This window comes from Rana temporaria, chromosome 5 (genome assembly GCF_905171775.1).
Source record: "Rana temporaria chromosome 5, aRanTem1.1, whole genome shotgun sequence".
NCBI lineage: Eukaryota > Metazoa > Chordata > Amphibia > Anura > Ranidae > Rana > Rana temporaria.
In genome coordinates, this window is record NC_053493.1 from 260,412,553 (window position 1) to 260,484,641 (window position 72,089).

The window sequence follows — 72,089 nt, forward strand, 5'->3', positions numbered from 1 at the left end:
TTAAAATAGAACACCAGGAAAAACACAAAGTTTAGTAATTAAAAAAACACAAAGCAGCAGGTGATAAAGCCTAAGTCAAGAATTTGCTGCTTTTCTAAGTTATAAGTAACAAAATAGCTATGTTGTCTAATGTAGTTAATACCGTTTGATCCTATACTTACCTATACCTTATCTAGATGGCACCAGACTGGAAACTGCTGGAAACTGATTTAATTCCAGTTATTTCTGCAATTTAGACTTTTGAAGAAAAAGTCTAGCTTGATCCCAGGCCTCCCACCTTCCAAGTCTTCCTATTCGGTAACAATGTATTCAAAAAACAATAGTAAAGCTTGGTGGAAGGAGGGTTTGAAAAAGTTTCAGCTTTATATAAAGTTGCCTATATGTCTGAATCTAATGTTCTATATGCCATGTAGTTTTAACTAAAGTTAATCTAAATTTATTTATTTTTTCATCATATAGCCAGGATTTTGAAAGCAGCATGCTATAAAGTGAGCTTTGAAGGGAGCACTAATTACAGTGAATCACAGCATTTAGCATATATACTCGAGTATAAGCCGACCCGAAAATAAGCCGAGGCACCTAATTTAACCACAAAAAACTGGGAAAATGTATTGACTTGAGTATAAGCCTAGGGTGTCTATCTGCATTGAGTGAAAAGGGGGGGGGGGGGGGGTAGGGGGCGCTACAGATTTAATAATGAGTGAGTAATAAATTCCTGTGCAAACAAAATAATGATGTATATTACAAATGTAGTGACAACTACCAATCAAAACCAAAAATTTGTATAATCAAATTGTGTGAACTGTGCCCACAAATATAAAAACGCCACCAATCTAGATGGGGTTATTGATATAATAACATTAGTGCTTATATAAATAATAGAAGTACAAAAAGTCCATTTGTAAAGTGCTATTCTATCGATTTCTTCAAATCCACTGTGAATACTGTCCACCTCCACCGGCTGTGCAAAATCACCCAAACTGTGCTCAAGAGGGGGCACCTTACCAGATGATGTTGACCTTTTTATATAAAAAGAGGTCAATAATAGCTAGATATCTCAATGCATGGACTTCATGTGCGGCTCGTATTCCTTAAGTTCGACCAGATTCCAATGTCATAAAGCGGAATAAAGAAAAGAAACCGCAATAGTATAATTCCGTTTTTAATATAAAATGTATAAAACAAAGCGCCAAGTGGCTCCTTACTTTTGTTGGTGCCTGAGACCCGGCACTGAGGCTGTTAGGCGACCTGTCTATCTGCATGCCTCACTGTGCCTCACTGTATCCATGTGCATGCCTCACTGTGCCCATGCCTCACTGTGCCCATTCCTCACTATGCCCATGCCTCACTGTGTCCATGACTAGACTGAAGTCTAACATGGGAGTCTATGGAAGGGGTGCCCGGCTTTGAAAAATCGGTGCTCCCCAGCCGTAGGTCCCCTGGACAACAAACTTTGCAGCACACTTTTAGAGGAAGAGTGGGGCTACATGTGTGCCAAGTTTGGGGTCCAGGGGACCTACGGCTGGCTGGTACCCAAAGTCCCCAAATGTCCCCAAAGTCCGGGAGATCAGGCGCAAAAAGGTGACTCGAATATAAGACGAGGGGGGTAATTTCAGCACAAAAAAATGTGCTGAAAAACTTGGCTTATACTCGAGTATATACGGTACTATATACAGAAGCTGATTGACTACCATGCACAGTTGCACCAGATTCTAAGTGCTCCAGTTTTAGTAAATCTCCCATTCATTTTTATTCATCACAATGTGTTGTGATGCAGTGTAGTGCATTGCACTCTGTGCTACAAAAAGTATGGCATGCCATACTTTTTCTTTCAGCCTATGCCACCTCAGCATGGTGGTGTTAAATGAACACATAACACTTGATAATACAATTTATAACAAATTGCCTTCTCTATGTATTAGTAATGTATTGCTACATTACATTATAGCGTCTACAAAATAGGGAATAGAATTATGGCATTTTTATTAATATGTCCCTGGCAGAGAAGGGGTTAACACTAGGGGGCAATCAAGGTGTTAATTATGTTCCCTAAAGTGTGTTATAACTGAAGGGGGTATGGGACTGACTAGGGGAAATGACAGATCTCTGTTTATACTTTGTATGAACATACGATCAGTCATTTATCCCCCTAAAAGAGCTCCCGGTTCTCGCTCAGTCACGAGCGATCGCGGGTGCCCGGCGGTGATCGCGCCCACTGGGCATTTGCTTAGGCAACGGAGCGACATCACGTTATATTATGTGATTTTGCACAGCCAAGCCAACCTGCCACATTAAAACTGTTAGGCCTTGTACTCACGACCGGATCTGTGCGCTGGAAACTGTCTGCCCGACAGTTTCCGGCGTACAAGGCTGATTTTTGTTTGGTTCCGCTGGCTTGTACACACCAGCGGACCAAATTACCGTCGTACCGGAACGCGTGCACGTAAACTACGTACGACGTCACTATAAAGGGGAAGACCAAACTTAATGGCGCCGCCCTCTGTTCCTCTTTTGCTAGTTACGGGTTTGCTCGTGTTAGTGAAGGTTTGGTTAGAGCTGATTCGCGCTTCTCGGTCTCCAGGCTTTGACAGCGTGTATTCACGGGTTCAGTGCGTGTGCTTGCGGTAACGTAGTTGTCATTCGGCTATAGGCTAGCAGGTTGTTTCTGCTTTAGCAGTTGCATCCTGTGCGCTCGTATCTGTTTGTCACGCGTTTGTCGCAGGTAGTGCTGGATTTGCGAGTGCTTTCTGTTTGAGTGTGTTCTTGACTGACCAGCCGGCCGGTTTGAAGCCATGATGGAGCAGCAGCGTCAATTTTCGCGAGTTGGTGCTGTTTATGGGATGGCTGCTGGATATGTTCATTTTTCCAGTACTTTGGCCAGAAACAGGGGGCGGAGACGTTTCTGGACCAAGAATTGGTTGCGCCAGCGTGACCAGTTCTCACATATGCCTCTGCTTAGGGAACTCCAGGAGAATAATCCTAATGACTTTAGGAATTTTCTCCGCATGACGGACCCCGTATTCAACAGTCTGCTGGAACTTCTGTCCCCCTATATCACGAGGCAGGACACTGTGATGCGCCAAGCCATCACGGCCGAGCAGAGGCTTATTGCCACGTTGCGGTACCTGGCGACTGGGAGGAGCCTGCAGGACCTCAAGTTCTCAACAGGCATCTCTCCGCAGGCGCTTGGGGTCATCATACCGGACACGTGTGCTGCCATCATCAAAGTTATGCATGAGGAGTATATTAAGGTAAGTTTCCTGGCTGTAATAATGTTGCTAACTAACTTTATTTTTAATTTCCCAGATATGCTGTGTGTTTAACTAACGTTCCCTTTTCTCCCTATGCATGTTGATATCAGCTTTACATGTTTTTTTCTTGGCCTACCTGCATATTTGTCCCTTACCCAATATTAACCTGTCCAGCATGCTATCCTAGGGACAAACCCACCTTGCCATTTTTTAAAACAGGACTTTTTGGTTTTTGTGTCCCCCCCCCCCCCTTCAAACTTTTATTGTCCCCATCAGAGGGCTGTGGAGTCTCTTAATGAAGTGGCCCTATATATTTCATTTCCCAAATTCTCCATGCACATTTTTCAAATGCAATTTTAATACTTTGAAGTGTCACAAGGATGCTTGTAGGATGTTTTTATTCCAAAGTACTAAATCTCTTTTTTTGTTTGTCCCCACAGCTACCCTCCACACCACAGGAATGGCAGTCTGTGGCTTCCCAATTTGCCCAGCGGTGGGATTTTCCGAACTGCGGTGGAGCAATAGATGGGAAACACGTCCGCATTGTGCCCCCACCCCACTCGGGGTCCTACTATTATAATTACAAGGGTTATCATAGTATTGTGTTGATGGCGGTGGTGTCGGCACAGTATGAGTTTCTATATGTGGACGTGGGGAAGAATGGCCGGATGTCTGATGGGGGAGTGTTCGCACGGACTGATTTCTATGATCGTCTCCAAGCTGGTGGTCTGGCATTGCCACCAGATGAAGATAATGTGGAAGGACTTCCGTTTGTGTTCCTAGCGGACGAGGCTTTCGGGCTTGGTCCTCACCTCATGCGGCCTTTTCCCCAGAGGACCCTCACCTCAGAGAGGAGTGTGTTTAATTTTCGGTTGGCCAGGGCTCGGAGGGTAGTCGAGAATGCCTTTGGGATACTCACCAACCGGTTCCGCCTGTTCAGGACATCGATACATCTGGCGGAATATAAATTGGACACCGTTGTATTTGCCTGCTGCATTTTGCACAACTTTTTACGCAGGCACTCCCAGACGTACCTACCCGACATCGGTTCTGAGGCAAGACTACCCTCAGATCCCCTTCCCGGGCTGGACACTGGTCGCGCTGGCTTGGCCCCCCAATCAGCTCGTGAGGTACGCGACAAATATGTTGAGTACTTCATGGGTCGGGGGGCCATTGCTATGCCAGATCATATTTCTTTCTAATTCGGCCCCCAAAGAAAGGAATATTCTCTCAAATAATAAATAATTAGACCATTGGACTTTATACAGTTGTTTGTCATTAATGCTTTTTCTCTTTTTATCTGTCTTCCTGGTTCTCTAACTAACTTCTTCAATTTTAATGCATAATTGATTTCTCCACTTTTAGTAAATAACCACATTTAGCACAGTATTCACTCATCTACAAACAGGGTATTGAGTCTAGAAATAAGAAGCAACTCCATTTGTCAATTTTGAGGTCAAGTTTTTTAATTTTTGCTTGTTCATGACCCCAAAAATTATTTTATATTTTTTTCATTACTCCCTGCTTTTGTACTTAGGAGTCTACAAAACTTTTTTAAAAAATTTTTTTTTCAGGTAATTCAACCAAAAATATTATGCAGATTATACATTTTTTAACAAGTTCACATTTTTGTTTATCAAATATAGTTAGATTTATTGTTTACATATATATATATATATAGAATATTTTTGGTGGGGTGTTTACCGCCTTAGTATTTTTTATTTTCTGCATATTTTTTATGCACAAAAACCAATATTTTTTTAACATTTTTTTTTTTTTTTGGTGTGTTTTGCAATAAGAAAATTTGTTGTTGAGATTTAGGAGTCAAATCTCGACTTCGCTAAATTCAGTGATTAGAGAGATTTATAATTCTATATATATATCTTTTTAATTTTTTTTCGGTGTTTATTCTTTATGGTCTAAACTTTATAGTATCCAAAAATGTTCAACATGGTCAAAAAGTAACAAAATACAATTATAAAAATATAAAAACTCACAACAGCAGTCAGTCATGGTGTGCTTTCACACTGGAACACGCCAAAATTTGAAGATACACACATTCAGTGCAAACTCGCCAAATGTCATTGGTTCAACAGACAAATGGCCACATGTGCTATCTGACATCATGGGTGATCAATGTCTGTGTTCTGTGGGAGCAAACCCTTCCTCTCAACTACTTGAGGATGGAGGAGGGGGCTGGACCCACAAAGCACAGACACTAGATATTCTGTGATGGCAGATAGCACATGTTGGCACACTGTGTGTGTATCTTCAAATTTTGGCGTATTCATTATTAAAACAGTAAAAATGTTTGTGGGGGCGGGGGATGGGCGGGGGGTGTTTCAGTCTTTGACACGGCCCATCATGTCAATAATATTTTTAAAATTAGATTCGATGACCATCATTCTTTGCCGCATATTGTCCATTTCCGTGCAGCATTCCAAAAGGACATTTGTTAAATTCTCTTCCATGACAACCATCCTTTCACGCATATTGTGCATTTCAGTGCTGCACTCCATTACCTGCTGAATAATTATAGCAGCACTTGCACATGAAAATATTGGCACACCATCCTCCTCCCCTAAAAAAAAATTAAAAATGGTCATTTACAAAATTATTTTTCGATGAGGCCTATCTACATATGTTTTTTTTAATCAAGCTAGGGTGACACTGACCTGATGGGCTTCTCCTTTCCACCTCTTCGACATCTTCTATCACTCCTCCTTCTTCCACCACCTCCCCATCATCTTCTATCACTCCTCCTTCTTCCACCACTTCCCCATCATCTTGGACTCCTCCTTCATCCATCAATCCACCTTCTTTCAATTCGCCAAATTGTTCTTCCGCCACTTGCCCTTCATCTGCTATAAATTCTAAGTCCAAAATTACTTCTTCCTCCTCTCTTCCTTCCTCCTTTCTTCCTTCCTCCTCTCCTTCCACATCCTCTTCTCCTTCCACATCCTCTTCTCCTTCCACATCCTCTTCTCCTTCCACATCCTCTTCTCCTTCCACATCCTCCTCCTCCTCCACATGTTGAGATGGCAGATTTTGGCCTTGTCTGGCCCTCTCTGCCTCCTCCAAATGCTGGCGACTTCTTTCCCCTGAAATAAACCAAAAAAAATGTAGACTCATCAGCACACAGATATTGGAGAGCATAAATCGCACACATTGCTTAGAAGATGCTTTCATTTAGTTACTTTTATCTTTCACCAAACCTACATTTTGCAATTACTTCTATGGGAAGCTCTGATCCTGCCCCTTTTTAGCAAAGTGACACACATGGATGTCCCCCCTAAACAGTATTTCTGGGAGACCCTACCAAAACCCATTTTTGGTTTGGGGAGACACAGGTGCTCTGCATTGCAGATGTGAAAACATCTGCTTTATTACCACTGTTTTTAGAATGAATCCTGTTTGCCTTTCCCATTCTCCTAATTGTATTTTTTTGAACTAGCTTTTACACAATGTTTACAAACAAAGTTTTTGGCCAGTGAGCCATGTCCAGGTGTGTTGTTCCTGGAATAACCGAGCCTTTCTGAGAAACTATGTGATGTTACGTGGTTTACTAAGAACACTATTTGTAAATATGTAGGTATTTATGTCATAAAAAATAAATGACAACATGTCTTTAAAATTACAAGCAGGCCAAGGAGGCAGATGGTGAAATATACATGGCAACACATTATTGCAGACAATCACCCACCCCCCCCCAACCCCAATATATATTTACTTACTTTTATGCAGAATTTTAAGTATTTTCTTCATCTGATGTGGCTCCCTCAATTTTAAGTCTGACCAGCGTTTCCTCAGCTGTTCCTTGGACCTGGTGATCCCAAACATCCTCTGCATTCTCCTCGCCACCTTGTCCATAATATGTGCCTTTCGGCGGTTAGGGGTCTTGTATGGGCCTAATTCACCATCATAGTCCTTCTTTCGCATGATGTAAACTAACTCCACCATTTCCTGGAACCGCATATTAGTGGCTTTGTATCTTCTTGGCCTTGATCGGGACGTCCCTGCCTCTGTCCCTTCACTTGTCGCATGAGAGCATCGTGCCCGCTCGTGTGACATCGCCATCTTTCCTTTCCCACAGAGATTATGGGCGTGGAAAAGATGAATTCTTACGCCATGGGCGGAGAAGAGGGCGGCGTTTAATACATACGCGGAGTGTAGAGAATGCAAACAACGTGTTTACGTCGGTTACGCGGAGAATCTTCGAGCGCATCCAGAACATACACAGTTAACGCCATATTTCCTAAACTCATTGATTAGGGGCCTCGCAAAGGTGACGACGGCGGGGTTTAATAAATACGCAGAGTGTTTAAAAGGTGCACGCCGTGATTACGCATCTTACGCGGTAATTAGGCGAGCGTGAGAAACGAGGAGCGAGAGACAGGAAGGTAAGGAAATTAAAAATGTGATCAGCAGAGGCCTTGAAAATGTAGACACATGGGATGGGGGTTTGGGCTGTTGGTTGCACCCTTTTTAAGCTATTCTGTCTATGGGGTACCACAATGTTATTTTGGTATCCAAATGCTTTTGGACACCTCACAAAATAGAGATGTGAACAATGCTGTACCTCATTGACAAGTTTTTGAATGGTGTATTCAGATCAGGCAAAGTATTGTTCAAGTGTTGGTTGTACAGAGGTCATTAGGAAGTGTCTTTTATGTCATCCATTGTCAGGGGCATGAGATTTACACATGAAAGAGTGCCTAGATGAATACTGTCATTTGTAAGCATTGTTTATTTTTCTATATTAAAAATATTTACTGCAATGTTAACAATGGCTCTGCATCTAGCAAATCAATGTTTGGTACAACCAATGCGGCCGAGCTGCCAATCATTGTTTAAACAAGAGAGACTGTGTTTGTAATTAGATATAGGTAATAAATTTCAAGACACATATTATATCAAGGTCAACGCTGATCCTTTTGAATATTTATTTTTCTTTGGTTTATGTTTTGCGAATCTAGACTCCAAAAGAAATATCATTTTTCAAAAAGTGAAATGGACCAACTACAAACCAAGGAAGCTATAGAGGCCTTACTTCAAAAATATCAGGACACGCCCATCCTGTGGAATTCAAAACACGCATTATATTGCAATAAAGATGTACGAGCGGCAGCACTAGAAGAGCTAGCAAACTATATGCAAACATGGGTGCCAGGATGCACTGCCAACATGGTGAAGGATAAACTTGCCAACCTCAGAAGCACATACAGGAGAGCATACAAAGCTAATAAAAGCAAAAAATCGGGAGCAGCAGCAACACAAGCAAAGGAACCCAAACTGTGGTATTATAAACAGATGGCTTTTTTGCGGGACGAAATGGAAGGCAGGAAAACGATGTCGAGTCTTTCTTCCAACCTTTCCTCCATGCTACCTTCCAGCGGACCTTACCCAGATGACCACAGCCCTGCAGAGTCGGAGGAAGAGGGCCTGGCTGACAGAGATGCAGATCTGCCACCCTTCGATGAGGAGGTATAGTAGTTTCCTCTATATTTCTGGCGTAAATAATTCTTGGTGGATTAATGATTTGATATTGTAAAAGCAAAGCCAAGCTGGGAAAAAGCAAAAAAAAAGGTGTACAGACAAATAGGTGTCAGGGATGACAACTGCAGGGGTCAGAAGTAGAGTGTATTCAAGTAATAATGAACAGAAAATAGTAAACGAAAAACATGAAAATGAGTGTGGTTTTATTTAGCAAAATTGTAAAAAATGTCCTTTTTTTTCCACACAGGAAGAAGAGATCAGCCAGGAGGTGGCAGATCCTCAGGTGTCTGTCAGCCAGGAGGAGGCCGGGGTCAGTGGCAGCCAGGAGGAGGCCGGGGTCAGTGGCAGCCAGGAGGAGGCTGGGCCCAGTGGCCTGCAGCAGGTCCCCCCGGCCAGGAGAACCACCACCAGCCAGTCTTCTCCCCCCCAGGTGAGGCCATCAGGCCGAAGGAGGCAGTTGAGGCCTGTGGAGGAGGCAAGCCTCCGCATGATACAGGAGGCAAGCGCCATCATGAGGGCCCCCCTCAACCCCACAGAGGCCTTCAGTGCCTCATTGGCCCACGATTTGAATGAAGGGGAGGAGGACCAGAGAAGACTGGCAAAGGCCCTGATGAACCAGGTCCTTTGGTGGATGCAGAAGGGCCTGCTGACCCCAGACACTGGGCTATGTGACCCGGCCCGGCTTGCGGAACACCATCCTCCTGCTGCCACATCGACCCCACCTGCAAGACCCCGTGTTAGATCCGCTGGAAGGCTGCCTGGAGGGAAGGCTGGAAAGAGGAGGAAACGTTGATTCTCTGCCTTCCATTTCCTTCCACATAAAGGACATCTTGTTTGGACTACCACAGTTTGGGTTCCTTTGTTTCTGTGCTGCTGCTTCCTATTTTTGGGTTTGGCTCCTGAGGCTTGGAAGTTTATCCTTCACCATGTTGGAAATGCAAGTTTGCATATAGTTTGCTATCTATTCTAGTGCTGCCGTTCTGTTTATTTTTTGTGATGACATTTGCCTGAATAAAAGGCTTTTTGCTTTCATTTGAAAACATGTCTATTGTTTGTTATACTGTGGGGATTATTAGGCAGCAAACCTTTAATAAATATACAATGGGTCATTTACAAAGGACACACTCCTTGGGGGGGGGGGGACATTTGGTGTGCCAACATGGTTTAATATTCTCAAATGAAACACAAAAAAAAAAAAAAAAATAAATAAAAAGAAAAAAACATGTTAAAAAAAAATAAACTAAATGGTGACATAACTAGAAACAACAAAAAACAAAAAAAGATGCACATTCCTTTACAAAAATGACTACTATAAATTATGGAGGACCACCAACCAAAACACACGTCTGGCATAGAAAACATTATTAAAGGATTACATCACAAGCAAGAAATGTGACATTTCAGTATGGGACAACTCTATTGAAATTGCATCAGCAAGAGAACGGGGTTATTCTAGCAAGAGAAGAATTAATAAAACGAGGCAAGAAAATGTGGTTTAGTGCGCCTTTTTAAGACATTGTTCTCTTGCTAGAATAAAAGGTTTCTAATGACGAATGTGCCATATCCCAAACAAACGCGAGTTTTACCTGAACGAGCGCTCCCGTCTCCTCATTTGGACTGAGCATGCGCAGGGTTTTTGTACGCTGCTTTTGTGTACAGACGACCGAACATGTCTGACGGACACGATTCCAGCAGACTGTTTTAAAGCAAGACCAGGAAACAGTTGTTCGTTGGAAAACGGTCTGGCCGACGATTGTTTGCTGGAATCCTGTCTGTTACTGCCTACACACGAACGAACATGTCCGCTGAAACTGAAACCAGTTTCAGCAGACATGTTTGGTCGTGAGTACGGGGCCTCAAAGGAACCTATTTAGAAAATAAAAAAACAAACCTTTACAGCCCCTTTAATGCAATGATGACAGGTCATCTTCACATCACTGAGCTTCCAGCATTGCAGGCATTAACTTCCTTGGTTCCAACAATACAGTATATTGAAGAAGTTCTGACAGCCACCCCTATTTGTCCTCTACTCCATTCTTAAAAGTCTTTGAATCATTTTCACAAAATGGGGGAGAGGCGGATGAATGACAGGATCCCCTCTTCCACTCAAAGAGTGTGTTTCATTCTGTGTAAACAGTGCAAGGATTTTTCTGAATGAAGGAGAGGACATGATTTCTAAAGGCAATCCTGAGCTTGATTCACTGTAATTTCTTATCAAAGTCTGCCACTTTCCATCCATCAGTATCTGTCAGTCCATGTCCAACTAGTCTATCCATACTGATAAGTGTTTGATAGCTTGTGCCCATCAAACTCATTCCTTTTGTGTCAATCAAAGTTTGTCAGGCTGATTCGAAGGCTTAGAGCTGTTCAAAAACTGCATCAGACTTTAGCCTTGTGCATGTATATGGTCATAGAATTCTTTATGGATGTATTTGGTATAAATGATCCCATACATTGCCAATATATTATTCAGTTTTTCATTTTGTGATTACCACTTTGTACTTTTAATTTGTGGCTGTGCAAAGAATGAAAAGATATGCATTTCTAAATTCCTGCCTTCTGCTTACATTGCAGTAAAATGTGATTTACTCTTGGAAAACTACAGCTACAAAAAGTCAGAATCATGGAAATTACAGTGATAGTGAATAACAAAGTATCTACTTCTACAAGGCTAACCAATATTATGTTGTTCAAAATTTTTTTCCCCCCCATAATACATTTTTATTGAAGATGGAAAGAAAATTGCCCTAATGTGAACTTTATAGGTAGGTTTTTATTGAAGATGGAAAACGTTACAAACAGAATAACAAGTACTTCGTCATATCCCAATCAAATAGGGTGTGATTGAACAGCAAGAAATAATATAATAATATATATAATATATTGATTTACTACAGGCAAATAGACTATGCACTTTGCAAAGTGCAGTTGCTCCAAAGCTTAGTAAATAAGGTAAGGCTTCACTTTAGAAAGAATATCCAATCATATTCAAGGAAAAATAAAAAAAACTGCATTTTTGCTTGCACATGATGATTTGATGATGGAAGTCAGCGAAACTCCCCCAAATTTACTAAGCTTTGGCACAACTGCATTTGCAAAAGTAAACAGTAGACAGTAAATCAACTCATTTATCTGATAGCACAAAGGCAAGGCAGTTTCAGTATGTAAGATTTCCCAAGTTTCCGCGAGGGACCCAAGTTTGTGTGTGTCTATGGGACTTTCTGCCAGCTAGCCAGTGGAGGCTGGTGATATATTTTCTTTGTGAGGCCGCAAACAATCCAACTGCTGCCACCATCCCCCCAAGTTTGTTTGGCGGGGTCACAGGCATCCCCAGTCTATTACCAGCCCCACACATACCCATCTAGGTCGCGGGCGGCATCTCCTCCTCCTGGTGCTTCCCCTATGTCTCCTCCCTCCTTCTCTTTGATGGAAAATAGGATCACTTCTCCTCTTGACCAAATGGGTGACGGGTCTCAGGACCCACTTCTTGATTGACCAGGAGGAGAATCAGGAAGACAATAGTGAATATTAATTTGCTATTGTCATGCAACTGGGTGTGCTTGAGGCGCAGTGCTCTGCACCCCAAGCTCACCCTTTTTTTAAGCCTATTAGAGCCTCTGACCCCAATCACCTTCTTCTATGAAAAAAAACAAAAACATTGGCATCCATGTGTCCGGCGCCCCGCATGTAGATTAGAGGGACGGACGCATGCATTACGGGCCGCTACTACATCTAGCTTATACAAAGAAAATGGGAAATGCATTCTCGTAGAGCATTTTGTATATTTAAAGCAGATGTCCACCGAAAAAAAAATATTAAAAGCCAGCAGCTGCAAATACTGCAGCTGCTGACTTTTAATATTAGCACACTTACCTGTCCTGGAGTCCAGTGCTCGTCACTCTGCTGCCCCCATTGCCATCCTCGGTGAGGGAACCAGGAAGTGAAGTGCTCCGGCTTCACTGCCCGCTTCCCTACGGCGCATGCGCGAGTCATGTGTGCGGTGCTCACTGGTCCCTGCTGTGTTCTGGGAGCTGTGTGTTTACCAGAACACAACAGGGGGGGGGTCTGACGTCCTGCCCGCAGTCTACCCGCAGTCTGTGTGGCCGGAAGTGGGTGCACATACCTGTCTTTAGACAGGTATCTGCAACCGCCTCCCCCCTGAAAGGTGTCAAATGTGACACCGGAGGGGGGAGGGTTTCGATGAGCGGAAGTTCCACTTTAGGGTGGAGCTCCGCTTTAAGGCTTTCATTGACTTCCATTGTGTGTCATAGGAGCCTATTCAAAAAGGTTGGCCACATAATATTGATGATATACAGAAAGCTGTAACCTTTGGCAATTTACAGATTTTCCTTTACATCCGTATTGATCACTCAGTCAGCGCAATAAAATAATAATAATTGCTCATTGGTTGCTATGGGTTCCCTAAAATTGCATCAATGCATCAAACAGCGATTGAAAAAATAAAGAGTGAATTATCAATAATATGCATACTCAGGTATGATCTTTTTTTTTTTTTTCAATCAAGTTTAATTTTATTATGAAAAGTAGATGGTACATCAGATGTTATACATTAGATAAATATCAATACATTGTGATATAGAAATTCATATATTAATAGTACATTACATTCTAACAATACTTAGGTTCCAATGAAGGGATTACTCTATAGTCAGAGGTATAAAAAACAAAATTAAAGGAACAAACCCCTGTTTTTGTAAATCGATCCATCGGAGGTCTAATAATTATACTTATACTATATACTCCAACTATCACCCAATATAATTCGAAGTCATGGCAGTCTATAGTATTTGCCAAATCATAAGTAATACCATTTGACCTCTTAAGAATAATTAAATTCTATACCTCCCACCCCTAATCCTTGTATAGTTTCCCATTAATTCATTTCATCCCCCATTGCCAAAATATTTTCATATTGAGAATTGGAAGGGATAAAATGAAAAGATAAAGATTGAATAAACAACCATAAACTTTGTCAAACTGATATTTCCGGATTATTTAAAAAAATATTTTGACACCAGAAAATATCGTCAAACAACCATATCTAGATCTAGGATATTGTATGAATGTTTTGGGAATAAGGTCAATGTTAATGTCATTAGAGTTTTAGCAAAGTAAAATATGAATGTAATAAATGTGTATGATCTTATTTTTTTGTATGGATAAAAAAAAGAAAATTTAAATAAAGAGATTTATAAAAAAAAACAACCATATCTAGAAATTGTCTGAGGAAATGAATCCACCTCCAATATACTCTCCACAGGATCCATGAGTCAAAAGATATTATATCCAGAAATTCCAGTTTATCCAAATTGATCATAGAGTGCATCCAAATAGATAAAAAAAATAAATGTATATGATAAAGAAGAGTACCAAGTCATTAACAACATATTCACATATAGATAGTACCATATGTTATCTAAAAATTAGAAATAAAAGAAAATCTAAAGAAATCGAACCAAGAGGTGAACAGGAAGAAAGAAAAAGGAAGAATAGATGAGGACTAAAGATCAGAGAGGAAGAAGAGTAGATAGCCTACCTGCCAAGTGTATACAACAGAATACAGTGAATCACCATATTACAGTCACGTTGAATTTGATCTTTTTATACATTATGGGGCAGATCCACGTACGGGCGTAGCGTATCTAAGATACACTACGCCGCCGTAACTTACTTTATTTTTTCAAATCCTCAAAGAATGTGCGCCATAAGTTACGGCGGCGTAGTGTATCTTTGGCAGCGTAAGTGCGCGCAATTCAAATCGATGTGATGGGGGCGTGTTTTATGTAAATACGTTGTGACCTGCGTAAACAACGTTTTTTTTGAACGGCGCATGCGTCGTCTGTGGGGGTATCCCAGTGCGCATGCTCGAAATTAAACCGGAACAAGCCAATGCTTACGACGGTGACGTCATTCTACGCAAATCCCTATTCGTGAACGACTTACGCAAACAACGTAAATTCAAATTTCGACGCGGGAACGACGGTCATACTTAACATTGAGTACGCCACCATATAGCAGCTGTAACTATACGCCGGAAAAAGCCAAACGCAAAGGACGTAAAAAAAATGCGCCGGCCGGACGTACGTTCGTGGATCGCCGTATCTAGCTAATTTGCATACTCGACGCGGAATTTGACGGAAACGCCACCTAGCAGCCAGCGTAAATATACACCTACGATCCGACGGCGTACTAAGACGTACGCCTGTCGGATCGATCCCTCATTCCGTCGTATCTTGTTTCGTGGATACAAAACAAAGATACAACGCGGGAACTTTGAAATTATGCGGCGTATCAATAGATACGCCGGCGTAATTTCTTTGTGGATCTGCACCTATATGTGTTATAAAAAATGAAAACTGTGTTGCATATGGTGCTTGTAATAGCCTAATTCTGTATTCCATTGTTTCTGTTTTTTCACTCTAAAAGTTTACATTATTACTTTAATGTCAATTATGGTAAATAGTATAAGTTTTAGGGGTGTATTGCTGCATGCTAAAATCTAGTGACATGGCATCTTGTTTAGACAATAGCCACACGTTACAGCACAATGTCTATAGAATTTATACAAGTGCAAACATCTTGGTATGTACAGTTATCCAAGATGACTACAGGGAGCTTATAAAAATTGTATAATGTCCCTATTGCTTCCAACTCAACCTTGGCTTATTAAATATTAATATAAATGCTGTATTAGAAAGGCGAAGAGATCTTTTTGCTCTTTGTATGTACAGAGTCTGCATATTAATATTCTGTGTTTATAGAGCTTCATATAGACTGAAAACATAGATTTATTATAACAATTTTCAGAAATGATATGTACATCTATAACATACTTATCCTATCATGCACATATGCACGTACTGTAATCTTTTTTCTATGTACCTGATGCGTTCGTAAAACAAATTCCGTGGCATCTGAACACCATGCATAATGTCAGATTTTCCTGCTCACAAGCATATACCATTGAGTGAAAAAAAAAAAAAAGCACAATATTGTAAATTGCCTTCCCTTTGGAACCTATATTAGCCATGACTGCAGCATGTAGCATTTTGACTAATGAAATTGGGGGAAGGGTAGAAAGACTACTGAATTGATTATCTTAAGGGATAAATTGCAATACAGCTGTCTTAAAGAGCACATGGTGCAGCTCTGTCGATATCAGCAATTAGAATTCTCGCTAAAAAATGAAGTACCATTTTAAGAGTGGATAGATAAGGATTATGAATTTGTCACTGATAGCGCATAATATATGTAAACTAGAATCATTAGGACACTGGGATTAGAATTCAAAAAACATAACCCAAATTGGATTTGGGTTATCATAATCAGATTTATTATTAGGATTGTGGAATTAAATAGGGATATGACAATCTCTTTGATTTGTATGCATGGCCTTAATGCCTTTAAAATGTATTCACATATAACTGCTCACCCAAGGTATCTATTCGAAAAAGGATCTAGTTTTATCAATCAGAAAGTAAAGATGGATATAATTCAGAATAGAAATTCTTGGGAATATTTGTAGAACATTTGTTTCCTAAGGTCTCCTACACACGATAGGTTAACCAGAGGATAACGGTCTGATGGACCGTTTTCATCGGTCCAAACCGATCGTGTGTGGGCCCCAAAGGTTATTTAACCATAGGCTAAAAAAAAGACAACTTGCTTTAAATTTAACCTATGGATTCCTAACCGATGAGAAAAAAACGATTGTTAGTAGGCACAACCATCGGTTAAAAATCCAAAGACATGCTCTGAATCAAGTCGACGCATGCTTGGAAGCATTGAACTTAGTTTTTTTCAGCACGTCGTCGTGTTTTACGTCACCGCGTTCTGACACGATAGTTTTTTTAACCGATGGTGTGTACGCACGACGGACCGTCAGTCAGCTTCATCGGTTAACCTATGACAACGGTCCTTCAGACCGTTCTCATCAGATGGACTGATCGTGTGTAGGAGGCTTCAGACTCTTCATCGAAACTATGGCCAGGTTTAGCTACATTTGCACTTGATGTCAAACTAGCTCTTCTGTTTGCTCGCTCCCTTGCCTCTTACCCAAAGAGCATGGGATGATCACAATGACTAATGTGCAAAGTCCCTTAGAGAAAACTTACCCTGATTTCCTACACTAGATGATACAGTTATAAGAGCTTTACAGGAATTCCTTGGAATTATCTAAAGGAGTGGTAGTCATTTTTTCATACATTGGGCAGTTATATCTATTTTGGTTCTAAAATAGGCTACATTGATTGACTTATTTATAGTGCTCTTCAGATGTGACCCATTCCTGTGATCCTGGAGGGTGACTTCTGCTAAAGCTAATTGACTGGCTATTATACTGACTCCCTTCAAGTTACTAATGCAGAAACAGAATGTAGATGAGTACTTCTGCCTTTATTCTGTCTTTCCTACTATAGATACGTGTCCTGGATCAGTGACTCGGAAAGTAATGGAGCCAGAGGGGTCAGCCTAATAACTAGGCAGTTATCATTATCAGAAGTAGGCCAGAAATAGTAGCTTACATTTTATTCTTAGAAAATCTTTGCATGCTGATCCATTGGCTTCAGAACTTTCTGAATAATTTAACTGGGAAAAGAATTCAGACTTCATTTGCTGCAGGATGATCCCTTTAACCACTTACCTACAGGGCACTTACACCCCCTTCCTGCCCAAGCAATTTTTCAGCTTTGAGTGCTGTCGCACTTTGAATGAGAATTGTACGGTCATGTAAAACTGTAACCAAACATTTTTTTTATAATTTTCTTCACACAAATAGAGCTTTCATTTGGTGGTATTTAATCACTGCTGGGTTTTTAATTTTTTACAAAAAAAGACCAAAAATGTTGAAAAAAACATATTTTTTACTTAGTTTCTGTCAGTAAATTTTCTAACTACATGTAAGTAATTTTTCGCCTTCACTGATGTGCGCTGATGAGGCGGCACTAATGGACACTGATAGGCTGAGCTGGTGGGCATTGATGAGGTGGCACTTATGGGCACTGATGAGGCGACACTTATGGATACTGATTAGGTGGCACTGATGAGGAGACACTAATATGCCACACTTATGGCCACTGATAAGTGGCAATGATATGTGGTACTGATGAGCACTGATAGGCAGCACTGTTAGGTGGCACTGATGGGCACTAATAGGCGGCACTGGTGGGCATTGATCAACAGCAGTGATGGGCATTGATGGGCAGCACTGATAGGCGTTCATTTAAAAATATGAAATCCAAAATCAGTCAGGCAACTAGGATTTGCAGAAAGAAGCTAACCATGTAAGCCTCAATATAGGTTGTCAATATAGGTTGTCATCCATAGGTTCATTTGGAAAAAAGTAAAACAATAAACGTCTATGGCAAATGCATATCGGTATATACTGGTAAGTAAAGTCAGACAGGTTATGTTGATGTAGGCTAGAAGGAAACAAAAAAGCTCTCCACTAAACCAGTGCAAAACACTAATGTCGCGCACACATGACGAGAAAAATTCAATTTTTTTAATTGGTCGTGAAAAAACGGTCGTGTGTAGGCTCCAGAGCATTTTTTTTACGAGAAAAATGGCCATTAAAAATTTAGAACCTGCTCTATTTTTTCTCGTCGTTTTTTTACGTCATAGCTTTTCTCGTTCTGAAAAACAGTCGTGTGTAGGCTTTAACGACGGGGGAAAAAACACGCTTGCTCAGAAGCAAGTTATGAGAAGGGAAATTTGCATAATCAGCTCAAAGGGTGGCGCCATTCGAATGGAACTTCCCCTTTATAGTGCCGTCATACATGTTGTACGTCACGGCGCTTTGCTCGAGCATTTTTTATCACGATCGTGTGTATGCAAGGCAGGCTTGAGAGGAATCACGTAGAGACAAATTTTGTTTTTTTTTCCATGACATGAATAACGGTCGTGTGTACGCGGCATTAGAGCCTTCTTAAAACAGAAGGCATCTGCTTCTTATTTCCATCAAAATCAATATAATAGGAGATGTATTTCTTATTTTTAGTATAGCGGTTTGGGCCATGTAAATACTTTCTTTTTACACTGGAGCGTTATGTACATCCAGAATATTATAGAGACATTTATTCCAAACAATAGAATACATTTATAATAAATAAATGTCTCTTGCTTTATTTGTACTGTACCTTAGTGGCACTGAATGCACAGCTGACTCGGACGTCATTTGCCTTTTCCCCCCACTAATGTAAAATGATAAATAAAACCTTGGACGTGTGTGATTGGGATATGCAGATAGCTTCAGTATTAGAAAGGCTAAAAATATATATATATATATATATATATATATATATATATATATATATATATATACACACACACACACACACACACACACACACACACACACACACACACACACACACACACACACATATATATATATATATATATATATATATATAAAAATAAAATAATAATAATGAAAAGAAAGGCTCCATTGCGCAATGACAAATATAGCCCTTTGCAGTTTACATGTAATGAGCAATTCACACATGAGCACAAGTGAGTATTGATCATCACAGTGCTTTTACCACATCATCCTTGACTGGCAAAAAAAAAAAGTGTAAAGCTCTCTGTCATTGACAGTTTGCATGCTTATGGGCCGCACGAGCCAGTAAGAAACCTATATATGCACTGTAATTAATTGTAGCCAGGAGGGCCCCAGATAAATCTCTTCAGGGTCAGATGCAGCCCCAGAAGCAGCTGTCATTCTGTCATTCAGAAAAAAAAAAATCACATAATGGACAATTAAACAAATGTTCATATATCGCTCTGTGTTGTATGTTTCTTTGTTTATCTATCTGCTTTACTTAAATAGTTGAACCGCGGGGTGCCTGCAATAAACCTACTTAAAAAAGCACAAGGTGAGGCAATGAGGCAGCTGAATACATAATATATGCTAGATGAGCATGAGGCACGCATAATTATAAGGACATCTGGAAATTTTATATAATGCCTTGTAAGAATTTTCAGATTTCCTTGGTTTAAGTGCTTGTGCTTGATTATCTCTTTCTTGAATACATTTATAGCATGGGCAATAGGGATGTGAGTAATGATGAAAAGGAGAAAGGCGAGGTTGCTCTTTGTCGCAGTATGTTTGAGTCAATGAAATAAGGAACTTTTTGCTAAAAAAAAAAACCTATTCATGATCATGGGCACTAGCAAAGACAAACTGTTAAAAAATGCTAGGTTCCCAGTCACTGTATTGTCCTACAGTTTTATGTGTCATGATAATCTTTGCAATGTATCCCTGAGACATGGCCCATTGTGAGGCAATGGGGTTTTTGATTATTGTTCTATTTTTTGGATATTGGCAGTCTATTTTGGTCTTCTGTACCTCTTGATACACTGGTATGCTTTTCTTATGGCATAAAAAAAAAAAGAAAAAAGGCTAGGTTTGGTGTATGTGTAGCCAAACACCTATATATCACCTCTGAGACAATGAGCAGTCATTTGCATAGTTTTGTTGCGTATATTGCGGGATACAACTTGGTTGGGGTATAGGAAGATATGGGATTCCCATAGCACTTATTGATTTTCCATAGAACATTGGTTAGTAGATTTAGCCCTGAAAATGATGCAGTTCTAACATTCACAGTCTCTTCCCCCGCATAGTTTCACTGCAGACTATTTCTCCTCCTCCTCTGCACTGGTTTCTGCAGAGTATCACTACCCTGAACTTCTCTTGTACAAATAGTTTGCAGCAAAACTGTTAGATTCCTGTTTCATCACTTCCAGTAAGACAAAGAGGGATCACTCTGAATAAACCCCAGCTTGCTGGCTGTACTTTGTTAATGTAATAAAGTCTCTTGAATGGTGTTGCTTGAGCAAATCAATAAGCCAGAGGCATACAACACCTCTCCCCGGTGGCTCAGTGAGTTTGGTAGCTACACAGTCTCTTGGATGATATTACCAGAGTGCTTTGCAAAGCCAGAGATACTCGGTACCTCCCCCCGATAGCCCAGCAATGGCAGCACATGGCAATAAGCGGACTACTGCCTCTAGCCAGTCCATAACTGCAAACGCTGCATTCCCCGGCCACAGCATTCTGCACTACTCTCATTATTCCTCCTCGTGCTTCTTCCACACTGACCTTCTCCAAAGTGCAAGTCCTGTGTTCCCCGGTCACAGGAGCCTGACACTATCTCCATGGTGAAGATCTTTATCTAGGAATACATTCTAGCGGCTCCTCCAGCCCTTCTCCGCGGTCGGCACGTCCCCCCACGTGGGGACGCCCTGCTGCAACTGCCTAAACCTCCTTTCTCCTGTATCAATGAAATCCCCCTAACAGCATGTGACCTCAGCCTATAAAGGAGGCCTGCCCCCTGCCAATACCGAATAGGGATTGTTCAGAGCTCCTCACATGAGCTGCCTGTCACTCAAAACTTCAGGTCCAACCCCTATTCCAGAACAATCTTCCTGAAAGCAGGGGAGGCATCTCTGTCAGAGCACAGGTAATCACACCCACTACTGCACTGAACACTCCCAGCCCCAGATCAAAACAAGCAGGCCTAGTCTAGAGCACAGGCCTACCTAAATCTGCCTACACTGATACCCTAAACATAGAATAATCCTACTCTAGCACCTAAGTAAAGGCTGTGCACCTCTTCAGGTCAACACTATAGCAATATTACTGCTACAGGGCGGCACCAGTGCACTAGATCATATATATATATATATATATATATATATATATATATATATATATATATATATATATATATTATATATATATATAGTGTGTGTGTGAGCCAGCTCATTCGGCTTGGTCGTGAAGGAGGGGTAAATCTTCCGGAGGTCGAGTGGTTAAAAAAGTCTACCTTTAATATCACTTTATTCATTGGGGGGATTGCGACCAAAGGGTTTACAGCCAGACAAACCTGTAAAGCTTGCCATACAGGCATCGATTTTTTTTAACAAGTTGAACGAGTTAAACAAAATAAATCTAACAAGTTTTCCCCTCCCCACTAAACAGTGTGAATAAACAAACTTCCCATACCTGCCAGTGTATTCCCATACCTGCCAGTGCAGATGACCTTGGCTGTCAGAATACCCAAACAATGTTCAACCGTCAATTTCTCACATGGCTCCTTTGACAAAAGTTAATTCACATAGGCAAATTTTGACTGATTTAAAGGGGCTGTAAAGGTAAATGTTTTTTCACCTTAATGCATCCTATGTGGGGCCGAGTGATAGAGTTTTGCTCGCTCGCAAGAAGATGGAAAGCTTTTGCGAGGAGGAGCCGAGACAGCCACCGATGGACCCCAGAAGACAGGGTTAGGGGCCACTCTGTGCAAAACGAGCTGCACAGTGGAGGTAATTATAACATGTTTGTTATTTTAAAAAAAAAGTTTGCCTTTATTGACCCTTTAACATCCATCTCCCTGAAATTCGAGCCATGTATGGAATCCTTTAGTTATGACCACCTCTTTTTAGTTCTAGTTCTAATCATGGAACTCTTGATAATGCTATACATACAGTATGCTGAAAATCTAGATTTCTTGATAAGGAGGCCTACTTACCTAAAAATAGATGACGTTTATAATCCACAGCCATAGCAGTGCCTGTGTATTGCAAGTTTAAGGCCCCGTACTCACGACCAAACATGTCTGCTGAAACTGGTCCGCGGACCAGTTTCAGCAGACATGTTTGGCCGTGTGTAGGCCCGAGCGGACCATTTTCGGGCGGATCGGACAGGTTTCCAGCGGACAACTATTTCCTGGACTTGCTTTAAAACAGTCCGCTGGAAACCTGTCCGCCCAGACATGTACGGTCGTCTGTACAGACCTACCGTACATGTCCTGCCGCCCGCCATCCCTCGCATGCGTCGAATGACTTCGATGCATGTGTGGAAGCATTTTAAAGGCAGGCCGCCATTGTCGCGGCGACACCACGGACACGCCCCGCGTATTGTTTACGCGCGGACCTCTGTTCGATGGTGTGTACAGCCATCGAACAGAAGTCCCCGGGCAGTCCCCGGGCAGACATGTCCGATGAAAACGGTCCGCGGACCGGTTTCATCGGACATGTCTGCTCGTGAGTACTCGGCCTCAGACTCAGGCCTCGTACACACGACCAAGCTTCTCGGCAAAAACCAGCAAGAAACTTGCTGGGTTTTTTTTTTGCCGAGGAAACCGGTCGTGTGTACACTTTTCGACGAGGAAACTGTCGAGGATCTCGCCGAGCCAAAAAGAGAGCATGTCTTCTTTTTCCTCGACGGGAATGGTGAAATTTGCCTCGCCGAGATCCTCGACAGCCTGACAAGGAACTCGACGAGCAAAACGATGTGTTTCGCCCGTCGAGTTTCTCGGTCGTGTGTACAAGGCTTCACATGAAGTTTACAAATGCAAGTTCCTTTTGTTGGTTACTAACTGAATTCCTCAACTACTACATAGCACACTTATGAATTAAGTGGCATTTAAATGGGTGACCAGGGTTTTTTTTCTCAGAAAATAAGTGCAGGAATGCAAGCACAACCCCCCAAAACTGCTCCCCCCCAGGTTGCGCTACGTGCAGAGTTCCGGGGTGTGCTTGGTACATAGTACAGAGTTTAGGGATGCACTACATGCAGAGTTCAGGGGTTGCGCTGCATACAGAGTGCAGAGTTTAGGGTGCGCTACACACAGAGCACAGAGTTCAGCATTCTTCCACAGCTGCTTACCTCTGCATCTACCATCCACATCTTACTTTGACCTCTCTACAGCCTCTATATTCGACTCTCCCTCCACTTCACCTATCCCCTTCCCTTAAAAACTCCACCATCTTCCACGTATCTTACTTTTGTTGCTGTATTAAGCTAAAGCACCCAGCCGTCTCTAGTACCTCTCCGCATAAAGTAGGTTACTCCTCCTCTCTCACTTGCAGGGAGATCATTTAGTGGGGGTATCGGCATCTGCAGTGGACCCTGGACACCTGCATCTCTCTTGTTCCCATCCTGCTCTCAGTGGGAGCTGCTCAGGGGATCAGATCTGTGGGAGCCGTTGGAAGACAAGCTACCACTGGTAAACACCGAAACTGGACTTCTGTGTTTACAAGTGATAGTGATGAGCAGAGAGCAGAAGGCCTGAACCAAAGGTGGTGGAACAGAGTTCCACCAAGTTCCAGCTGAAAAAAAGTCCTGCCCACTACTAACCACCACCACATTGAAACCCCAACAGCCAAATAATGAAACCCACATGTATACAATCATAGGTGTGACGTGACCATCATTTTAAATGTGCTGCAATAAATTAACACCACTAGAGCAAGTGAATGCCCACCACAGCCATATCTAGGGAGAGACCACCACAGCTAGATCTAAGAAGTAAAAAACAAACAAAAAAACAAGCAAATTGCACAAGAGAGGAATTCCCTATTCATCAACCAGTAAACAAGGAAAAGGGGGGAAAGGCAGAGAAAATTAACAAGCTATAAATAGATCTATAGATTATTTATTAATCCCAGAAAGTTGATGTAAACGAGCCCATAAAGTCTGTATCCTGCTCTACAGAACACCAGTGGCTGCTCCTTACAAGAGTGAAGTGACCTATGAGAAAATAAAAAGGAACAGCAGAGAGTGCCAGAAGAAGTGACATCACTGTGTGCCCGTGTGTTCCAGCATTGCCCTCTGCATTAAATGGCTCATCTTACAGCAGTATCTGATCCTGCTGGTGGCCACGGCAAAATCCCGAAAAGGGGCGGACTGACCATTCGGGCACTTTTCGAGGACCCAATGCCGCTAGGGAGCCCCATCAGGGTTGCCAGCCTCAGTAAAACCAGGGACAGTTTGTAAAAATCTGTGTTTTTAAAAAAATCCCAAGATTATAGCTGCCCACCTCTCCAGTACCTTTTCATTGTGTGTATGTATATTCTGTGTGGGAGGAGTGAGGGACAGAGGGACAGAGGGACATTGCTCCAAATCAGGGACAGTCCCTCGAAATCAGGGATAGTTGGGAGCTATGATACAACAGACAAACCAAATGTCAACATGCTAGTTCTGCTCCGGTAGATTGGAAAGCAAGAGAAGGTTGCTGAATTCTGAGTGTGTCATGTAAGGTCACTGGAACTGTGAATGCAGACTCTGATCCTGGTTCATCTAGCGCAGCTAAATCAATAGCATGAAGAAATTCTCAACTGAAATGAGTCATGTGTAGGTAAAACAGTGTAAAATAGGCAAAAAAAAAAGAGCAGTTCCTGCAGAACAGAGGATAGAAACCTCAAACAGGTAGAAAGACTTTCAAATTGTAAAACCTTTTACATCATCAATGAACTTGCACACACGTGGTCAGCAATTGTCCAACTTTGAAATAATTTTGCCTCCGATGTCATTTAGGGCCTGTTCACACTGTCAGCGGTTATCTGTGTTTTTCTGCACTGGACAAATGCAGGTCACGTTTATGCCTCGTACACACGGCCGGACTTTCCGGGAAATTAAGTCAGACGGGAAAGTCCGGCCATGTGTAGCCTCCATCTGACTTTTTTTGTCGGAAGTCCAACAGACCATAGATAGAGAACCTGTTCTCTTTCTTTCCGTCGGACTTCCGACGGACTCATGGTGGACTTTAGCACGGTCAAAAGTCCGACCTTGTGTAAACGCATCAGGGTACATAGAAAACAATTGCTTTCTATGTGCCTCATTCACATCACAATGCTGATGTGATGCGCCATAAGCTGCAGTAACATAACTGCATTTTTCCATAGCACACTGGATAGCTCTGATTTGCAATCATATGAAAGCACTGTCATTAGCTGGCACTTCAAAATAAAGTTTAGAAAAAAAAGGAGAAAAATGAAAAAACAAGTGCTGACCCATGCATATGTTTTGTACTGCTCCCGGCCTTATCACTAGCCGGCACAGTGAAATGCTGCGTTTACCATGCGGGATAGTGTGAAGCTAGCCTTAGGCCCCATACACACGATAGAATCCATCCGCTGAAAAATCCCAGCAAATGGGTTTCAGCGGATAGATCCTATGGTGTGTACACTCCAGCGGATCTGTTTCCGCGGATATTTCTCCCCTGGGATGGATTCCAGCAGATCGAATATTTGCTGACATGCCAAGCAAATCCATCTGCTGGAATCCATCCCAACGGATGGATCTGCTGGTCTGTATAGACTCACCGGATCCATCCGTCCGAAGGGATCCCCCGCATGCGTCGTAATGATTCGACGCATGCGTGGAATTCCTTATATGACAGCGTCGCGCACGTCGCCGCGTCATAATCGCGGCGACGGCGCGACACGTCATCGCCAGAGGATTTCGGCGCGGATTTCAATGCGATGGTGAGTACACTCCATCGCATTAAAATCTGCTGAAATCCTTGAGAGGATTTATCCGCGGAAACGGTCCACTGGAACGTATCCGCGGATAAATCCTCCCGTGTGTATGGGGCCATACTCTCCACTTCCTCTCTTTTCTGCATTCTGTGAATGAACAAGGGGAGAGGAAGGGCTGGTAAACAACAGGATCTCCGCTTGTCTGTTCACAGATCATGACCAGATTACATGATTTTCTGTGCATGGATGAGAGAGAGGAAGGGGAGACTTATTAACACAATATCTGTACCAGTATTACTGGCACAGCCAAGTTTTTATTGGCATTTCCAAAAGTTACAAAATACAATAGTCCATTAGCAATATGATTTAAGGTAGATAATAAGGCAAAAAACATATTTCTTATTTTATTTATATTTTTGATATAGTAAGTAAGTAGCTCAGGGACCGGCCTCAGGAGGGCAAGAAATTAGAATGGGCGGCACACACACATAAAATTTACTCTCACAGTGACACTGACAGCAGTGTGTAGCAGCACAGATGATGATGACACCTCACCGACATGACATGTCCTCTCCTTAGTCACAGTGACAGTCTCTCCCCAAGCCTAGTGGTCCCTTCTGTCCACTTAAGTCTAAACAGCACTGACTGTCCTGGTCCCAGCCTGCATTGCACCGCTCTGCTTGGCTCCATTGCACCATGACATCACACGACATGCTCAGGCACCGCCTCCACCAGAGTTGCCCGATTACACTGTAGCAAACACTCGGATGGTCCCAGCCGGCTTCGGACCAAGCCGAGCGTCACAGACATATTTTTTACTGGCAACCTTTTACTTTTACTGGCAGGAGAAAATTGCCTGTTTTTTACTGACTGCCAGTAAAAATACTGGCGGTTGGCAACACTGACCTGTACTGTATAAAAAGTTTTGCAAGCAATATCTTTGGGGTGGTGTTGGTAGCGGTGTATACTAAACCGTCCTTGCCATTGAAATCACTGGACAGCGCTGCCGAAGTGTCTGCAAAGTACTTCGGCAGAGGGGCTTTTATATTTTTATATATATATATATATATATATATATATATATATATTATATATGTGTAGCGCCCTGCTCCTGATGACCAGGCGCTATGTTAAATTTAGTGGGTGTCTGAGCTGATAACTAGCTCAGAATTTGTTAATTAGAGCTAAATCAACCTCTGTTCCGGCTTTGGCTGTGCTTGGAGGGATTTCCCTTTGTTTGACCATAGGTGGCAGGTCAGGGTATATTGGGTGTCTTTCTCCAGGGACAGGCCAGTGGGAGTGGTCTCTCCGCTGGGCATGCTGGGGAAGGATACTTAAGGGGCGGACGCCATTGTTTGGGGGCCCCTTTTCCGCCTTGTGGCCCCCCTGGCAAGGTATGTGCTGCACGATTTTTGGACTCGGGGCCATGTTGGCCCAAGGCTGTGTTCCTGCCAGGTAGGCCCAGTCGTCCTGACTGGGGGCCTACGCTTTGAAGGTGATCCTGTGCTGTATGTCCTGTGGAAGGAAGCCGCTTAATGGAGGAAACCAGGGGAGGACCTGTCCCGGAAAGGACCTAGCGGAAGGCTGGTACTTTGGGAGAGGCCTATTAACCTTATTGGAGGATGTACCATAGTATACGAAACCTTACAGTGTGCCGGGTTGGCTTAAAAGCTCTAAGACTGTAAGGCTGGATATCCAGGTACCAAATCTTGTGGCAGAGGATTCCGTAATCGTTCACTTTTGCTGGCAACCAGTCTGTGGAAGAGACTGTTACTGATCATTGTTCGTGCTTCATTCCGGCTGCTAGGCCAGGTGAGAGGGGCCTATCCGAGTGAGCAATACCCACTCGAGAGGAAGTGGTGAGTGACTAAATTGGGACTTAGAAGTTTTACCCAGTGATCTGTACTATGTGCCTGAACCTTCCCCTGTTCCTCCATCCTTCTACTTTCTTGCAAGTTATGAGAAAAATAAAACCTAACAGCTAAAGGTTTCACAACATTGTGTGGACATTGGAGTTCTTTACAGACTTTCTTCCCCTAGACAACGAACGTTGAGGTAACGTGCAAGGCCCAAATCAAATCCAGCAGCTCCTACGGGGGTAGTGCTACATATATAATGAGCAGGGTTCTCCGATTTGAATTGTAATGTACTGTCTGCCCTCATGTTGTAAGGCATTGTGTAAACTGTTGGTGCTATATAAATCCTGAAAAAAATAAATAAAATATATATATATATATATATATATATATATATATATATATAGAGAGAGAGAGAGAGAGAGAGAGAGAGAGAGAGAGAGGGAGAGAGAGAGAGAGATACATATATCTATATATCTATATATATATATATATATATATATATATATCTACTGTATATATATATATATATATATATATATATATATATATATATAGATACATAGATATATATATCTATCTATATATATATTTTTTCATATACGCATATATAAACTGAGCTATAGGAGGTAGTATCGTACATTCTCTGTACATAAAATGACACAAGTAATTTTGAGGTGTCTTCTTTAGTGGCTTTTAAGGCTCTACTGCCCTTTCATCTGGCAGATTACTGGTAATCAGTTGCAATCAATGGGAAAACACCAGATGAAGAGGCCTAAGAGCCAGAAAAGGTTGCAAAAATCTCCATTATTGCTAGCTATTAAAGGTAGCACCATTAAATTATATTCATTCTTTTCTTCTGTATTTCTCTGAAATCATGTATATTGTGTTTACAGATCATAATTTTGCACACAGGGGCTAGATCTGCAAAAAAATGATTTCATTACATTTTATATCATACATTTAAAACTGAAAGAACTGGAATTCTTGTCCACGATACACAATAAAACTATTGTTCTATTTTCTATTAGCTCTCTTTATATTTTATTTTGTGTGCACTTCTCTCATTTTCCTATTCATACAGTGCAAGAATATGGATTGCATGGAATGAGTACAATTAATCATATGACTCTATCGGTCCTCTGTGACTATACAGTAACCGCAGACAAGTAAAAGCCTATGTGTGAACTGATATGGGTGCTATCTAGGATATGTGCCAAATCTGAAGTGTTTCCAACGATAGCTATCCAAAGGAGATTTTTGTGCCTGTAGGAAGGTTTCCCAGGGACAAAAATATACCTTTTCTTTTCAGGTAACTACAGTTCCTCTGTATATTCAAAAGAAATCTGTGGAAATAGATATGTGTGCTGCCATTGCTGACATCTTCTGAACAGGGGCATAACTACAATTCATACTCTGTAACATGTAGCAACATAAAGTATGTCTAAATCAAGGACAGGCAGCAGCAGAGCTGTTATCATAGTCAATGCACTACTAGGGATCAGTGTATTGAACAAAAGTTGCCAAAAGAAAAGCAGGAGTTCAGGAAATAAAAGCGGCCAGCGTATCCCTACAGCAATTTGCACAGCCGTGCCAACCGGCCGCAGTATAATGACGGTCAGCAAGCAGTTAAAGCTGAATTCCAGCAATTCAGCTACTTTGTAAAAAGTGTAGGAATACCATGAGTTAAGTCCAAGGAGCTGCATGGCATCTCCTGAACATTTCTCTGATACTTATATCAGATTATGGCTCAGCCAGAGCATTTACTGACACTCAGGGCTGTGAGAGAGGAGACAGAGGCACACAGAGCTATGCCTGCTCCTCTCCTCTGCTTCCAGTTCTTTCAATCAGTTCACATATTACAAAGGCTTCTGTGATTGGGCAGGAAGAGCTGAAGGGCAAGCATAGCAGCTGCACCAACTCTAATGCCGCATACAGACGGTTGTTTTTTGTGATGAAAAAAAACGACGTTTTAAAAAACGTCATTTAAAATGATAGTGTGTGGGCAAAACTTAGTTTTATGTCTTCAAAAAAACGACAAAAAAAATTCGAACATGCTTGAACTTTTTGTGTCGTTTTTCAAAACGTCGTTTTTTACTTCACAGAAATTGACCGTGTGTAGCAAAAAACGACGTTTAAAACGACGTTTTTACACCCGCGCATGCCCAGAAGCTAGTTATGAAGCAAGCTTCAATGGAAAAAAGTGGTGAAACGTAACCTCGTTTTGCTAGAGCATTGTGAAAAAACGATGGTGTGTAGGCAACTTCGTCTTTGAAAATAATGTTTCAAAAACGTCGTTTTATTTCATGATTTAAAACGTTGTTTTTTTTCATCACAAAAAACGACCGTCTGTACGCAGCATTATGTTGGGAATGCTCCAACCTGATGCATCAGCTTTAAACTTTCAGAAATACAGCAATAGCCATCTGGGCTCTTAACCTCCCTGGCGGTATGATTCTTTCTGAAAAAACATGCTGAAAGCGGTACAATTATTTGCAAGGAAATTTGCTGTTTTATACTGTAGGCCTGTAATTTTTAGGAATAACTCACTTAAATCTGACCAAACAAGAATCTAATAGGCAACCCGGGTATGACATTTTTTTAAAAACAAAATTTTAAATTATAATATAATAAATAATTATAAATAATTATAGCAAGTAATAATATAATTAAAATAAAAATTATTCAATAATGTAATCAACTCAAAATCACTGAAATTTGCTCAGTTGCAGAATTGTTGCTGTCATTATTTTTTTTTTTTTATGACGAATTTCCCCGCAAATCGCTATCGCACAATTCTGCAAGTGATTATAATTTATTATCGCTGTTTTCTAGCTGATCTAAAACCATTTTTGACATAAAAAGACACTTTTGGTTGCTATGGACAATCTACAGTTTGCAGGCAGAAAGAAAGGTTTTTATTATATAAAATGACATGTAGGACACTGGGCAGACCACTAGGGACAAGGGGGTGTGTATTTTTTACATACAGTACTGTAATCTATAAGATTACAGTATACTGTATGTATAGTGTTTGTTTACTTTTTTGAATTTGGCGCCGATCTCCGCTCCCGTGCGTCGTAACGTCGCAGGGAACGGAGATCGGCGGCACAGGAGGACGCTGTGTGAATCGAGCGAGGTCTCGCTCGCTCACACAGCGTGGTGACATCGCTGGATCCAGGAGAAGGTAAGCCAGCACGCGCTGCAGGCTCTGCATATCTACCCCGAGCGGTTACCGATTTTGGTAGAAAAAATCAACCCCGAGTCACGCTCGGGGATACCGCCAGGGGGGTTAAAGTAGGGTGACCAGACATCCCCGGTTTCCGGGGACAGTCCCCGGATTGAGGACACTGTCCCCTGACCAAGTCTGTCCCAAGTTTTGTCCCCGGATTGGACAGGGGCTGGGGCAATTTCAAAGACAGTCAGTACAGAATTAAAAAAATTACAAGCCCCCACTTCACCGCAGCTACTATCTTAGTGCGATGTATTCTTTTTGCATTATCTGTGCCCCTTTCTGATGATCATGTGCTGGTCGGATCGGAGGGAATATTTATTCAGCTCCGCTCGCATGTTCTTCTGCCTTGGCTCAAGTCCCGGTCAGACGCCTGCCTGCTTATCTGCTCGCCTTCCCTGGTGGAGTGATCTTTCTCCAGTAGCCAGGGCCTGGATAGTAAAACTTGACAGGCTGTGAGGCATGTGGCGGCAACGGGCAGAGAGTCGATGATTGCCGCCATTACCCCGGATTTAATTTAAAAAATCTGGTCACCTTTTCTTAAAGGCGACGTACAGGTACGTGCCTGTGCCCAGCCGTGCCATTCTGCCGACGTATATCGGTGTTAGGCGGTCCTTAAGTGGTTAACGCTCCATTTGTCCTTCCCTACAATGTGGCCATGGAACCAGATGGCCCGATGTATAGATAAAGGGCCAGATTCAGAAAGAGATACGACGGCGTATCTCCTGATACGCCGTCGTATCTCTGAGTTCCACCGGTCGTATCTATGCGCCTGATTCAGAGAATCAGTTACGCATAGATATCCCTAAGATCCGACAGGTGTAAGTGTCTTACACCGTCGTATCTTAGGCTGCAATTTCACGCTGGCCGCTAGGTGGCGCTTCCGTTTGTTTACGTGAGGAATATGCAAATGACTATTTACGTAGATTCAGAAACGAACGACCGCCCGGTGTTTTTTTTTTACGTTGGTTGCGTTCGGCTTTTTCCGGCGTAAAGTTACCCCTGCTGTATGAGGGGTATGTGCGGCGTATCCTATGTTAAGTATGGCCGTCGTTACTGCGCCGAATTTTGAAATTTTTACGTTGTTTGCGTAAGTCGTTCGCGAATACGGCTGGACGTAATTTACGTTCACGTCGAAAGCACTGACGTTTTGCGGCAGGTTTTCAAGCATGCGCACTGGGATGTTTTCACAAATGGCGCATGCGCCGTTCAAAAAAACGTCAAATTCGCAGGGTCAAGACAAATTTAAATAAAACACGCCCCCTACATCCTCATTTGAATTACGCGGCCTTAAGCCGCAACACATACGTTACGCCGCCGTAACTAAGGGCGCAAGTTCTTTCTGAATACAGAACTTGCGCCCAAAGTTAGAGCGGCGTAACGTTTCGGAGATACGTTACGCCGGCCGGACAGATACGCTCAGGTATCTGAATCCGGCCCATAGTGTTTTTTTTAAGATTGGGTTAAACTAGGCCAGGTATTTCATGAAGGCATTTGTGTCTCATGATCACATGTGCCTGTTAGGCCCCGTACACACGACCAAACATGTATGCTGAAACTGGTCCGCGGGCCAGTTTCAGCATACATGTTTGGTCGTGTGTAGGCGCGAGCGGGCCGAATTCCAGCAAACATTTGCCCGCCGGGCCTTTTCCCAGCAGACAAATATTCCTGGACGTGTTTTAAAACCGTCCGCTGAAATCCTGCCCGCTCGGACATGTACGGTCGTCAGTACAGACCTACCGTACATGTCCGAGCGCCCGCCGTCCCTCGCATGCGTCGAATGACTTCGACGCATGCGTGGAAGCCTTTAAATGCCAGGCCCGCCCACGTCGCCGCGGCGACGACGCGGACACGCCCCGCGTAGTGTTTACGCGCGGACTTCTGTACGATGGTTAGTACAGCCATTGTACAGAAGCCCTCTGGCAGACATGTACGGTGAAAACGGTCCGACGGACCGCTTTCATCGTACATGTTTGCTCGTGTGTACCGGGCCTAAGAAGTGTCTGTGTTGCTTTTAGTCACCAGTCATCTTTGTCCTTTCATTCTGAAACATGCCCTAGAAAAGGAGAAGCTTTTTGATTACATGTATTTAGAGTCAATATAGCTATTTCTTCAAATAAATTCTATCAACGGCTTGTGAATTTATTTCTTACTACAAGAAAAAATAATAATGTGCCCATGCATTACCCCGGTGCATTAGACTGACTTGGACAGTAAATCATTTGATTCATGTGCCCTAATTGACTTCCAAAGCTTCTCGCTTTGGTTGTATGAAATCTTCAATAAGTATGTGGTCATCTTGACACAGTTTTTGCAGACATGGCAGCGAGAGATTTGACTTACACGATAATGGCCTGGTCTACTGAAGTGTGAAATGACGTGAAGTGAATCTAAGTGCAACTGTGTTCACTTAAGACATGCACTCATCTGCAGGGAAATTCGAAGAAATAGACTTTTTTTCACATGCGTGAATGGTTGAAGTGAACACATGTGTATCTCACTTTAGTTCACTTCGCTTCACAGCTCTATAGACAATGGTAAATTTGGTCCTAAATCTCAACATTTGGTTATCAACATATGTAGCCGTATTTCTCAAAGATCGGGCCATAGCATCCTTTGATTATGCTGAAAAGGAGGCAAAGCTTATACTATATGTGCTCATTGAACCTTATTGACATACACTGAATGGGAAGTCAAAGGAAGCTGCAGCCTCCTTAGTAAGAGACACCAACATAATTAGCTTCAATGTTTCCTGCTTCCCTCAAATGTGCAGTTCTTTCCACTCTCATCTAGCCATTATCCAGGTTGGGAAAACATTGGGACAGCTGGTCTGCCTGTATTTCAACTGATTTATTTATGAATTTTCTGTTTTCAAGTATACTGGCATACTTGCTGAACGTTCTCTGCATAATGCTTTAATTTTATAAAAAAAAAAAAAACAGTTTTAGTCACCCATTAACCCTAATCTCAGTAAAAGAATACATGCAACATCAGATGAATCTTCCTCTCATAACATCTTCTGAATGCATGTATATCTAGAGCATTTATTTATTTACTTTTCAATACATTAGTGAAGTGTTAGGCCTCGTACACACGACCGAGAAACTCGTCGTAAAAGAAACATAGGGCAAGATTCTGGTATAATCAGCGGCGGCGTAGCGTAAGGCATTTACACTACGCCGCCGCAAATTACTGGAGCAAGTGCCGTATTCTCCAAGCACTTGCTCCGTAATTTGCGGCGGCGTAGTGTAAATGGCCCGGCGTAAGCCCGCGTAATTCAAAGGGGGCGGCTTGTATTTAAATTAAGCGCGCCCCCGCGACGATCGAACTGCGCCGGGCATAAAAATAGCCCAGTGCGCATGCTCCAGCTCACGACTGAAAACGTCAATGACGCCGACGTGAGCGTCATTGACGTAAAGTCGTATTCGCGGACGACTTACGAAAACGACGTAAACGATGGAAAAAGCCGACGCTGACCCGACGCCATACTTAACATACGACGGACCTACGTAAACTTGCCCCTCATAATAGCAGGGGCAAGTTTACGCTTACGTAAACGTCGTAAATTCTCTGCGTCGTCCGCGCGTACGTTCGGGAATCGGCGTAAATAGCTAATTTCCATGGACGACGGGGAAAACGACGAGGCGACACCTAGCGGCGGGAAAAAAAATTGCATCTAAGATCTGACAGCGTAAGAGCCTTACGCTTGTCAGATATAAGGGATATCTATACGTAACTGATTCTAAGAATCAGTCGCATAGATAGGCCAGATTATGACTTACGACGACGCAAATGGCCTTGCGCCGTTGTAACGCCTTTGAGAATCTAGCCCATAGTTTTCCTCGACAAGGTCCTTGTCAGGCTTGTCAGAATCTTGTCAAGCTTTCTTTGCGTACACACCGTCAAGACAAAATCTCGTCGCTCTCAAACGCGGTGACGTACAACACGTACGACGGCACTATAAAGCTGAAGTTTGATTCCACTGGCGCCGCCCTTGGGGCTGCTTTTGCTAATCTCATGTTACTGCATGTTAAGTAAAAGTTTGGTGAGAGACGATTCGCGCTTTTCAGTCTGTTACAGCACGACGAATGTGCTATCTCCATTACGAACGCTACTTTTACCGAAGGTGCGCTCCCGTCTCATACTTTATTCTGAGCATGTGCGGATTTCTAAGCATACACACGAACATGTTTCTCATTGTAAACCAGCCCGACGAGAAACACAACAAGGAAATTGAGACTCCCGACGAGGAAAAAGAGAACTTGTTCTGCTTTTTTCTCGTCAAGATCCACAACAGTTTTCTCGACGAAAAACATACACGCGACCGTTTTCCTCAGCAAAAAAGCTCTGCCACCAAGTTTCTTGATGGATTTTGTCGAGGAAAACGGTTGTGTGTACAAGGCCTCAGAATCTCCGCAAGGTCCTACTGCTGTGTCTTGACTTGGTGGGAATGCTGAATCTCTCTATTTGTCATAATGACTCCTTCAGATCTTGCTATCTAGGGATCTCCTGTCTGCTCTTTTGTTTTAAAGAATACCGGACACAAGCAAAAGTGTTCTTTGGCATGTATCAGCTCTCTGATTATGTAATATCTCGTTTTCCACATATTCACATGTCATGATACACACCTACTTATTCTCTGTATGGGTGTAACTATTGACCTATTTGTTTTAGGAATAGACGATAAAAATAGAAGTGCAGTATGGTTTGTCAAAGCTAGGCAGATGTCTTTTTTTGCATTATAGCTGGACCATAGGTGTGTGCAGCCTATTGCATTAGGGTGTGCACCTCCAAAGCTCAAACACACATGCAAGTGTGTATATATATCATAGGTGTGCGCACAGGGTGTGCCAGATGTGCCCAGGCACACCCCAATTGCTCTGTGCAGCACATATTCCCCCTACTGCTCTGGCTCCCCCCTCTTTCCCCCCACAGTGATGCTGGCTTCCCTCCTCTCCTGCAGGGTGTTGCTGCAGGGATGTTTAAGGATAAGTGAAGGAAGGGGCCGGTAAATATTTAATTCACCAGGCCCTTCCCCTTCAGAAGGGACATCGTGAGAGATCGGTAGTGTGTGCTTGAGCTTTGGGGTGCACACCCTAATGCAATAGGCTGTGCACACTTATGATATTTATATTCTATACATATATATATATACACACTTACATATATATATACTATATATGGCAGTAGAGCAGTGGACGACGTCAGTAGGGCAGAGTTTGGTGTCAGTATTTAATTTTTATTATTGTTTTTATTATAACTTTTTTACAATTTTAATATTTTTTACAATATTTTTTTATAATTTATTATTATTTTTTAGGAACAAAAAAAAAAATCGGTGCTACAAGAGACACCAAAAAGGTCGGACTTTGAAGGAATAAACAACAATGTGAAGGTTTTAAGAAAAAATATTTTTTACAATTTATTAGAAAAAATACATGGTATTATCACATAAATGTACAATATGGATAAAAATCGTGTAAGATGATAAAGTATACATAGTGAGGCCTTGCATATCAGTATACATAGTGAGGCATTGCATATCGACGCGTTTCACCGTAAGCCTTCTTCAAGGATTGAGCAAGGTTCAATGAAGAAAACAAGTCTCACTATCTTAAAGTGGTCTTGTCCTTATGTACAGTTAGGACTGTCTCCCAGGGGCACATCTACACCTCACATGTTTAATATTCTTGTTTTGGACACTGCGTCCTCCCTGTTTCTTCTGCGTAAATGATTTGGCAGCTAAGGATTCCCTCATGGTGGTTAACCTTCGGATCCCTGCAGTACTTTATATATTTTGTCACATGTGACCTCCATATGCCCCTGCTTTTTGAGTATCTTACTTCTATGTAAAGAGAATCCGTCATCTGTGGTTTACTAGGCTGCGACCTGTTTGAACATTCTCTTGTCAGTGTGGATTTTTGAAATATTTAGAAAATGTTGTCCATTGGACCTTCATACATGAGGACAAGTCCACTTTAAGATAATGAGACTTGTTTTCTTCTTTGAACCTTGAAGCTCATATCCTTGAAGAAGCCTTATGGTGAAACGCGTCGATATGCAAGGGTTCACTATGTATACTTTATCATCTTACATGATTTTTAACCATATTGTACATTTATGTGATAATTCCATGTATTTTTTCTAATAAATTGTAAAATAATTTTTCTTAAAACCTTCACATTGTTGTTTATGCCTCCAAAGCCTGACCTTTTTGGTGTCTCTTGTAGCACCGATTTTTTTCCCTATATATATATATATATACCGTATTTATCGCAGTATAACACGCTCACGCGTATACCGCGCACCCCTAAAGTTGCCCCCTAAATTCCTGTAAAAAAAAATGTTATATGATTTTATTACTTACAGTTTTGGTGTCTTCCCAGCGTCCATCGTCCGGTCCGGCGTCCGTCTGCGGCCTCAATGGTGTCCTCCCGGCTTCTCCAGCGCGCGCCTCAAGTCGAGTCCCCGCTTCCCGCGCTCAGTTCGAACACCTCCGCCGACATATACCGAGTGCAGTACACTCGGGTACATTCGGCAAGGCTCGGCTTTGCTCGCGCTCACGCTCTGTGACGTTTATGCGTGAGCACGAGCGAAGCCGAGACTAGCCGAATGTACCCGAGTGTACTGCACTCGGTATATGTCGGTGCAGGATTTCAATCTGAGCGTGGGAAGCGGCTATCGGCGTATATCGCGCACCCACGATTTTCCCCTTATTTTAAGGGGAAAATAGTGCGCGATATACGCCGATAAATTTGGTATATATATATACGGATGTGGCAATGTGAGTGCTTTCCTTTATAATTTTTCATTATGTTTTAGGCGTCCCATTGGGAGGCTTTGGTGAAATATCAGGGGTTTAAACAGACCCCTGATGTCTCACTTTTGAGATAGAGAAAGGGACTGAGGACAAAGATTATTCAGTCCCTTTCTCTGCAGCCAAGCAGCAGGGGAAATCTGCACACCACAGAGTAATTATGGTGTGCCTAGGCACACCTGGCACACCCTGTGCGCACGCCTATGAGCTGGACAAATTCATAGTTCCCAACTGTCCGTGATTTCAAGGGACTGTCTTTGATTTGGAGCAATGTCCCTCTTTCATCCTCATTTGTCCCTCATTTTGGTCTGATCCTCATAGTTGTATATAAAATACACCTTTTATCTTTCAAAAATTGCTTCCCAGTGCTAAACCTTTCATCCAAATTCTAAATTGCTGCATGTGTCAATTTAAATAGCCAATATAAAGGATTGTTAGTGGTAAAAAAAAAGCACTTGTGGATTTGATTAACTTTTTTTATGTCTCCTTTAAGGAGCGTGGCAGAATGCGTACATACATTTGCTAGTAGGTGTCCCTCATTCCCATGTTAAAATGTTGGGAGGAATGCATATTGATGTTTTACATTGCGTGTTTAATTGGGTTAGTAAACTCAAATGTTATCAGCATCAATTTGAGCTTTTCTTTTCCATGTTATTGTGATATAATCCTGATCTCCGTGGGTACATGGATTACTCTCTTCCAACCATCGATTGGTTTTGGTCGCTCTGGTTTGCAAATGAAGGGCAGAAATTCCATCAAAAGTAGACATCCTTTAGCCTGACCTCTTACTTCTTGTGAGATTAAAGGATCTGTTGAGTGCTTTTAACAGTGACAAGGCTGAAGTCACGCTGATAGAGTGGTTTGGATACACCCGTATTATATTTTGACAGAGGGGAAAATACATTTCTACAAATATCGAACATACACTGTATTATCAAAAATATTGGGACGCCTGCCTTTACACACACATGAACTTTAATGGCATCCCAGTCTAAAGGCCGTACACACGATACAAAAATCGGAAGTAAAATTTTGTCCGACGAATTACTGATTTTCGGATTGTTAGTATGGTACTTTTGACAGCTGATTCATTTTTTCCTCAGACAAAAGCTGGATGTGCAGACTATAACATTTTTGTTGTACGCGACCTCAACGTCCGCTTTTCGTTTAATTAGTAGGGTTTTAGTCCGAAAAAAATTGTAAGAGCAAGACTACTTGTTTAGAAACAAAAGAATACATACAAAAATAGTCAACACATTACATCACTTCTGAAGTTGTATTCTTTCGTACAGGAATTTTTGTATCGTTGGTAACCTCTTCACTTTGGACATGAGACTAGCATGCAACAAAAAACGGACGAACGTTCATCAGAAAATCTGATCGTGTGTACAACGAGGCTTTAGTCCCTAAGGTTCAATATTGAGTTGGCCCACCATTTGCAGCTATAAAAGCTTCAGCTCTTCTGGGAAGGCTGTCCACAAGGTTTAGGAGTGTGTCTATGGAAATGTTTGACCATTATTCCAGAAGCACATTTGTAAGGTCAGGCACTGATGTGTACGAGAAGGCCTGGCTCACAAACTCCGCTCTAATTCATCCGAAGGTGTTCTATAGAGTTGGTCAGGATTCTGTTCAGGCCAGTCAAGTTCCTCCACCCCAAACTCACTCATCCGTGTCTTTATGGACCTTGCTTTGTGCACTGATGCACAGTCATGTTGGAACAGGAAGGGGCCATCCCCAAATTGTTCCCACAAAGCTGGGACCAAGAAACTGTTCAAAATGCCTTGGTATGTTGACGCCCTAACAATTCCCTTCACTGGAACTAAGGGGCCAGGCACAACCCCTAAAAAAAACAACCTGACACCATAATCCCCCTTCACCAAATTATTTGAACCCGTGCAGAAAGAAAGATCCATAAAGACATGGATAAGCGGTTTTGGGGTGGAGCAACTTCACTGGCCTGCACAGAGTCTTGACCTCACCCAGATGGAAATCCTTTGGGATAAATTAGAGCAGAGACTGTGAACCAGGCCTTCTCATTCAACATCAGTGCCTGATCTCACAAATGTACTCCTTAAAGAATGATCAAACATTCACATAGACACACTCCTAAACCTTGTGGACATCCAAGAAGAGTTGAAGCTGTTATAGTTGCAAAGGGTGGGCCAACTCAATATTGAACCAATACGGACTAAGACTGGGGTGCCATTAAAGTTCATGTGCATGTAAAGTCCCAGTACTTTTGGTAATATACTGTAGTGTACTTTGGTGTAAACATGTAATACAAAAGGCATTCATTCTGATACAATTTTATGGAACAGTTTGGCTCTGGAGTGTACTTCAGTAATGCCTCGTTTCCACTGAGCGGATCGGTTTGCTACGGTACGCTATTTTGGGTGTTTACATTATGAAAGTTGCCATAAAACCGAACCGTACCGGACCATTCTGGGTCCTGCTTCAGATGTGGGGCCATAGAAAATGGAACGGTTCCATTAGGGCAGAGCTACAATACATTCCACTGATTGGTGGACGCGCTAGGCATTTTTTCTAAACCCTGTATGGTCCCTGACGGTCCGATTTGCAGTGGAAACGCTCACGAGAATAGACCGGTCCATTCTAACCGTTCCAAATTTACTGACCCGAACCGTTCCGTTCAGTGGAAACAAGGCATAATGTATATTCTGAGCTTTCTATTACTGATCTGGCTTGCCATTGCTTTCGGTAGCCCTGCCTCCCCCAAACTTTATTTTGACCCTGAGCTTAATATTTTAATCTAGGGTTATCAAATTCCCAATTTTAGAGCTATGACTAGACTCTAACTACTCTAAAAAACAAGCTCCTCAAGTTGGGATTTTAAATGGACCACAAACAGTAATCGTAAAAATACAAATACACGTGTTTGTTTTTATTACTATTTTGAATATTGTTTATTGTTATGCCCCTTTCACACGTGCGGACCGTATGTCCCCATTTTCATCCATCCGTTTGCGGATAAAAACGGGACATACAATGGTCCCTATGTGATTGCGGGTGTCAGCGGATGAACATCCGCTGACACCCGTAATCACCCGCCTCCGCAAAGATCCGATTTTGCGGACGGAAGAAAACCCTAGTTTTTCTTCCGTCTGCGGATCAGATCGGATGAACACGGACATACGGTCCATGTTCATCCGATCCCCCCATAGGGGAGAGCGAAGAAAAGACAGGTCGGTCGCTGCACAGTGTGCGGGGACCGCCCTGTCAGCCGCCGGCTCAGCGGGGAAATACGGAGCGATCCCCGCTGAGCTTACGGACACACGGAGGCGGATCATAACTGCTCCGCCCCGTGTGAAAGGGCCCTAATACATGTTAATAAATGTGTACTTTTTTACAATTACTGTTTGTGGTCCATTTAATATCCCAACATGAGGAACTTCTTTTTTACTATGTACTAGGGAATTGGTCCGCAGACAGGACAGCCAGCTCTTTTTCTAGACTCTAACTACTCTTCCATTGCATCCATTCAGGGGGCTTCACCCTTTTCCTGACCTCAGCTCACTCCATCTGTCCCATTGGCATTGCATGTCTGCTCTGAATTGACTTCAGTTTGTTTTAATTACCTACTTTCCTCTAGTTTACTCCTGCCAAGAAATGATTACGTGATACGTGGATCACTGGTTGTCGTTGATGCCCTGGCCTGAGGCTCATGCGTGGCTCTGCCGGACCAATCTCTTTCTCCATTTGTTGAGTTAGGACTTTCTGCTGTTCGGGTGGAGCATTAACACTTGGGACATTTACACTTAACAGTTTTGGAAGTTTCAAGCCCTTTAGTCTCTGAAGAAGATCTGCACTGTGTTTTTTTTTTTTTTTAAAAGCGTTGGGCGCTCTGTCTGCTACAGTTTTGACCATTCACATTATATAGTCAGTGATTGAGTCCTGGCAATGTATTTAGCTTATCCAAATGGTAAATACCATAGGCTCTCATTCACATTGGAGTGATTTGTCATGTGATTAGACACGTTGATGACAAGTTGCAGCCTATTGCCGGTGTTCTATCGATAGGGTTGTCCTATTGGATAGGGTCCGGCCTGGACTGCGCAGGCGCAATCGGAGCTAACGGAAATGAGCTGTTCGTCAGCTCAAGATGGAGCATGCGCAATAAACACGGCACTCGCTCCCGATGCTTGGGGCTGGTTATACATGCCGCTCGCTCTATACAGCAAGGGGCGGATGCTTTTTTAAAAGGGGTGGATATGGTTAGAAGAGGCATGATGGCCAGTGGTTTATGATGGGCAGTGCTTTTTTTAAAAGGGGCAGATGCTTTTCTCAATACAGCAGGGGGCGGATAAGGTTATAAGAGGCCGCATGATGCCCAGTGCTTTATGATGGGCAGTGCTTTTTCTCAAAGGGGCGGAAGCACTGGCCATCATGCGGCCTCTTATAACCATATCTGCCCCTTGCTGTATTGAGAAAAGCATCCGCCCCTTGCTGTATTGAGAAAAGCATCCGCCCCTTGCTATATTGAGATCCGACCATTTCAAAAAAGCACTGCCTATCATAAAACAGTGGCCATCTTGCCTCTTCTAACCATATCTGCCCCTTTGAGAGAAGCATCCGACCTTGCTGTATTGAGCGTGCGGCGAGTATAACCAGCCCCGAGCATCAGGAGCGATCGCCGTGTTAATTGCGCATGCTCCGTCTACAGCTGATGAACAGCTGTTTAGCCTCGGAGATTTCCGTTGGCTCCGATTGCTTATGCGCAATCAAGGTCAGACCCTATCCGATTGGGGAACCATTTCAATAAAACACCGGCAATGGCACACCGACTTTGCAGTCCCGCACCAATTTACAAAAGTAATTCCCGCAATACTTTTGGCAATTTCAGGTGCAACTTCAATAGACATCTGTGCATGAAGCAGCATAGTTGTCTTTCAAGTCACACCTTTCAAGTCGAGCTGAAATGTGGCTTTGAAAGCATGCGATTTAATGTGAACCAGAGCTTAGTGAAGAGTTTAGTATATGTCTAAAACCGTGGTTGAAGCTTTAAGTCATAATTCTGAATCAAGAAGTAACCATACTGCTAGTTTTGTAGCCTAGTCTGCATTAAACCTGTGTACATTTCTCATGGAAAATACCAATCTAGCCATGACTTGTGACCTATGGTTTAGCAGTAACGAGATTACACTGAACAGCACAGGGAATCATGTGGCCTCAGTGATAATATTGATTTTACCTTTGAATGCATCTTTGTTAGCAATTTTAATCCCAAACTGGGGCATAGATAAAAAGGGGATAAGGCGGTCCAAGTCACCCAGAGCATTTGTGGCATAACAGCTAGCTGATAAGGCTGACACCATGAGCATCAGTAACAGAGAACCAGGTGCACATACCTCGTACCTCTTGTGAGTTGCCCTGAATCCCCAGCACAGGAGTGCCCAACATTTTTTAAAGTTTTTGGTGGCGCTGCAATGCCTATGCCACCCACGTGCACTGTAGCTGCCACTTCTACCACCTGTCAGACCTCAGATATATGACATATGTTACCGTGTACTCAGTAAGTAGTTTAATGTTTTAATCCCGTCCCACAGCACAGTTTTGCCGCTTCTTCACTGGATGACCGAGGGTGACTCCAGATTTTTTTCAACCCTCGGGATGTTAGCTAGAAAAACTGATTTAAATAAAATCTTTTGATTTAAAAGAGAAAAAAAAAACACTGGGAAAAAATATCTATGCCCCTGATCTAAATGCAGGTTGTATTGTCTTCAGAGAGTTCCAATAGTTTTATGTTGCTTTTTTGTTGCCCCTACAACTTTACATTCACAAAAAAAAAAACCTTGAAAATGAAAGGCAAAAAAATCAGAACAACTTTTGTTCTGCTAACTTGTGTAATGCATAAATTAAAATAATATCGGTATGTAAATAAGTGTTAACTAACTTCCTAATGTGATTTGTCCCATGGAGTTCATCATTAGATGATAATTAAATGAAACTATCATGGTAGAAAGAAATTAGCTATAGAAAACAAAATACACTGTAAGTTCCTTTGGCTCAGATACATAGACATGAGGCTGTCAGAGTGTATAACACAGCAGCACAAGCTGTTACTGTATAAATAAAAGAGAAAAAGAAAGTCTTGTCTGGGTAAAAAGTATTCTGAGGTTTTTCATGTTAAATTCTGTTTTGTTTTTTTTCCCTTTTAACATTTAAGTTTAGCTCTCCAAGACAGACGTGTGACATTTCTTTTTACACTTGAATTGTAAATAAATATTTTATCTATGTGCAACATACGGTATGATTGATTCATGTACAGAGCTGTCAAGCATACCAGGGGCGGACTGACAACTCATGGGGCCCCCGGGCAATAGAAGATTATGGGGCCCCTGGGCTTACAGATGGCCACCAAGCCAGGAGGCAGTACAGAGGCGGGGCAGCTAAAATCTCGGGATTTTCACATCAAAAGCATGTCGGTTTTGGACATATCAGGGACAGATGTAAAAAAAAACACAGATTTTTACATACTGTCCCTGGTTTTACTGAGCCTGGCAACCCCGATGGGGCTCCCTAGTGGCATGGGCCCTCGGGCAGTGCCGCCCCTGAAGCATACTTATTCTTTGATATCATTTACACCCGTTAGCTATGGCTAACAGGCTATGGCCCTGGTTCAGAAAGAAGTTACGACGGCGTACCTCCAGATACGCCGCCGTAACTCAGAATGCGGGCCGTCGCAACTCGGCGCCTGATTCATAGAATCAGATACGCCTCACAGTTGCCTAGATATGAGCGGCGTAAGTCTCTTACGCCGTCGTATCTTAGTTGCATATTTACGCTGGCCGCTAGGTGGCGCTTCCGTAGATTTACGCATTGAATATGGTAATGAACTAGATACGCCGATTCAGAAACGTACGTGCGGCCGGCGCATTTTTTTACGTTGTTTACGTAAGGCTTTTTTCGGCGTATAGTTACCCCTGCTCTATGAGGCGTAGCCAATGTTAGGTATGGACGTTGGGCCAGCGTCGAATTTTGCGTCGTTTACGTCGTTTGCGTAAGTGGTACGCGAAAAGGGGTGTGCGTAAGTTACGTTCGCGTCTAAAGCAATGACTATTTGCGGCGTAATTTGGAGCATGCACACTGGGATACTTTCACGGACGGCGCATGCGCCGTTCGTTAGTAACGTCAATTACGTGGGGTCACGACTGTTTAGCATACAACACGCCCCCTAACAGCCTATTTTGAATTACGCGGGCTTACGCCGGCCCATATACGCTACGCCGCCGTAACTTCGGGCGCAAGTTCTTTCTGAATACGGGACTTGCCTCCCAAAGTTACGGCGGTGTAGCGTATATGAGATACGCTACGCCCGCCTAAAGATAGGCATTTGTATCTGAATCCGGGCCTATGTCTATACAGGTATACTAACTCCAATGTAACATTCCAGGGAAATGCACTAGTGTCTTGCTCATGGTTTTCAGATCTGCTGATTGTGACATCACTGCTCCAGAATAAAGAAACTACAAAATGAAGAAGGATACTACTTGCACAGAGAAAATAGCCATGACTCCCAGCTTCAGCCATGTAGGACAAGTAAAAATATATGATTTATACACCTTCTGGTAGGTATACATGTTATTTCAGCTAAGCCTTAATACACATGATCGGATTTTCCAACAGGAATTGTGTGTTGACAGCCTGTTGGCTGAAAATCCAACCGTTTGTACGCTCCATCGGACAATTGTTGTCGGATTTTCCACGGACAAATGTTGGATGGCAGGATTTAAAATTTTCCATGGACAACGGTCTATTGTCAGATTTTCCAATCGTGTGTACACAAGTCCATTTTGGTATAATATATATATATATATATCAATCAGAGGGGAAAGGCTACGGCATGAATAATTTCTGTTACTGTCTGTGTTTTTTTTGAAGATTTCCTCTTGCTTTCCTCCTAAAAGACAGAAAGCGAGAAGAAACCTATGCACTGCAGTCTTTACTGTGCACCCGGGCTCATTTTATATCCCTGATTTGTGTGCGGTGACAACCATTGGATAATATTAATATATATATATATATATATATATATATATATATATATATATATATATATATATATATATATATATATATATATAGCAGTAGAGCAGTGGACAATGTCAGTAGGGCAGAGTTTGGTGTCAGTAGCTAATTTTTATTATTGTTTTTATTATAACTTTTTTTACAATTTAATTATTTTTTACAATTTATTATTATTTTTCAGGAGCCCCATTGGGGGGCTTTGGTGAAATATAATTGGATAATGTGCATATATATATATATATAAATAAATATATACATTTGTATTGTTGAAAATCACTTGAAAAATCCTGATTCACCAGAACTAGTGTCCCCATTGGAAGATTTGCCCTCTGTTCCCGTTCTGCTGACAACCCAAAATTTTGAATTTTCTTTCACTTTAACTCTTGGTGATAACAGTAAACAGAATATAGAGAGGGTGGACCCCCAGCACTTAACTGTGCCCCATCTCTGTCCAGTGATGTCCACGAGTGCCTTCTAGAACTCTCCCTCCTGATTGGCTGAGACACAGCAGCAGCGCCATTGGCTCCCACTGTTGTCAATCAAAATCAGTCAGCCAATGAGGAGAGACACACTGAGCTGCAGCTTGGCTCGGGCGCCCCCATAGCAAGCTACTTGCTGCGGGGGGCACTCAACAGAATAGAGGAGCCAGAAGTGCCCAAGAGGGATCAGAGAAGAGGTGGATCCAGGCTGCCCTGTGCACAATCACTTCAGAGAGGAGGTAAGTATAACATGTTTGTTATTTTTATAGAAACAAAAACAAGACTTTATTATCACTTTAAGGGCCCTTTTACACATGCGGACCGTATGTCCATATTTTATCCATCCGTTTTCGGATGAAAAACTAACATACACTATGGGATAGCGAGTGTCAGCGGATGAACATCCGCTGACACCCGATCTCATCAGTCTGCGTTTCTGCAGTTGGAGGAAAATCCTATCTTTCCATCTGTCGGCGGATCGGATCGGATGAACGCGGACAGACGGTCCGTGTTCATCCGATCCCCCCCATAGAGGAGAGCAGAGATCTGACAGGGCGGTCCCTGCCGGCTCAGTGGGGATCAACGGAGCGATCCCCGCTGAGCAAGTGGATGTTAAAGGAACGGATCATCACATGATCCGCCTGTGTGAAAGGGCCCTAAGGCACTTTTAGACCATACAGACTGAATTGCATGGCAATAATGATTTTTTTTTTAACCTCTTTACCACCGTGCTAAAGACAAAACACGTCTACAGCGCGGTGGAGTTGTTCTGGCACGTCCTCCCAGAATCCTCCTCTCGCGCGCCCCCTGGGGCGCGCTCCCAGAATCATCTGTGAGCACTGGGTCTAGAAGACCCGACGCATCACAGATCGCGGTAAATTGCAGCTGATAGTGGCTGTTCACCACGTGATCGCTCCGTCAAATGACGGAGCGATCACTTGTAAACAAACCGGCGTCATGTGATGACAACGGTTCCTCCCTCTCCTCTCTGTACCGATCGGTACAGTGTGAAAGGAGAGGGGGGGGAGCGGGTGGCAGCAGCAGCTGCTGCTGCTGTGGCTGGATCTGTGACAAATGCAGTCACAGATCCAGCCATCCATCCCTCCCTGTGCAATACTCTGCAATACCAGCAATACTCTGCAATAACCCCCCCCCCCCATACTCTGCGATAACCCCCCCCCCCATACTCTGCAATAACCCCCCCATACTCTGCAATAACCCCCCAATACCCCGCAATACCTGCTAATATGACAGAAACAAGATTATTTTTTTTTTTTTTTACAGAATTTTCAGTGGCCCAGATTCAGGTAGCAATTGCGCCTGCGTAACCATAGTTACACAGCGCAATTGCTGACTTGCGCCGGAGTAACGAGTTCTCCTGATTCAGAGAACTCGTTACGCCGACTGCAGCCTAAAATCTGCGTGGCATAAGGCTCTTATGCCACGCAGATTTTAGGCTGCATTCTAGCGATGACCGCTAGGGGGCGCTCCCATTGTGATCTGTGTATAGTATGCAAATTGCATACTTACACCGATTCACAACGTTGCGCAAGCCCTGCGTACGCAAATTACGTAGTTTGCGTACGTCGGGTTTCGCATAACGTTACACATCCTAATAGCAGGCGCAGTCAATGCTATAGGATACCCGGCGTTCCCGCGTCACGACGTTCGAATTTTACGTAGTTTGCGTAAGTGAATCGTGAATGTCGCTGGACGCCATTCACGTTCACTTTGAAGCAAATGACGTCCTTGCGATGCACATCGGGAAAGTTTCCCGACGGAGCATGCGCTGTACGCTCGGCGCGGGAGCGTGCCTAATTTAAATGATTCCCGCCCCCGCTTACGCTGGCCAATTTTGCCGGCGCGCCCTCGCCCTCCGTGAATCGAGGGCAGCGCAAATTATTTGCAGGGGCGTAGGGCAAAATCGTTGCCCTGTGCCTCCGCAAATAATGCGCAAGTCGTACCTGAATCCGGGCCAGTGTTTTTTCTTTTATAGCGCAAAAAATTAAAAACCCAGAGGTGATCAAATACCACCAAAAGAAAGCTCTATTTGTGGGAAAAAAAGGACAAAAATTTCAGATGGGCACAATGTTGTATGACTGAGTAAGGCCCCTTTCAGACTGGGGCGGGAGCTGCGGTGGCGGTATAACGCCGCTAAAAATAGCGGCGCTATACCGCCGGAATTGCCGCGGGTATCAGCCGCTAGCGGTGCGGTATTAACCCCCGCTAGCGGCCGATAAAGAGTTAATATCGCCCGCAATGCGCCTCTATAGAGGCGCATTGCGGGCGGTATTGCCGCGGTTCCCATTGTTTTCAATGGGAAGGAGCGGTGAAGGAGCGGTATACATGCCGCTCCTCTCACCGCTCCAAAGATGCTGCTGACAGGAGATTTTTTTGTCTCCCGCCAGCGCATCGCCTCAGTGTGAAAGCCCTCGGGCTTTCACATTGAGTCTGCAGTGCAGGAGTTTTTCAGGCGGGATAGCAGCGCTATTTTTAGCGCTTTACCGCCTGAAAAACTCCTCAATGTGAAAGGGGCCTTATTGTCATTCAAATTGTGAGAGCACCGAAAGCTGAAAATTGATCTGGTTAGGAAGGGGGTTTAAGTGCCCAGTGGTCAAGTGGTTAAACAGAAAAATATATTTATTTACTCAAGTATAGTACTTTGAGATGCATTTATATGCTTCAAAAAACTGCTCAGTGTTTAGGGTCTACATAGCTCCATTGCTGTGTTTTGGGGAATTATTTTTGCAGTAAAGCTTGTGAACATATCCATGCCTGGTCTAGCTAGCTTGTGTTTGTTTGGATTCACTGAGAGTAAAACAAACAGTTGAGTGTGTATGCTGAGGAAATGTTGTCTGACTACTAGGGTAATATGCATATTGAAACAAATCGTATTTGTTCTCCATGAAACAGGTGTTATTGTGGAACACCTGTGGAACCTGTAGGAGGGGGATCCTGCTGAACAAGGATGTCAGCTCAGGTCTTTATCAAAGCTATATGTGGTAACATACGGCAGGTAGGTAAACAAACCAGCGTTGTTACCACTAGATTTTCAATTTACAATTCAACACAGACTATTATTATAATGTAGAGAAAAAGGGTGGACGTGGTGTCAATGCTAGGTAATAGTTCTGTTATTTGTACAGGTGTGTGGACTGTTGCTATTGTTAGACAAGAGGAAAGTGACAAGGATCAATTAATTCAGAATAAAACACGTAACAACCGTAGTGTAGAAGCATTTCTGTCCTGATTCAAACTACCTGCTAGTTTTTATGTACAGTTTGGTGCTTTTTCTAAATCTATTGTGTTGTAAACAGATGATAATGAACTGAAGATTGGTTTTAGCTGTGCTGTACAGCTCTGTGGAGGCGCTTATCGATTTTTATCATTCATTTATACAGCACATGCAGATATTCTACAGAGCTATAAAGAGACCTTTATTTCAGGCTCTACCTGGGAGACGGTGTTATGCTTACAATATCATTTCTGCCGATTTTGGCAAAGCACGCGGGCAAGCAGGCACAGGTCCGTATATGTAGATAAAATTCTTACAAAGGAATAAATTGACAAGATAGGGATGGTGTACAACAAAATGTACAGTATATTGTATACAGTGTCATACTAAGGTTTCAAATAATAGTTTTATAGACCTCTTGCACATGGATGGAATGATTTACTGATGGTTACATCATGCAGGCAATGCTGTATCCTGGCCTAGGCCAACAAGGCCCAGGCCTAGGGCAGCACTTTGCAGGGGGGCAGCACGGACAGTGTCCCCGCCGGCTTGTGCTACACTGTTGGGCAAATTAGTTTAGCGCCCCCATAAATCAGCCACACTGCTTCCAGTATGTGAGCGGTTGGCATTCTGCAACTGTGGGGGGGGGGGGGGGGCTTCTAATTTTTTACCATCCTTGTCCCATTGCAGAGATTTCCCTTCACTTCATGTCCCATAGCCAAACAGGAAGTGAGAGGAAATCTATGCAAATTAAGGGAATCCATTGCCCCCCCCCCCCCAGGCCATCAGTACTAGTGTTCCCACTTGAAAATTTCAAGGTGGGTCTTAAACCGTAAGGGGTGTGGCCTTGACAGGAAGGGGTGAGTCATATTTAAATTAGGGGGTGCACGAGTTTAGTCAGGCCTAGGGCAGCACAAAACCTAAATACACCCCTGCATGCAGGATCTTGCTAGCAAAATATCCTGAGTAAAAAAACACAAGTTATGTTCCGTAAAGACCTTGGGCCGGATTCAGAAAGTCCGGCGTAAATTTGTGTGGGCGTAGCGTATCTCAGATACGCTACACCGCCGTAACTTAGTGAGGCAGGTTCTGTATTCAGAAAGAACCTGCGTCCTAAGTTAAGGCGGCGTGGCGTATGTGGTCCGGCGTAAGCCCACGGAATACAAATTTTCCATGCAGTGGGCGTGTTGTATGGTAATGAAGGCTGACCCCACGTAAATTAAGTTTTTTACTAACGGCGCATGCGCCGTCCGTGAACGTATCCCAGTGCGCATGCTCCCAATTACGCCGCAAATAGTCAATGCTTTCGACGTGAACGTAACTTACGTACAGCCCCATTCACGGACGACTTACGCAAACAATGTAAAATACGACGCTGTTCGTACGTTTCTGACGTCCATACATAACATGACTTACCCCTGCTTTATGAGGGGTAACTTTACGCCGGAAAAAGCCTTACGTAAACGACGTAAAAAATGCGCCGGGCGTACGTACGTTTGTGAATCGGCGTATCTACCTAATTTGCATATTCCTCACGTGAATCTACGGAAGCGCCACCTAGCGTCCAGCGTAAATATGCAACTAAGATACGACGGCGTAAGAGGCTTACGCCAGTCGGATCTTAGCAAAATTCCGGCGTATCTTGTTTTCTGAATACAGAAAAAAGATACCCTGGCGCATCCTAGAAGTTACGCGGCGTATCAATAGATACGCCAGCGTAACTTCTTTCTGAATCCGGGCCCTTGTGTATATGCGCATACAGGTGCGTAAATATGCGAACACAGCTGCGAGGGTTGCAATCTACATGTATACACTTTAATATATATATATGCACATAACTTACTTAAAGTGGTGTTCCGTCCTTGAAAAAATAAAATTTAAAGGCCAGCAGCTACACATACTGCAGCTGCTGGCTTTTAATAAATGGACACTTACCTGTCCTTGAGTCCAGCAATGTCGGCACCTGCAGCTGATGTTTACATCAGCTGTCGGGTGCTCTGCCGCCATTGTGGGTAGGGGAACCCGGCAGTGTAGCCTTTCGGCTTCACACCGGGAACTCTACTGCGCATGCGTGAGGCCAGGGGAGAAGGAGGGAGGCCCGCGGTGATGTCACAGCTCCGCGGCAGGGACTCCTGGAAGTGGGAAAGGATATCTGTCATAGACTCTACATAGACTCCTGTCCCCCTTCCCCCCTGAAATGTTCCAATTGTGGCACCGGAGGGGGGGAGGAATAAGATGAGCGGAAGTTCCACTTAGTTCCACTAATTTCTGCACTCAAATGTAAAATGTTCTTTTACAACACTGATCTTGTGCAGCCATGTGTACTGCCCCATAGACAACAATGCCCCAGTGCACCCATCTGTAAGAGGACTAAGGTGTCCTGAGTTGGCATAGGGCCCAATTGTCCACTTAGGGAAAGCTGGGAACTCCTAATATTAATACCCATACCCAGGGCTTTTTTTCAGGTAGAACTTGGTGGAACTCAGTTCCACCACCTCTGGCTCAGACCCTTTGGTGCCGGCTCACCACAATCACTTGTAAACACAGAAGTCCGATTTCTGTGTTTACAAGTGATAGTTCTGCACTGTGTATGTAGCCCTGTGAACTCTGCACTCTGTATGTAATGCAATCCTGGTATTTAATGCCCCTTTAAGACCCTCTTACTGTTTGTGAAATGTAACTGACCACATTCACTATTTGATGTGATTTGGAGTGCCTGTGTAGGGGAGGTTTTTTTTTTTGGGGGGGGGGGGGGGGGGGGTCGTGGTTGTGTTCCAACTTCCAGCACCTATTGTTTGAGAAAAAAAGCCCATACCATATATCATAGTGTCAGTGAGGCCTTGTTTGCATGGGTGTACTATAGTGTACAATCGTGCAAGGGCTGCGTTTGCCCACATGGGAATGGACAGGTGTTCTGTGCAAGTAGATTCACGCTTTTCAATTGGGACGTAGTGGCTGTGCAGAGACAACCACTGACCCCAATTTGACAGCTGCATGAATGCGGGTGGCCAGCCATCAACGCAGACAGTGTGGGCTCGGGGCCGTGCACTCACAGCCACTGGGTCCACATTGAAATTAATTAGACTGCTTTCACTGGGATACATGACTACATTTGTGAAATCCCGTATTGGGCAAACATGGCTATTGCATGGGTGTGTGCTATAGTATGCTTTGTGAAAATGAGGCCTAAGTGGTAACACCTATATTGCCCATAGAACCCAATCATGATAGTCAAAGACTTTTTTTTAACCCTTTTAGCTATGTGGTTTGCCCCTTTTATTCTTATAGTGCGGTGTGGAAGGGGGAAGGGACAAAGTTTTTAATGATTTGCCATTTGTGAGCACCATTTGGGAAGCCTTCTCAGGCAAAGAACACATATTAACCACTTCCCTACCGCACCATGGTAATATGACAGCCACAGGAACCCTTTGCCCCTCCGGGTGGCCGTCATATGACATCTTGGGATTCTCTGCATTGTGGAGCATCACTGGGGACCCGATGCGCATACCGGGCGGCCGCAATGTCTGCCGGGCACCCGCGATTGCTTATCACAGGGACGTGGATCAGGTGAGAGGAGACCGATTCGTGTGTTCCTAGTACAGAGGAACACCGATCTGTCTCCTCCCCTTGTGAGTCCCCTCCCCCTACAGTTAGAATCACTCCCTAGGATACATATTTAACCCCTTGATCAGCCCCTAGTGTTAACCCCTTCCCTGCCAGTGACATTTATACAGTAATCAGTGCGTTTTTATAGCACTGATCGCTGTATATATGCCAATGGTCCCAAAATAGTGTCAAAAGTGTCCAATGTGTCCGTCCCCAATGTGGCACTCCCGATAAAAATCTTAGATCACCGCCATTACTAGTTTAAAAAATAATAAAAATGCCATAATTCTATCCCCTATTTTGTAGACGCTATTACTTTTGCGCAATCCAATCAATTTTTTGAAAAAAAAATCACTTTTTTTAATTAAAAAATTAATTTTATTAAAATAAATTTAGGCCAATGTTTTTTTTTTCGTTTTCTTATTTATTTGACTTGATTTTATTTATTTTTACACTGTTTTAAAAAAAAATGTATTTCTATTACAAGGAATGTAAACATCCCAGGGAATGGATACCAAGCGCCCAGAGGCGATTCAGTTCGCATGTGCTGTGCTATATAAGTTTTTCACTCACTCACTCAATAGAAAAAGGCACAACAGGTCCTCTTGAATATGAGATCTGGGGTCAAAAAGACCTCAGATCGCATATGTAGACTAAAATGCAATTAAAAAAAATTGTAATTTAAAAAAATTACAACAAAAAAATGTGCCTTTAAGATGCATGGGCGGAAGTGACGTTTTGACGTCACTTTCGCCCCGGCTATGCTATGGAGACGGGTGGGGGCCATCTTGCCCTCACTCATATCCATGGCAAGCAGGAAGAATGACCCGATCGCCTCTGTCGCTACTGACAGCTCCGGTAAGCGGTGGAGGGCACGGGAGGCCTCTCCCACAACCGATAACGGTGATCTCGCGGAGAATCTGCCACGGAGACCACCATTATCGTTTACAGGACCGGCCATGGAAAAGATGGATATCTTGATTGTGGCAGCAGCTGCTGCCGTTACTGAGATATTCATCTTTCAAGTGCCGACGTATATGTATGTGAACCGGTCTTTAAGTGGTTGAATGGTCTCATCAGCAAATAATCTGGATATAACATGATTACAGCAAATCATATTGTAAATTATACATCAATGATACAATTGAACCATAACGTGCCAATGTAAGGATATGGAATAGACAGCTGATTGTGTAAAATATCACAATGGTATTGAAATATTGGTCCATAAGGGCAGACATAGATGTGAAAACAAACATCTAAGCATATAATAAACACAAAAGAGTTGCATCCTATATTTCTTGACGCGTTTCTTGGAATTCGCTGCACTTCCTCAGGAGAAGGTGCACTCTGCATGTCTATACAAATCATATAAACGACAATGTAGTTGGAATATTGGCAGTAAATATATTAATTAATCCGCTACAGCCCCCACAGGAGGCAAGGGAAGGCTTCCGGAACGCATTGCAGTTCCTGGAAGTGGACAGAAACCAACAGCCCCGTAAGTGTACACCAACTTAAAGGAACAAGAATTCATAACTAATGAACTAGATCAAGCAACCAACATATTAGACAGTAAAGATGGGACTGAATATAAATGTACCACAGACCCCAAACAGATGGGGTCAGCCCTCTAAGAAAGACTAATCTGAAGGTTATCAAGGGGAATACCAACTATGATAACTCACCTGTAATCAATAGCAAAGAAAAGGGGGGTTTTGGGACTTTAAAGTCACACCTATGTCTACCCTTATGGACCAATATTTCAATACCATTGTGATATTTCACGCTATCAGTTCTCTATTCCATATTTGGATATATAATTTTTTATAGGATCCCCTGTGGTATGCCAGCTCAGCCATTAATCACTTCACTATGGAGATTTGTACTTGTTCCATGGTCCTCATGCATAGACCTGATGTTGTCAGGTACTATTCCCGCAGCCCCTGATTTGGACATTACCTAACAACCCCAGGTCCTCAGCACCATGTGTTTACATTTCAAACTGATTTATATGTAAGTAAGTCTGTGTAAGGACATGATTCTATTGTTCATTTGGCTGTTCCTTAATATATTTACTGCCAATTTTCCAACTATATTGTCGTTTATATGATTTGTATAGACATGCAGAGTGCACCTGCTCCTGAGGAAGCGGAGTGAATTCCACGAAATGCATCAAGCAATATAGGATGCAATTCTTTTGTTTTTATTATATGCTTAGACGTTTGTTTTCCCACCTATGTCTGCACTTATGGACCGATATTTCAATACCATTGTGATAGTTTATACTATCAGCTGTCTATTCCATATCCTTATGTTGGCATGCTATGGTTCAATTGTATCATTAATATTTAGATTACAATATGAATTGCTGTAATCATGTTATATCCACATTATTTGCTGATGAGACCATTTAATAAATACTTATTTTTATTACATTATTCTTTTTACATGAATTTAGACTATGACCTATACTCACTGTCAGTGCCGCACCCCCATTCAAAGTCCCAAACCCCTTATTTTCCTTAAATGTCCAGACAAGTTGCATTTTTATTGCTTTACTGAACAAACGTCACTCCAGCACAATTCTTCAGTTACAGGAACATTGCAGCACATTGACAGTTCTGTCCTCTTTCTCATAGCTTGCTATGCAGTGGTCACAAAAGTGCAGAACACGCAATACAAAATCAGTAAAGTAATCTTCCCCAGATTTTACAGTCTATATATCAAGGTGTTACTCACTAAGGGTGTCCTTCCTCCCACACAAAGGGGATCCCTCATAGGTCCATGGGCCATCCAGTCCTAACCACAAACTCGCAGTTGAGGGTCAGGGGTGGCATGGTCTCTCTGTCTGCTATTAAGTGTCCTCACTCATCATTCTGGTAGTTCAACCGTGCAAAGGGTTCTCTTTTGCAGTTCTAGCACAGCACTATATCTTGCTTGATCAAGGGTGTACTGCTCCCAGACTCCAAGTGCACTGGGCCCCACCCACAACTGGCAAAAAAGAAGGCATCTCCACCCATGACATCATTACAGGTGGGGTATTAATTAAAGGTGTACTCAGTGCCGATCCTGACCTCCCTGGGGCCCTAAGCAAAATGACATGTCACATTAAATATTAAAGTTGAGAAGCGGGGGGCGGGGGTGTTCTGCTATCGGAACTGACATCTTACCTTAAAGTGAGAAGGCGGCGGTGCTGACGTCTTACCTCTTCTCCCATGCAGCCAGCGAGTTGAGAAGCGGAGTGAGGGGCCAAAAATGACTTCTCACCAGGCGGGGCCTCTAGTAATTTGGGGGGCCCCCTGCAGCTTTGCGGGGCCCTAAGCGGCTTGCATAGTGAGCCTATAGGGTGGATCGGCCCTGGGTGTACTAACAACTGCCAACAAACTACAGGTTCAGCACTAGGACCTGCATTTTATAACTGGGCTGTACAATGAGGACTATGGTGTTGACTAACACTGTGGTATGTAGTGGAGAGCAGATAGTGATCTCCAAAATAAATTAGCCCCATGGAGTGAGTGATTGTTTCAGAAGGTATAATTCAGCCTACAAGCATTGTTGGCTATGGGCATTATTATAAATCATGCTGTCCTTACCACACCTGAATGATTATGTTTTGTACATGCTCCACCTCTTGCATCATTATTTTAGCAAAAGCTATTTATCATGATTGTTATTAAAGTATAACCTTTACTCTGGGCTTTTTTTCAGGGCGAACTTGGGGGAACTCAGTTTAGTTTTTTTGGTGCCCGCTCATCACAATCACTTGTAAACACAGAAGTCTGGTTTCTGTGTTTACAAGTGACAGCTCTGCACTCTGTGTGTAACCCCCCTGAACTCTGCACTCTGTATGCAATGCAATCCTGATATTTAATGCCCCTTTAAGACCCTTCTACTGTTTGTGAAATCTGAACGGGGTCATGGTTGAGTTCCTGCACTTATTTTCTGAGAAAAAAAGCTCTGCCTTTACTACAATACAGCTTGTAGGCTTTGTGCTGTCCTTTATAACCCTGTCACCCTTAGGCATTGGCCCACAGGTTTTATTATGGTAAATACAGCCTTTGTGGGCAATTTATAAGCATCTCCTGCATGTCATAAAACTCAGCTAAGCATGTCATCTATAATACTGAGTTAAAAATAAAGCTATAGTAATATATAAAAAATATACAACTGTCAACTTATTTGGATTGGTATAAGCTTCACGGGGGCAGATTCAGATAGATCAGCAGATCTTTAGATCCGCGTAATCTATCTTATTTATGATCCGCCAGCGCAAGTTTTTGAGGCAAGTGCTGTATTCAGAAAACACTTGCCTCGAAAGTTGCGCCGGCGGATCGTAAATCCCCCGGCGGAATTCAAATTCCGCGGCTAGGGGGAGTTTACTGTTTAAATCAGGCGCGTCCCCACGCCGATCGTACTGCGCATGCGCCGCCGGCTAAATTTCCTAGCGTGCATTGCTCCAAATGACGTCGCTAGGACGTCATTGGTTTCGATGGTAACGTAAATTACGTCCATCCGTATTCGCGGCCGACTTACGCAAACGATGTAAAAAATTCAAAACTCGGCGCGGGAACGACAGCCATACTTAACATAGGATACGCGGCATATAGCAGGGGTAACTATCCGCCGGAAAAAGCCGAACGCAAACGGCGTAAAAAAAAAACGGCGGGCGTTTGTTTCTGAATCGGCGGAAATCCTCATTTGCATATTCGTCGCGTGTAAAAAACGAAACGCCACCTAGCGGCCAGCGGGAGAATGCAGCCTAAGATCCGACGGTTTAAGTCACTTACACCTGTCGGATCTTAGGGAGATCTATGCGGAACCTGATTCTATGAATCAGTCGCATAGATCTGACTGTCGGATCTCAGAGATACGACGGCGTATCAGGAGATACGCCGTCGTATCTCTATCTGAATCTGCCCCAAGGTCTACAAATTAAAAAAAAAAAAATGGGAACAATGCAAGCTCATTCAAAACCTTTACATTTCCATGTCACATCGTTTCACTGCCATATAAATTATTAACTTTGAATCTCTTTAATCTGTGCCAAAGAAGCCCTTTAGATGGAAAGGTAGATAAAAAAAAAAAATACACTCTGGGCAATGCCATTTAATCCACTACTATGATCTTTGCATATATATTTTCATTGAACGCTTTACATTTCTACCAGTAACATGGTGACTGCATGGGGCATCCTGATATTTAAGTGTTGTTACATTATAACAGGTGACATCTTCAGTGTTCTACATACTAATGTGTACTGACAAAGCTGTCATCTGCCATAGTGACATGTTTTGACGCTGCCAGTTTTGGACAGACTGAGACACAACGATTGTTTGTGCTTTTTACTGTCGGAAGAAGTGGCCCAAATTTGCAAAGTTTAATTATAAGATCAAGTTCCACAAAGTGATATATCCAGTTGTCACATTAAACGTAATCCATTACTGTAATCCAAGTCTTTAATATGTACACTTTATTAATGCCTTCACAACATAATTATATGTGCAGCAATCTTTCAATACAAGTCTTACATCTTTTATTATTGCTATTTTGTAATAGTTCGATATGTTTTTCAGTTTGTCAACAACTTGTTAATCAATCAAAAAGTAATGCAGCTATTGCAATTAATATTCCTAAAATGAACTGTTATACACATGTTGATGCACACTGTCATTTGACTTGATCATCTTAGCTTTATGGGTAAATAATGCTGTCAATTATATTGACTTTTAATTATCTTTTACAAAATAAAAGCATGCTTCTTCAAAAAAGATGTCAACAAAACCACCAGATTGTTCTCCTAACATCTTCATTACCATAAAATCAGACATGTATATTAGGCAGATACAACAAACCAATCAATGGAACACCTCTTGTATTTTCTACTATTATTTGGGATAATATGCCATGCAATAAGCAGAAAAGCTCCAAAAGGGCCGCTCCAAAACAAGTACAGAGATGTCAATGGGTGCCTATGTCCACTCCCTCCTATGTACACGTATAAAGGTGGCCATAAACGTTACAATCTGATTGTACAAACTCTGGGCCATATTCTCGTAGATTTCTGGCGGACGGCGCGTAAGCCATTTACACTCCGCCGCCCCAACCTACAGGAGCAAGTGCTGTATTCCCCAAACACTTGCTCCGTAGTTTGGGGCGGCGGAGTGTATTTGGCCCGGCGTATCCCGGCGTATCTCCAAGGGGGCGGCTTCTATTTAAATTAAGCGTGCCCCCGATTCTAACGAACTGCGCATGCGCCGGGCTTAAAATAGCCCAGTGCGCATGCTCCAGTTCTCGGCGTAAAACGTCAATGACGCCGACGTGTGCGTCATTGACGTAAATTCGTATTCAAGAACGACTTAGTAAAACGACGTACCCGACGGGAAAACACGACGCGGACCCGACGCCATACTACATGGCCTACGTGGGACTGGCGTAAGGTTACCCCTCATATAGCATGGGTAACCTTACGCCTACGCAAACGACGTAAGCGACGGTTACGCAACGCAAATTTGTTCGGGAATCGGCGTATCAGGCTCATTTGCATAAACAAATGAGACCTGAACGTAAATGCCACCTAGCGGCTGGCGGAGTAATTACATTTAAGATCCGACAGTGTAAGTGACTTACACATGTCGGATCTTCAGTGTATCTATGCGAAAATGATTCTAAGAATCACTCGCATAGATACACTGGCCAAAAAAGAGAGATACGATGGAGTATCCTGAGATACTCCATCGTAACTATACTCAGAATATGGCCCACTGTAACTATGGAATAGGAGGATCCACCTACTGTATCTATCCATTCACTCTGTATCCAACCCGGCATGTCCTTGCACTCAGTGCTGGGACAAGGTCATCTTGAGCCCAGGGCGAACATGCCAAATTGCACCCCCCCCCCCAAGATGTATGATTATGTGCACTAACCTATGTACCCCCTAAATCCCCCTTTATAAAAATTCATCCCCCTGCTGAAATGTCCCCTTCCTGGCACAAATCTTTGCCCCCCCCCCATCCCCCCCTGCTCAAATCCTCTCTTTCCCCATATGCTCCCAGCACAAATCCCCCCAACCAAAAAAAAAGTTCCCCTCCAAGCACAATTTTTTTTTTTTAGCACTGATCTTTATCCCCCTCCCCACCTTATTATCTTTTCTAGCACAAATCCCACTCACTCATCTTCCCTCCCGACACAAATCCCCTCAAATCACGACTCCCAGCACCCCTCCTAGAAAAATTCTTACTCCCTGTCACCCCAAAATCCCCCCCACCCAAAACAAATCCCCCTCCAATCTCTTTGTGGTGCCCCCCACCTCACACGAGTGCCCAGGCCAGATGTCCCTCCTGCCCACCCCTTGTCCCGGCCCTGCTTGCACTACATCAAGGGTGTCCAACCCACAGCCCGCAGGCCGTGTGTACCTCAGAGTTTAGCATGCGGTCCAGTTCCGTCTGGAGAAAAACTGGGGTTGCTATGCAAAATAGCAGCTGTAGCAGCCTACATTGACGAGCCAGGCAACAGAATATCTGGAGGGATGATGGGGATGCTGTCCAAACATAGTTGATGGGTGCAGGGTGTTTGTGCTAATGAGGTCAGCTGGTGAACGGCTTTCTGTGTCTTACTGGTTTTTACATCCGAAATCTACACACTAGGAAGACATGAACTTTTCTATGGAACACACCAGGGGCTAAGGACGTGTTCTAAAAATCAAAGAACGCTTTTATTTTTCTGCAACAGAGGTACATTATTGGTATATTGGTACATAAGGCAGCTGGAATCTAGAAAAAAAGGGTGGACTTAGCCTTTAAGCTTTGACATTAAAACCTAGAAGCTGATTGGTTACTACACACAGCTGCACCAGATTCTGTGTGCACCAATTTCTAGTAAATTTTCTCCCCCATTAGGCACATATGTCTAATTTATAACACAGCTTGAATGTAAAATGTAAAGATACAGTTCATCCACAGTATCACTTATAAATGGAAGGATCAGCCTATTTTAACTTTGACTGTATCTTTCAGCAGAGATGATGTGACCAAATGCCTCGCCATTATGTCAAATGGCTATTTGCTGTCAGATTCCGGAGCCCAGTACACACGACCGGTTTTCCTGTCAGAAAAACTGCGATGAGAGCTTTTGGCCGGATATTCCGACCGTGTGTATGCTCCATCGCAGTTTTTTCGTCTCGTCCGAATCTTTTACGTCACCGTGTTCTTGGCAGTCAAAAGTTCCCCGGACTTTTGTGTGAGCGTGCGTATGCAAGGCAGGCTTGAGAGGAATTCCGTTGGGAAAACCATTGTTTGTTTTTTTTCGACGAGAAAACCGGTCGTGTGTACGGGGCATTAGGCTGGTTAAAGCATATCTGCAATGTAGGTAAATTACCAATTTTTACACCACACAAAGCTGTCATTTCAGGCACAGAAGAGGCAATGGAAAAAAAATGTATAGGGGCTTACAGCATGCAGAGAGCCCAAGGAGGACCTCACCAGGGTGGTTATTATTAGTCATAGGAAGGTTGCAGATGGTGAACTGATATAGCAATCCACAATGCGTCTGGTTCTGGGTAGTGGTTACATGGTGTGGCAGGAGTGTGTGAATCACAATAATGGCAGAATGGAATTAAACATACAGTATGTTGATAGTTAACCTGCTTACTGACCAACTGGCGTCAGTATACTGCAGCAGATTGGCTGCGCAAATTACCATAGCTGTACGTTTGCCGTTGAAGAGCAATAGCAGGCGTGCTCGCGCCGGAGGCCTGCGCCGCATTGCCAGAGCCAATGCGTGTGGCCAATGACCGAGATGTCCGCTGGTCACCCGCGATCGCTCCACAGAGAGCCAGAATGAGAAACTGTCAATGTAAACAGATTCCTGTTCTGATGGAGGGAGAGCGATCTGCTGTTCCTAGTGATCAGGAACAGTAGTCTCACTCTACACCCAGTTAGTACCCCCCCCCCCCCACTTTAATAATAACAATAATGTCACTTTGCACATACACTGTTGTTGCAGATTCTAACTCCATAAAAATCATAGGGTTGAGTGCAAAATCTGGTGCAGTTCTGCATAAAAACCAATTAGCTTCCAGTTTTTTTTTCTTTTTATTCACGCTTAATCAAACAAGTTGAATATATGCAAATATTACTAACCAAACAAGTTATATTCTGCATGCATTGTTAGGGTGTATACATTTTCATTTGCATATGATTCAAGCTATTTATCAGTTAAAATATAAACCACTCCTCTACCTTAATCTGTGTCTGGACCTTTCCTCCATAGCTTGAAACAGAGATCCCAGGGAATGTCATATCAACTTTCACACTGTAAATGTTAAAAAGGGTCATTATTTTATTTACAAGTGGAGCTTGACAGACTAGGTCATTGTCTGGCTTCTTAAAGTAGACCTTAACCTCAAATGGATGTCAGTTTGCTAAAACACTGTGTATCATAAACAACTCCAGTCAGGCATGTACTGGCCATCGGGAGTTTCCCGGTGGGCCGATGGCTCAGTGGGCCGGTCTGGTGCATTCCTGGAGCTGCTCCTCTCTATCAGTGATTGATCGCAATTTCACTCCTCTCAGGAGGAGCCGCTGCCGTCACTTGCTGGAGTGAGTGAGCCTTTCTGCTCCCTCCAGCCTGCAGAAGGAGTTAGACAGCCGACAGACTTTCCTTCCTCTCTCCCCTATCACTTGTCACTTATCACATGACTGGAGAGAGGAATGATGCTGCCTGGAGAGCTGTGAGTGAGTACATGTGGGAGGGGGAGGAGAGGGGGGCCACTCTAATGCAAGGGGGGCTCTCTGATGCAAGGGGGACACTCTGATGCAAGGGGGGACACTCTGATGCAAGGGGGCCACTCTGATGCGAGGGGGGCTCTCTGATGCGAGGGGGACACTCTGATGCAAGGGGGGACACTCTGGTGCAAGGGGGGCCACTCTGATGCGAGGGGGGCTCTCTGATGCGAGGGGGACACTCTGATGCAAGGGGGGGGGACACTCTGATGCAAAGGGGGCTCTCTGATGCAAGGGGAATTCTCTGATGCAAGGGGGACTCGGATGCAAGGGGGACTCGAATGCAAAGGGGACTCTGATGAGGACACTCTGATGCAAGGGGGGGACACTCTGATGCAAAGGGGGCTCTCTGATGCAAGGGGGCACTCTGGTGGGGGAACTCTCTGATGCAAGGGGGACTCTGATGGGGACACTCTGATGTAAGGGGGACTCTGATGGGGACACTCTGATGCAAGGGGGGGACACTCTGATGCAAAGGGGGCTCTCTGATGTAAGGGGGGCACTCTGGTGGGGGACTCTCTGATGCATGGAGGACTCTGATGGGGACACTCTGATGTAAGGGGGACTCTGATGGGGACACTCTGATGCAAGGGGGACTCTGATGGGGGACACTCTGATGCAAGGGAAACTCTAAAACCTTCTTAAAATAATTCCTAATCAATATATTTTAAGGATTTTGCTTTGCTATATGTTATTAAGGGTCTTTCTTCTATAAAAGAGGATACTTTCGGCTTTGAAGGTTATCACCTAGTTTATGCCAATTTCATTTAATCCTTCTATGTAAGCTTTTAATAGAGATTTCCCACCTGTCCAAATAAACATGAAATCATCAGAGGATCCTCATGTTGCTACAAAATCCATATGTTTATTAAATTCATTGTCTAAAAATATTCAGTGTTTCCCCAACCCCAGGTACAGGCTCATGTTAAATGGCATACATTTTGTACCCATTGTCACACTTACCTGGGAGTGGCGGGTCTCTCCAAACATAGAGTTGTTATGAGTACCGGTAAGTATAATTGGTAATAACTTTAGTAAAAAAGTAATTGTGTGCTCTTTCTATCAATCTCAATTGGTGAAAAGATTTTTTCCACTACTTTCCACCCCCTGTTATGGGTAATGCTGCAATAAAGGGCTTCTATATTAAACCCCATTAAAGACATCCTTCTGGAAGCCAAATGTCACCTATCTTCTTTATAAAATTCCTTGCTTCTTTTATATACTGTAGCTTGTAAGAGAGCTTTTAGATGGGTATCCATATACCAACTTGCCCTTTCCATCAGGATTCCCAAGCCTAAAAAAATGAGCAGTCAGAAGAATTATCAAAATCCTTGTGTAATTGAGTGCAAAAAAAGTGCGAATTCTTGGATCATCGTGTGTTCTATGACTGTTATACTTTCTATTCCAATCATTTTTATTCAGTTGTAGAGAATAACATTAGGAGCACCAGATCCACCCACGCAGGGACTTAAATTGACAGTAGTGATGAATGCAAGGTCTTATATGGTCCCAAAGGAAGAAGAAACAACAACAATGACTAAACTCAGTAAGTGTAAACAAATGAATAGAGAGGTCCAGGTAGGATCCATGTGAATAGCAGCATCACACTTGGATAAGCAAATTTCCAAACAATAATACAGTATGGCATCTGTGCATAAAATTGGAAAAGGGGGGCAGGACCCCGTAAGAAAAAGAAGAGCAAGAGGAGAGATAGACAAGAGATAAGAAAGGGTTAGCAAGGGGGACATGGATTCGGGATCGTTAGGGGTGTCAGTCACATGTGCCCAACGCTAGCTGGGGGAAGTGAAGGGAAAGCATATGTAAATCAAGGTTTCCAAATTTTAAGAAACCTGGCATGAGAGTCCTTGAGGATACTGGACATTTGTTTATTAAGCATCAAAGCAGTCAAGCAGTCTCTCACGCCCTGGAAATGGGACCGTGAGTTTTCTTCAGGCTTTGTTCTCTTAGCCAACAAAAAAAGTTAGGATGCTAACTCTTGTTCGTGGGCATATAGGCCCAGGATAGATCAGTTATACCTTCAAATGCTATAGTTTGGAAAAATACAGCTTTATCTTGTTCTATATGAGATTTCTTTAATTTTCCATACCACTCTGGATCCTTAAATAATGTCATATGCTTGAATTGAGTTTACGTGGACTGAAAAACATGTTTGGTAGAAGCTTGTATGTAATAGGAAGTTACAGTCACGTGCACGCTGATGCACCTCACTGTTACAACTGTAGAATGAGCAGTGCCATTATTTGTGGTCACATGTGGTCTCTATGGTTACTACAATTCCCATAACGCTGAATCCATCTGGAGGTAGATGTGTAGTTCATCTTAGGGGCGAACAAGAAATGGGGCTACCTTGACATACACAACAGGGGTATGGAGAACAAAGGTAGATGTGTAGTCTATATCAGGGGCGAACAAGAAAGGGTGGCTACCCTCACATCCACAATGGGGCTATGGAGAGCAAAGGTAGATGTGTAGTCCATAATCGGGGCGAACAGGAAAAGGTGTCTACTTTTACATACACAATGGGGTTATGGAGAACAACGGTAGCCACCCTCTAACAGGCAGTGTTGCCAACCTACCAGATTGAAATTTACTGGCACGACACCCGAAATTTACTGGCGCAGCCACATTTTTACTGGTATTTCACAAAAGTTACGAAATTACATTTTTAGGTACAAATTTCAGTATTTAGGCTACAAACAAGTACGCTAGACAAATAGCAATGTGATTTAAGGTAGATATTAAGGTAAAAAAACATATTTTTGTTATTTTCGATATAATAAGGGCAAATTATTTAGTCACATCACCCCCTGCCTCCATCCCCCTCTGCCACCAACACCCCCTCCCTTCACCCCCCTCTGCAGTGCCACAATCTCCCCCTGCCTCCAATCACTCCCTGCCTCCAATCACCCCCAGGCCCCCTGCCTCCAATCACCCACTGCCTCCATCGTCCCCTGCCTCCATCCCCCTCTGCGGTGCCACCAACGACCCCTGTCTATATCCCACACCCTCTGCGGTGCCACCATCCCCCTCTGCGGTGCCACCAACACCCCCTGCCTCCAATCATCCCCTGCCTCCAATCATCCCCTGCCTCTAATCTTCCCCTGCCTCCATTGCCCCCTGCCTTCATCCCCCTCTGCAGTGCCACCGCAGCCACCATCACCCCCTGCCTCCAATCTCTCCCTGACTCCATAGTCCCCCTCTGTGGTGCCAGCATCACCCCCTGCCTCCATCGGATCCCCCTCTGCCACCATCACCTGATGTCACTGTCGGCTGGGCTGTCTGTCACTCTGTCCGTCCCCGACTCCCCTGTGAACTTTGTATTGCCTGGATGCAGCAGGCTCCTCCATCCCGCCTCCGCCGCATGCTGCTCAGCCTCCAAGTCCTGACTCCTGCTCCAGTGCTGTGCTCCTCCAACCTCCTGGTTAGTTACAGATTTAAAATTTTGGCACGCGTGCGCCTGGCGGGATAACCAAATACATCACTCACCGGCGCCGTGCGGCACAGCCTTTGTGAAATTCGCCCCCCCCGCTGGCCGAATACAGCCTATGCTCAGCTCGGCAAGCTCCGGAACTGCGAATGCACACTTCCAAGCCAAACCGATCTCGGTTATTTTTATTGGCACATTCCCGCAACTACGGACATTTACGGATTGGGGGAAAAGTGCCTATTTTTACAGACTGTCCGTAAAAATATGGACAGTTGGCAACACTGCTAACAGGGAATCTGAGAATAGCAGAAAAAAACGTCCAATTCATAGATAAAATAAAGGAGGCGAGAGATAGAACGTATATTCTACTTATTTTTAAACATATTCAATTTACTGAATTTACCAGACTGATCTGCCTGCAAACCTGGGGGGAAGTGATGTGCTGTTGATGCGAACCCCTTGATGATACCTGCATATTGCAGCGCTGCACCATTGAACACTTTCTTCGTTCAGCCATTCATTTGTCAACAGATTACCAGCTCAAGTGTAAATAGAACTCTTTCTGTGAAACCGCTATACCCAACAGAGCACTTATGGAGGAGTGACACACCTGACTAACAGGCTCAGCTAGAGAGCAGACTTTGCCGGCTGGAGAGGAAAACCATGTTTCTGGTACATATGGTCTCATACAGGGATCGCGTGAAAGCTATGAGGCTCCACTACTTTGCTTGAAGTACAGGTTTGTAATGGAGGTAATTGTAAACTCGCTTATCTGACCAGAAGAAGATATATAATACCTATGTCTGTATATGCAAGGTGGCCATTTTTGGTATTTAATAAAGTGTGCTATAAGCCTACAGGACTGGCGTTTACTCCGTTATATAAGAAACTAAAGAAAAATCATCAGCACATTGTAGCAGAGGATGATTTTTAATGTTTGTTTTAGGGCTGTTACTGATTAAAATTTTCATGTTTGTTTAATCGATTTTTTTTAAATCGACTAATTTCGATTAATTATAACGCACATACAGATCCAACTACTTTTAGCTGATCTCCTTGCAGGCTGATTCCCAATGCAGCTACCAACCACTGGAAAAATGGATAGCAGGATACAAAAACACACAAAGGCAGCGCTCGATGGGAATAGCATTAAAACTTTTATAGTCTTTAAGTAGGTAACAAAATAAACATTGTACTGGAGATAAAATCGAGGTAGCTACATAAACTGTAAAAATGGTGCGAGTAATACCAAACGGTAGCAAAAACAGTCATAAAAACATGTAGCTTAGTATGATACTGGTATAAAAAAGTGTACAGCGATACCACTGCTGAATCCAGTTGAGGAGGGGTTAACATCAGTCCGTTGGCATGTAGATGTCCCATGAAGGGAACTATCACAACTCCCAGTGGATGGTTGTAGAATCCCAGGTTGATAGAGGGAAGTGTAACAGCCCCTGCGTGTGGCAGATAGTAAGGTCCCGCCGGCATGCAGATATAAAGGCACAGCAAAGGAGTCCATTAGATGGACACGGCAAGCCCCGCCGGTGTCCGTGACATCACCGAATCTCCGACGGAACTCCCTGAAGACCCGGAAGCCGGCGGAGAGGTGAGTACCGATCAAAAGAATTTTGATCGATCAAAAAAATTAACAATTAATCAAGGAATTAATAGTTAATTTTCACAGCCCTAGTTTGTTTTAATATTGCATAAATTAATGTGTTTATTTCCAATTAATAACCTGGTTATTACTTAAACCTTTTTAAATAAGGTACTAATACAGTGTAGTGATATTCTTTCATAAATAATGATTACCTAAACGTTACAAATGTATATGATGATTTTTTTAAATATTATTATTATTATTATACAGGATTTATATAGCACCAACAGTTTGCGCAGCTCTTCTCTTTGGATCCTAGATCTCATTTTTCTGCTGACTATACATTTCCTTATGCCACGTACACACGATCTGAAAATCGTACGACAGATCGTCTGACTTTTTATGTTTACTAGTCGCAAGTAGAAATTGAATAGGTTACTAAAGTCACGAAAATTCTCATACGACAGAAAAAAAAACCGGAAGTGATGTCATGTGTTGTAATGTATTTGTGTATTTTCGGACGAAAATCGTCCGATCTGGTATCGTACGAGGAAAATTTTTGTGCATGTGCGATAAAATAATATTGGATGTCATGATCGGCTCACGGAAGCCCTGTACTAACGATCCGATTATCGGACGATTCTTCCTCGGACGATTTTTCGTACAATGGGGCAGATCCTCAAAACGAGTACGCCTACTGATACGCTGGCGTACTTTCAAATTACCCGCGTCGTATCTTTGGTTTGAATCCTCAAACCAAGATACGATGGCATCTGGGTTAGATCCGACAGGTGTACGTCCTCGTACGCCTTCGGATCTAAAATGCAATACTTTGGCGTCTGCTGGGTGGCGTTCACGTCGTTTTCCGCGTCGGGTATGCAAATTAGCTATTTCCGACGATCCACTAACATACGCGCGGCCGTCGCATTCTCTTACGTCGTCTCTAGTCGGCTTTTTCCGGCGTATAGTTAAAGCTGCTGTTTTGCGGCGTATAGTTAGACTTGCCATGTTAAGTATGGCGTCGAAATTTGAATTTTTTTTTGCGTAAGTCGTCCGTGAATTGGGATGGACGTAATTCACGTCTAAGTTAAAAAAAATGGCGACGTCATTTAGCGCAATGCACAGCGGGAAATTTAGAAACGGAGCATGCGCAGTTTATTCGGCGCGGGGACACGCTTCATTTAAATGAAGCACGCCCCCTAATTGCCGATTTGAATTCCGCCGCCAGAGATACACTACGCCGCCGTAACTTACGGCGCAAATTCTTTGGGGATTCGAACCGGCAAAAAGTAAGTTACAGCGGCGTAGCGTATCTCTGATACGCTGCGCCCATCTATTTCTATGTGAATCTGCCCCAATATTCGGTTTGTGTGTACGTGGCATTACTGTTGGCCTTTCTTGATGCAAATTGTTCCTATGATATGTATGTCAAAAATGTTATTGGTATAGTTGCATGTGTATTGTTAACATTGCAATACACGCTTTAGGCTTTCTAATATTATTTGTAACATTTACAGTGCTTTTCATGATTGTTAGAATGACAGAAGCTGTCACCAGAATAAGGATGTTAACTTCAAAAATATGCGAACAAACCATTGAAAATGTATAAATACTTACATACACTTATATAACGCCTATACTCAAAATAAATACTCAAAAAAAATACTCTATATGCTAAAAATTCAAATAAAAGGCTTCATCTAATTTTTTTAATATAAATATATTTCTTTATAATTATAAAGGCCTTTGGCTAGTATAAATGTCATATGAATCAACTATTTAAAAATGTTGATTATTTAACGAATCAGTGTTCTATATTTTACAAACACATAGACTGGAAATAGGTATTTTACAATCATGATCTATAGCTCACAAATTACAAGTCTTGATGTTTTCTGTCACTCCTGTCAGTGTCTGTGAGAATTAATTTAAAATATTCATCTTTAATTTCCTGTCCTCAGCTGGTTTACATAGACAAGCAATTCTTTTCTCATTTAGCACTCCTCATTACACAGGTGACATAAATCAAGAGGAGGGAGGAAGAATTTGACGTATCTCATCAGAGCATACACAAGGCATACTTTGCTCGACTCCTCCCACTGTTGTTTGTACAGAGGAAATTAGAACTTGCAATGTCTTGTATCATTTACTCTATGTCTTCCTGATCCCTATATATGAATCAGAAAAAAATGCTGATCTAGAGTGATTAAAAAAAAAAAAAGATGGCATCAAGGCATGCAGGGAAATTAAAATCTTTACTGTTAAAAATTTCACAAATTGTTTTGAATATATGCGCTTTATTAAAATCAGAACAATTCAAAAGTCTCTAGGCTACCATGCAAAAGTATTTAAAAAAAAATTGCTATTCATTAAATAATGTGTATTGTACAGAGATCATTAGGCAACTGCCTTTGACGTGAATGGAGCATCCAGTTCAGTCAAAGAGAACAATAGTGGAAGCACTTTCTCCAGAAAAGCTTCCTGTCGTTTCTCTTTAAACTGTCAAGGTCTTATTCCTTCATGTTGGATGGAACTTTTCTTCAAGTTACTTACTGCCCCCCTTTGCTTTAACGAAGAACTGCAGGGTGATAAAATGTTTAGTTGAACTGTGATGAAAAAACACTTATTTTATTAATACAACTAGCTGAACCGTCTATAACAGTACACTGTTTTACATTTAATTTCCAAATATAACATTATTATTCATTTCTTGATTAATAATAATTAACCACTTGCTTACTGAGCACATATACCCCCCTCCTGCCCAGGTGAAATTTCAGCTTTCGGCACTGCGTCGCTTTAACATACAATTGCGCGGTTGTGCGACGTGGCTCCCAAACAAAATTGACGTCCTTTTTTCCCCACAAGTAGAGCTTTCTTTTGGTGGTATTTGATCGCCTGTGCGGTTTTTATTTTTTGCGCTATAAACAAAAAAGAGTGACAATTTTGAAAAAAATACAATATTTTTTACTTGTTGCTATAATAAATATCCCAATTTAAAAAAAAAAAAAAACATTTTTTTTTCGCAGTTTAGGCCGATACGTATGCTTCTACATATTTTTGGTAAAAAAAAAAAATCGCAATAAGCGACTGGTTTGCGCAAAAGTTATAGCGCCTACAAAATAAGGGACAGAATTATTATTTTTTATTATTATTTTTTTTACTAGAAATGGCGGCGATCTGCGATTTTTATTGGGACTGCGACGTTATGGCGGACACATCAGACACTTTTGACACATTTTTGGCGCCATTCACATTTATACTGCGGTCAGTGCTATACATATGCACTAATTACAGTATAAATGTGACTGGCATTGAAGGGGTTAACACTAGGGGGTGAGGAAGGGGTTAAATGTATTCCCTGCATTGTCTTTATTTAAACGAACAGCAAAAACATACCAGATCACAGCAACAGAAACAGGAGGATAACCGACGTTTCGCACTGACTTGCTTATTAGCCATGAATAAGCACGAAGTCAGTGCGAAACGTCGGTTATCCTCCTGTTTCTGTTGCTGTGATCTGGTATGTTTTTGCTGTTCGTTTAAATAAAGGCAACCTGTTTGGTTTGGAGTGCGGCCATCCATCCTTCATTTTACGCCAATGCTTGCCTAGTGCACTGCCAGCACCCTTGGAATCCTACACCTGTGTATGACCCTATAGCAGACCCACCTTGAGCGGTGATTTTCCTTCTTCTATTCCCTGCATTGTGTTCTAACTGTAGCTGGAGAGGGGGGTGACTGGGGGAGGTGACCGATCTATGTCCCTATGTACAAGGGACACAGATCGGTCTCCTCTCCAGAGACAGGACGCTGTCTCTGTGTAAAACGGCAATGAGAGATGATCTCATATGTTTACATATGAGATCATCTCTCATTGGCCGCCCAGATCGCATCGCAAACGGCCACTCTGATTGGCCGTTCGCGGCGAACTGTAATTGGCTGTGTCCAAGGG